This window comes from Dipodomys spectabilis, unplaced genomic scaffold (genome assembly GCF_019054845.1).
Source record: "Dipodomys spectabilis isolate Male_0828 unplaced genomic scaffold, ASM1905484v1 ptg000069l, whole genome shotgun sequence".
Lineage (NCBI taxonomy): Eukaryota > Metazoa > Chordata > Mammalia > Rodentia > Heteromyidae > Dipodomys > Dipodomys spectabilis.
Genome location: NW_024870746.1, coordinates 1,726,046 through 1,783,963, shown reverse-complemented (window position 1 = coordinate 1,783,963; position 57,918 = coordinate 1,726,046). Strand labels below are relative to the sequence as shown.

Genomic DNA, 57,918 nt, shown 5'->3' with positions numbered 1-57,918 from the left:
GGAACATGGACTTCCCACAGCCTGATTTTTATGGTGGAATCATCCTCGGTGGGTTCCTGACCATTTATTACCAGCAACTAGTGTCTTAGAGTGTTCCGAGGCAGAGATGCCCTAAGTGTTGGATATTTGGTGATAATTTACCATTCTGGCGTCCTATCCTCAACTATCTGGAACTCCTGGGGAGGGGAGCCCTGCGTGCTTGGGGTTAGCCTCCCCACCTCCCAACGATGCATTTTTGCTCTTGGAGAGAAGGCTCCCCTCTCCTCTGCCATCCGAACTCCCGGTGGTCGTCCCCCCTCTGCTGTCCCCTCCCCCAACCCTGGGCAGGGTTCCCTTTGTAATTAATCCAAACACTCAAACCAGAGGGGAGGAAAAAAGTGTTAATGAGGGAGCGTCCCGTCTGACTGGGCCGCCGCGAGAGCATCGAGTAATTAAATTATTTTTGGAAGAGGGGGAGGGGGACGGTGGTGGCGGCGTCAGGGAAATCCCTGCATTCACGGGAAGAGGGGCTTGCCTCTTGCCACTAATTAAAATCAGGGATGACCCTTCTCTCAGCTCTAGGGGGGGAAAACGTCAATCTTCCCACGTCTCAGATTCCATTGGATTTCGCATAGCTGGCTCTGCGGCCCTGAAGAAGAGCCTAAGGCCAGCCTGCGTGGTCTGGGAGCAAGGTCCTCCACAGGGGCGTCCGTGAAGACACTGCAGGAGGGGTTGCAGGCTGGGCCAAGGCCAATAATCGAGGCAGCCCCCTGCCCACCGTGCGGGGGGCCAGGGTCGCAGAACGGCACCGGTTCCCAGGATCAGGGAGGTCCACCCGGGCATCCCAAGGCGCAGGGGCTGGGGGAGAGGCGACTCCAGGAAGAGCCCGGCCGCAGACAATGGACACGGCGGCGGGAGGGGCGGCGGCTGCACGGAACAGCCGGGAGGCGGCCCCGGGAGCGCGCGATTCCCCCGCCCCCGCCCCCGCCCCCGTCCCCTCCCCCTCCCCCCCTCCCCCCTGCCTCGGCCGCCGGCTCGCGATCTGACTCCTCATCCTTGATTCCTTGATCTTTGGTCCCGCCATGGGAGCCTGAGCGTCCTCCAGTGTCCCCCGGCCCCCTGCCTCTGGGGCCTCGAGGGGGAAGAGGCCAGCGGCGTGGGACCGAGCGAGGGGTGAGCGGACTCGGGAGCCCCCCTCGACACCCCCCAGCGCCCGCGCCGCCCGTCCCGGAGCGCGGAGTTCGGAGCGACCCCGGAGCGCTGCGGATACAAAGGCGCCGGGCCGGGCCGAGCTGCGCGCCCGCCGCCGAGCCCACCCGGCAGTTCGCAGCGGCGGGTGAGTGCTGGGCCGCGGGGGCGCGGGGAAAGTTAGTTAAAAAAAGAGAGAGAAGAGAAAAAAGGAAGAAGGAAGAAAGGAAAAGGGCAACAGAAAAGGAAGGCAGTCATGCGAGGGGCCAGGGGTGCCCGGCCCTGGAACCAGCGGGGAGCCTTCTGGGGGGGAGGGGGCTCGAGACCACCCCTTTCCGGCCTGCTCTCCCACCGCACAGCGGAGTACCCCCAACTTCAGGGAGGGAAAGGGGTGCGTGGGGAAGGGGCGGAGCCCAGGCCTGGAGAGCCGGGGACTTTCCTGGGCCGGGGCCCGGGGCCCGAGCGGGGGGCCTTGATGATCCCTGGAGAGCCGGTTGAAGCCGGGGACTGGGAGCGTGCGCTGGAGGCGCGGGCGGCGGCGGTGGAAGGATCGAGTCTGGAGGTACTGGAATCCAGGTGTATAAGGGTGCTTGCACACTGCAGGAGTGTGGGGAGGGCCGGGCAGGTATGCAGTAAGGGTGTGCAGTGGAGTCTTGAGAGCCGGCCGCGGATAGGAGAGGGTGTGTGAGTGTGTGAGTGAGAGTGTGAGTGAGAGTGTGCAGCCTGAGGTCGGGGCTGGCGGCGGGAGACCCCGGCACTGTGTATGGGGGTCCAGGGGACCGACCGGCGCTTACAGCTCTCTCCGCTCCCATTTACTCCCACCGAGGGACTTGGGCTCTGCGTTAGTGAGTTTTAAAGGGTCGCTGGAGGATCAGTGTGCATGATTCTTTGTGTGTAAGGGTGTGTGTGTGTATGCACGCTTTGACGTGGTGAGTGTTCCTGCAGGTGGGCCCTGGGTTTGAATATGTAGGGTTTTTTTTTCTGTGCTTGAGTGTGTTTGGCCAGGGAGCAGGCTGACCACGCATTTGCTGTGTGTTGGACATATAAATGTATATATATATATATGTATTTTTTTTTCAGGAGGTTTTGTGTGTGTGTGTTGGAAGACGGGGTTTATAGAAAGAAGGTGGATAGGTATTAAGAAAGGTGGTTTTATAACAGCAAAATGGGGTATGCATGGTTCGATGTGTGTATGTGTGTGTGCGCATGAATGTGTGTGCACATGCACACACATAGTGGAGCGGAGTGTGAGTGAATCTGTTCACATATTGATGAGTGTCAATGTTTGTACGTGTGTCTGCCTTAGCTGGGGTGTGTATATCTGAGAGTGTGTTGGGGGTACTTCTTGTCTTTGCAGACAGAATTTCCTGGCAGAAAGCCCACAGGGAAGGCTGTCTGCGGATTCTGAGCCTTCTTGGAGGGGCCCTGCCTGCCTTCAAGGATAGTGTCTTGAGTATCTGAGAATTACAGGTGGAAGGGAATGGGCTGTCCTAGGAGATGCCTGTTTCGGGAGATAAGCTTTTTCTAGAGGAAGGTATGTGTTGTGGGGAAAAGAAAATGGGGAGGTGGGGAGGGTGGGGATTGAAGGAATCAGAGAGACAAATAAAAGTAACTGTCCTCCACATCAGAGGCTGGGAGATCTAGTGCCAGGAGGTGCAGCTTGCTAGGCTTCACACCACACACACACAGAGATCTCTTGGAAAACCATGGTGGTGGTTGCTACTTCAAAGCCCCTCAATTCAGCCTTCCCTATAGAGTCCTGAGGTTCCTAAGTCTGGATTTTGATGTAGATTGGGGGCAAGAGGAAGAAGCACATCTGGAAGGATAAGACCCAGTAAACAACAGTAGGGTTGAGAAGTGACATGGATGTGTTTATTTGGGAGTTTGTGCAGTGTATCTGTGTGCTTTAACACATATTTTCCATTTTCCCTGGTGAGATGCACTGTTGGGCTGGAATTGGATGTGAGGCCAGGGCTGAGCTGACCAGAGGACTGGCGTCTGTGTGTGAGAAATGGGGTCTGTATTTATCACCATAAAGTACATGAATCTCCTCCACAGCATCTACTTCCTTTCTCCTTTCTCTTGTGCATTCTTTTTGGAGAAGAAGGAGCTAGCCTTTTCCTTTAGAACGCAAGGTTTGTTTCCCAGCTGCATGCTCTCAGTCATTTTCCTCTTCCTATCAGAGGTGAGGTGGAGACACCCGGTTTTAATAGTGGAGACTGCAGTTGCACATTAGGGTCTCTGGGCAATTGGAATAGGAATGTTAGTCTCAAATGGGCAATTGGAATGTTCTCTTGTTAGCCCTCAGGGGTCTCGACCCTTCTTGAGGCCTGAGAATAAGAGTGGCTGGGGCTGGTTCAGAATGTTAGGACTAGTGATAGGAGTAGAATAAGAAAAGGTCAGGGTTTTTTTTTTTTTTTTTTAATCTGATGTTAAGACTCCTCAGGGCTAGCAAGGCACTGTGTCTAAGATGATGTACCCTGTTTCCCATGTATACACTTGTTGTATGCATGATATATTGTACTGGTGGGGCATTCCACAGAGGAGGAATTGTGGTCAGACAATAGGAAGTGTCATTTAAAAAAGTACTTCCAGATTGGGATCCAGTGGTCACATTGTCCCCTCCTTCCCCATTGTCTTGCTCTTGCCTTCTATTTCCTCTAATTCTTCCAGGGCAGACCTCTGAGGCATATCTTCCTCTGCTTCATCAAATTCTTCTGCATCTTTTTATCTGCTCACCTGTGGGAAGAGATCTCATCTCTTCTGACTTTTAGGGACTGCTGTCTTCTTTGCTTGTCCTTCCCTCCACAGCTCTTCACCCTGTGAGGCAAAGGGAAAAGTCAGACAGAGATGGTTAGAATTAGGGCTTAATAGCAGTGAATCTTCAGGCAAGTTTCCTCAACCTCTGAGGTGCTTTAGCCTAGATGGAGCCCATCCACCAGAAATCCTAGGTCTCCCCATAGGACTCCTCCTTTCCTCCTTTCAGTTTATTCTGACTCTGCTTCTTTCTAATTCTATGACCTCAGACAGAATAGATAACTTTTTGGAATCTACTTGTTAAATGCAGTTAATAGTAAACTTAGATTTATGAGGCTCAAATGAAATAATCTGGAGATAGCACCTTGCTCAGTGCTCATTGCTCATTGCTCAGCACAGGTTAGCTGAGATTCGAATTGATGGCTACGATAAGGGGAGACCTCTGAGCAGTGGGGCAGCAGAGCAAGTCTTCAGTGTTGCTCTTTTCTGGCAGACCATGCTAGGCATTGCTTACTATCTGCCAGGTGCTGTGGGAAGTACAGGGGATGGAGGGACGAATAAAATAGGCTTTCAGAGGAGAGATAGGCCTTAACATGTTAATTTCCTGTAAACCAGTGAGTGGTGTATGGAAGTGCGTATGGGGCACCACTGGAACATAGAGGAAGCATGCTTGGCCCTGGGGGGATATGTGTGTGTGTCAGGGAAGGTTCCTAGAGATGTAGCTGGAGTTTTAAAAATTGAGGTGAAATTTACACAACCTGAGATTAACCATTGTAAACTGAAAAATTCAGTGGCATAGAGTCCATGCACAATGTTGTACAACTATCTCTGTCTAGCTCAAAATCATTTTTACCAGGCCCCAAAGAATTTTGGACTTACTAAACTTTTATTTCCAATTTCCCCTGCCCAATCCCTGGCAAACATCAGTCTGTAACTGTTTGTATGGAGTATGAAACACACTTCTGGTTATTTCATATCAATGGAATCATAACGTGTGACCTTTTGGCCCAGGCTTTCTCACTTAGCATAATGCTTTCAATTTTCATCCGGTTTTAGCAAGATTCAGTACCCCGTTCCTTTTTATGGCTGAGTAATATTCCCTTGTATGGATGTAGCATAGCTGATTTTAAAGGACAATTAGGAAGGCAAGGAGGGAACTGAGAAGGGCCCTTGCTGGTAGAGGGTGAGTATAAAGGAGAAGGCTGGAGCCTAGTGTTGGTAAGGTTGGATCTTAAAGCTGGGCTTTGGCCTCAGTTTCCCTGTCTATAAGACAAAGTTAATGATCCCTTTCCTTCCTTGTCCTATGGGGTTGATAGAGGTGGAGGTATGGGGGAGAAGAAAGTCTAGGATATTATTACTGCTTCTCAAGATCTTTTTTTTTTCTTTATAATTTTCTCTTATCTTTCCTGCAGCTCCCAACTGTGTGCTTGCTCTATCCTGTGTTTTCCTCATCCCAGTGTGTACTCACCTTCCAGCTTTCCTTGCCATTAACTTCTTTGCCCAGTGAATTGACCAGAAATTTTTCCTCTTACCCTTTACAGGTGGGTAATCCTGTGCCTGATGAGATTTATGGCACCAGGTGAAGAAAAGGCCTGGGGGTAAATCCTGTTCACGTGTTATCTATCCCCTTCTCTTCCCTATCTTCTTGGTGTTCTCTCTTGGGCAGCCCTCTGTTACCTGGGTCTAGGAGAGTCTTTGCATTGGCTTCCTCCACTTTGCCTGGTACAGAGTAGGAGGCCAAGGCCCCTCTGATGGGGCCCTGTGGAAATGAGGTGTTGTGGTGCTTGTCTGATGCCCCTGGCAAAGTTGGTAATTACAGTCAAGACAGCTGGGAATGAGGTTGGGAGAAGCAGGCTTAGAATCATCAGCTCAGAGGCTATCCTAGTAATCAGGGTGGGGATGCGAGAGGGGAGATTGGGAAGAAGCTAGGGGTTGGGATGGGGTGGAAGCTTGGGGCTTGCCACTCCACACACAGCTGGGCTGAGAGCCTAGTAGAGAGAGAGTAGGAGGTGATTGGACTGGAGGCCTAGTCTCACTATGAGGGGGCGGGAGGAGAGGAGATAGGCTGGGGGATCCAGGAACCCCTGAGGAAAGAAGCAGTGTGGGAGGAGGGGTTTTGGCTGTTCCCTCAGTACCTGGATGAAGTCCAAGTTAGGGAGGAGCCAACTCTTCACCCAAAGGTGATTCCATCTTATTCTGGGTGAGATCTTCTCACAGTGAGGTGGTGGGAATGAGAAGTGAAAGGGATTGACTGTTCTACCCCTAAAGGAGAAAGAGATGGGAACTTCATATTTACTGAGCATCTGTTATTTGTTGGGCTCTCTGATATTTGAAAATGATTCCCTTTTAGCAGATAGGAAAACTAAGGTTTAGAGAAGGTAAGCAACTCATCAAATATAACATAGCTCATAAAAAGGCTGTGTCAGGTTTATTTGACTTCAAAGTCTTCACCTTTTCCTGTTTTTTCCCCCCCCATTTTTTAGTCAGTTGTGGGGCTTGAACTTGGGACCTGGGTGCTTCCTTGAGCTCTTTTTGCTCATGGCTAGCATTCTATCACTTTGAGCTGCAGCTCCACTTCCACTTTTCTGGTGTTTTATTGGATATAAGAGTCTTTCAGATTTTCCTGCCTGGGCTGGCTTTGGATTGCAATCCTCAGATCTCAGCCTCCTGAATAGCAAGGATTAGGTGTGAGCCACTGGTACCTGGCATTTGGCTTATTGTGTGTGTGTGTGTGTGTGTGTGTGTGTGTAGGTAACTTGAATTCAAGGCTTGAGTGCCATCTCAGCTTTTTCCTTCAAGGCTAGTACTTGACCACTTGAGCATAGCTCTAGTTCTAGTTGTTATTGTTTTATTGTTGTTGTTGTTGTTGTTTTGTAGCTAACTGAAGGTCAGAATCTCGAGGACTTTACTGCCTTGGGCTGACTTTGAACCTTGACCTTCAGCTTTCAGCTTCCAGAGTAGCTAGGATTACAGGTATAAGCCAATGGTACCTGGCTTACCTTTCCCAATTTTCATTTCAATTACATCTATTGCTCATTGTTGCCTTTTTTTTTTCAGTCTTGTCAGTACCAGGTTTGAACCCAGGGCCTCCAGCTTGCTATACCTGCACGATACCACTTGAGCTATGCCTCCAGCCTAGCTTTTTTTTTTTTTTTGGGTCCAGTCGTGGTGCCTGAACTCTGGGCTTGGGCATTGTCCCTCAGCTCTTCAGCTCAAGGCTAGTGCTCTACCACTTGAGCTACAGCGCCACTTCCGGCTTTTTTCTTTTTGCTTATGTAGTGCTGAGGAATTGAACCCAGGGCCTCAGGCATGCGAGGCAAGCGCTCTACCACTGAGCTACCTTCCCAGCTCCTCCAGCTTAGCTTTTTGCTGGTTATTTTGGAGATGGAATCTTGAGGTCTTTGCTGCCCTAGGTGGCTTCAAACCTCAGTCCTCCAGATTTTAGCCTCCTGAGTAGCTAGGATTATAGATTGGGCGTCATTAATGCCTGGATTTTCTTTGTCTTTTTAGTTTATTTTTTGAGGCAGGATCTTACTGTATAGCCCAGGCTTGCCTGAAACTCATGATCCTCCTACCTCAGCCTATGAATACTGGGATTATAGGCTTGCATGCACCTTTCTACTCCCCCATCCTAAGTAGTTGTCTTTAATCTTGGGCATGAATAATTCCCTGTCCTCTAAATAGTGGACATGAATCCAAATAGCTAGGGAAATAGAGAAGCCTACCCCTGACTGTGGGAGTAAGATCGGGGGGTTCCCATGGAGGAGCCCCATCTATTCCAGGAAGAGTACTTGTCTAATCCTTGGGCAAAAGTCTTTTCTGGGGCTTGTCCCTTTCTCCTGCTGGGCCACTGTTTGGGGTAAGAGTCATGGGAAGAGAGTAACTATGGGGTCTCATGATCCTAGGGGCCTGGCCCGCGTTCACTGTATGGTTCTCTTGCATCACCCTAACAGTATCCTGAAGACTCTGCCCTCACCAGTACCTGGCTTCCCAGCCTGGCTAGAAACCAGAGCGACTTTTTTAGGGTAAGGGGATAGGAGGGAGGTGTGAACAGGTGCTAAGTTTGAGGTGTGATGCAGTAACTTAAAAAACAACTGAGTGTGAGCAGAAACATATTATTTTGTCACCTGCTTTACTCTAGGAATGGAAGTGACAGATATAAGAGATGGGGGTGGCACTGAAAGTGCTCAAAAAGAGTGAAAACTTTGGTGGGATGGGGTTGGGTTGATTTTCAAGAGATTAGAGGCTGGTAGCTACTTGGGCTCTTCAGCTAACTCTTTCTTTGATAAAAGTGGCTGATTGGAGGCCTGGGCTGAGGTGGGAGAAGATTTTATGGGGAAACTCAGGTCTGCCATCCTTACAACCTGCCTGTCCCCGTCACAGTGTCCCATACCCGAGGCTCACTCTACTGCGTCTCCAGGCAGTCCTGACAGTGTCCCATATGTTGTTCCTCCCCCACAGTCTTTCCCCACGCCTCGCTCTCCCCATCCACAGCCAGTCTAAGATTGGCCAATTTCCTCTTCCTAAATAGCTGCTTTCCACCTTCTGTGCCTTGAGGCAGGGGCCCAGTGAGCTGGTTTTGAGGTCTTTTGGGGTCAGGGACTTTTAGGGCCTACATAGGACAGCAGGTAATGAGGATGGGAGGCTTTTGCTTGGCTTGTACAGGAGGATATCCTGTGGATCAGCACTGTTCACCCACTTCCCATTGTCGACCTTCCTTCTGTCTTCCTTCTTGCTTCTTCTGCAGCTCACCTCTTGGACAGGGAAGGGCCAGTCCTTTGCTTCAGTCAAGAGAGGGAGCAGCTTAAAGCCCTGTAGGTGGGGATTATGGGGCCTCCCCCAGGTGAAAATTAAATAGAACATCCAGACATCTAGAAGCCCTGATTACCTTCTCAGGTAATCAGGTAATCTCAGTGTTGTGTCCTGTCTCTTCTCTGGCCCCTCCTGGGACAGATGCCAAAGGGATTACTTACAGCTCCTCCTGGGCTCCAAGTCTGACTAAATGAGTCTGGGGGAGGCTGGGGAAATGGGATGCTGTGAGCTGTGCGTGTATTTGTGTGTGTGCATGTGCTAGGTTGGGGGCAGGGAATTTCTGAGAGCTTGGATGGGGGTGGGGTGCCCGAGAAAGCAGAGCAGGCCGCTACAGAACCTGCCTCGCCAGGGTGGGTGGAGCTGGGTGGGGCATGCAGGAGCCATTCCAGGTTTCAGAGGGAGAACGCAAGTGTAGGTAGATGTGGATTTCAGCATGTCTGTAGATTTAGAGTGGGTACTCACTTTCGCTCCTTGCCTTAGACTTAAGGAAAGTAAGAAAGTAGATGTAGAAAAGCTATAGCTTTCTTGCTCCCGTCCAGGTAGCATCAAGCTCAGGTATTCTGGCAGGAGCCAGTCCATGGATCCCTCCCCTGCAAGCTCCTGTACAGTGATTGGATGGTGAGTTGCTCTGAGTGCAGAGATGCCTGGGTGGACCTGACATGGCCTCTCCCCTTCTATTCTGCCCAGTGAGGAAAGGATCCTGCCCCCACCCTGGGGCTGTGAGGATGGTGAGCTCATGTCTGGGCTGTCCTGGGAGAGTGCCTGGTTACCAGTGCGGGGGTGGGGCACTTGGTGCCAGCTCCTGTGCTCCCTGGGCCTGCCCTTTCCCACTCATCCCACTAAGATCAAACTGTTCTCTCTGGCCTCCTCAGCAGCACTGTCACCTAGGGCTACTGGGGTCTTTTAAGAGTAGGATAACTTCTTGATCCCATTTGTGGTATGGGACTTAGTTGCCTGTTGCCTGTGCTGTACCTTAGTTATTTTTGTGGTAGGAAAAACCCCATCATGGGCCTCATAGGATGGGTGGCTTGTCTATGCCCAAGGCTGGATGGATTCTTAGTCATGAAAGGGGGCTGGCTAAGTGTAGAAGCTTCCCTTTCTGGGGAAGGGGCACTTTGGTCTTACCTACCTTGGCTTATACCTGTCTAGTCTCTGACCCTTTGTTACTGGTGAGATGAGGGCATAGAGCTACAGTCTGCAGATCGAGTCCAAGGGAGACTTACCTAGAACCCTGGTCCCATGCCGAGAAGAGCACGCCTTAAAGCCAGTGTTAGTAAGATTTTTCTAACAACAGGAGGTCCAAATAGGTTACTGAGGGAACACTGGCCATGGACTGGCTACTTTCTTTCTCTGGACCTGACTTCTTTTCTTAAAAAAAAAAAAAAAACTATAAAGTTTATCTCTAAGGCATCTTTCATCTTAGTGCTGGAACCTACTAAGAAGCAGGTAAGAAGAAGTTTCAGCACCTTCTCTTCTCTGGAAGCCATGTTATGTGTCTGCGTGCCCCCCAAACCAAGAACCTCGAATTTCCTCCCTCCATCGTCTGCCAGGGCTGCCAGGATGGGGCACATCTATGAAGCTCAGAGAGTAGTGTGACAAAGAATAGAAACCAAGCCAGGGCCCTGAAGTGGTACCAGGGAGTCCTGGAATCTCAGCTGGGCCTCATGCTAGTTGTTCTTCTGACTTTGTGGTGCTTTGTCTGTGGGCAGATGTCTAGATCTTTGGATACCGGGCTGGGAGGTTGGACATCTGGCTTGCTTCTTGCCTCACATCTTCCCTCAAAGCTGGGGACCCAGCACTTTGAGCAAGACTTTTACATTGATATCCTTGAGCCTTGGGCTGTGAAGTGAAGATTAGGAGCCATAGGGTGGAGTGCCACATGTGTACCCTACTTCATGGGCTATAGTGCAGGAAGGGTGCAGGGCATATGCCTGAGCCAGACTGTTGCGTAGGAATTAGAGGTCCATGATGGGCCAGGGGTCCATTTCAGAAGGGCTTGAAGTGGTAAGTGTGCCCGTACCCATGTGCAGAGGGGGCCAGCCTTCCTTCGTCCCTCACTGGGAAGAGAACAGGGACCTGTCAGAGGAGAGCTTTTAGTTTCTTGTCCTCTTTTCCATCTCTTCCTTCCAAAATCAAACCTAGGAGTCACTAGGCCTGGTACTTCCTGCCCTGTCCTCTATCCATGTGAGGACCAATCAGTGCTTTTTTAAGGTGTATTTTTGTGCTCTGTCTCTTGTTTGCCTTTTGTTCTCTGGCTGAGTCACCCTGGCGGTAACAGTAATTTCTCTTGGCCCCATCCTCATCATCCTCTGTCTCATTTCCCCAGCCCAGGCTTGAAGTGGCAGGGACTAGGCTGCCTGGCATGGGCCAAGGCTACGGCAGTGGTGAAAGGAGGTGACCACAGCCTCCTTCCTGCACCTTGTCATCCATGATCAACACACGACATGCATGGAGTGTCGGTGTCTGTGTTCAGGGCCTTGCTGCTTAAGCTGCTCCTGTGAGGAGAATAGGGAAGGGTCAGTCCATCCTGGCCTATATTTTGGCCACCTCTCTTGTCCCTCCTCTCCCAACTTGCACACATACCCCAGGGCTTTGCTCCCTCTGCCTCTTGCCAGGGTTTGAGTGTATTTTTTCCAGAGGCCTTCAATTGTTTCCTGAAGAAACCTGATCCATAGCTCAGACAAAAGCTGGGGCTGCTGGAGGAGAAACCCCATTCTTTCCTGCTCTGCCTCTATCCCCCCACCTCCATAACCTCCCTTGCTTTGGATGCTGGGTATGGGTTCCAGGACCTGGCTGCCATCACCTAGGCAACAGGGGGGTTTGGTTGCCACGGTGATCAATGTGGGAGAAACTGGGCAGCCAGGACAAAAGCCCCCACATTCCCCCTAGCCCTCCCCCCGCAGTCCCCTTGGGATGATACTGAGACACATTCCATTAATTTTATTTCTGAAAGGCCTTTGGAGGGGAGAAGGGTCTCCTTTTTGTGCTGGGCTCTCTCTTCCCTCCCTTTCTCCTCTCTGGCCTCCTTTTAACCCCACATAATCCATGGTTGGATTTGAAGCAGGAGGACTGAGCGTTTATGTCTTGGGGGACCAGGGGTGAGGTGAAGAGCAATGGGACGTTACTCCCTTTTTACAGCCTCCTACCCTTTGGCACACCCCCTCCCCCTAGCTCAGCACAACTCCCTGCCCTGTGCCAAGTCCGGACTTCTCTCTGGTCTCGTCATCCTTCTGACATTTCCACTTGTTGATCTCATCCAGTTATCCCCTCCCCCACTCTCTTCCTGGGAACTCTGCCTACCCCCGCAGACCCTCCAAACTGATTCCTGAGACTGATTAAGTAAGGGCCGCTTCTGCCCCTCTTTGCTTATCCCGCATCCCTCCCTCCAGCCTCTCCAATGCTAAGATTTGTTCCCTGGGGTACTCCTAGGCACAGCAGTTGGGTTCGTTTGTGGCTTATGTGTTGGGTAGGTAAAGAGGGAGAATATGTGTTTGTGTATTTAGGGCACCCTGGCTAGCAATGCAGGGTTTGTGTTGGGTCTTTAATAAGTAGCTGGGGAGGAAAGTACAGAGTTCTAGGATGAGCAGTTTAGAACAAAGAATTGGGAGGGGACTGGCACTCTGTCTGGCTTGAAATTTCTCTGTAGGGAAAACCAAGTGGCTTCAGCCTACCTCTGAGTGTGTTTGAAGTGGTAATTCTAGTTAGGATGTGTGCATGTGTTACTTCTTTATTTAGTGATACTAACAGCCAGATTTATTTATACCATCTCATTCCCCAGTTTCAGAAGAAGTGTCAGGGGATTGGGATATGAGCGATCCAGGAGCTAGAGCTTATTTAATTGCTTAACTGATTACTAGCTATGCAGTATATGAAAACACTTCTTTCACTCCCATGATCTTTAGCAACCTTCTAAAGGAGGTAGCATTCATTATCATCTCAGTTTTACTGAGGATTCTACCAGGTTACCAGCACAGAGAAGCTGAGAAACTTGCTTGTGGTCACACAGCTAGAAAATCAGAATATTGACAGACATACTGGCCCGTGCATGGATTGCCTCTGGATGACTGTTAGGAAGAGAAGTGAATGGATTTCCCATGGCTTTTATCTCCCTTGCAGTCACAGTTCCCATGACAGTCAGATAGGTATATTCATTTACTAAGGGGTACCAGTTGCAAATATGTTCCACTCATACCATTTATTCTCAGATTGCTGATGATTTAGAGTTGTAGGAGAAAAGGTAGCTATACAAAGCCGGTCCATTTTAGCCCTTCACATAACCTGTCAGTGCATTTGATTTTGTTTCTTCTCTGTCAGAACCCTTCTTGACTGTTCTGGCCTCTTGTTCCTCTGGTCTCAAATTAATCTCTTTACTTGCTCCTTTTCCTCTGGACACATGTGTATTTGCTTATGTATTTCTTTCCTAAGGTCACACTGTTTATTTCCATGCTCCTACACATTGTCCACACTCCCAGCTCAGGCTCTCCTGAGTCCTTGGATGCCCAGCTACCCACTGCCTTAACAGCCATAAGTTTTGTATGTGGGAAACAGAACTCATTATTCTCTGCCTGACTCTTGCTCATTCTTCCCAAATTTACTTAGAACTCAACCATCTTCTTTGCTCAAGGATTCTTTTTTTTGTTGGGGGTGGGGGGCGGGGAGGAGGACTACTTGAGTTTGAACTCCAGACCTTCTACTTTGCTAGGCAAGCATTCCATTGCTTGAGCCATGCCCCTGGCCCTTATTGCCTTGTGTGTATGTGTATGTGTGTGTGTGTGTGTGTGTGTGTGTGCGCGCGCGTGCGTGCGCGCGCGCGGACATGTGAGGGGGGTAGGAGGGAGGGAGGGAGGCACGCAGGCATTCTACTATTTGAGCTATACTTCCAGCTCCCCTTTTGTGTTTTTAAGTTAATTTTCAGATAAGTCTTTAATTTTTGGCCTATATCTAGCCTCATCTAGCCTCAGACCATGATTCTCCTACCTTGGCCTTCACACCTAGCTTATTTGTTGAGACTGGGTCTGCTAATTTTTTGCCTAGGCTGATGTCAAATCTTTATCTTTCCAATCTGCCTCCTGAAGCTGGGATAACAGGCACACACCATTGCCCAACTGGCCAGGCAATCTTTCTGGCTACCTCTCTCCCCCTTAGACAACCTTCTTCAGATCCTGTTGATTCTATTGCTAACATAGTATCTCCAACATGATCATCTCTCACTTTTTCTGTGCCTTTACCCCTAGCCAAGTTTTCACTTCCATAGTATGTCCTTACTTACCTCAGTTTCTACTTGTATCTCTTTCCAGTCCATACCGACATAGCTAAAGTAGGCTTCCCATTGTCTTAGAATACAACCTGAGTTCTTCACTTGACCCCTGGTTGTTGATCTACTTCCTCTCCTCTGCTGAGAATCCATCCTACTGGGAAGTTAACTCCTCCATGTGGCTTAGACATCGCACCTGTACCACTTTTGATGTGGTTCCAACCTATTCCTTCTAGTCTCTTAAAAACTTCTGCTTCTACCTCCTTCTCCTGTTCCTTATTTCTGGCTCTACTATCTTTCTGTGGCATTTCTGTGGTTTTATTGTTCAGGGATTTTCTTTCCTTTCTTAGGTCTCCGCTCAGTTGTCATTTTCTCAGAGTTTCCAGAGTGTTCAGTTTAAAGTAGCTGTGCATAATTGTCTCAGTTTCCTGTTCTTTTCCTGCCATCACACTGACATGGTTGTTTACATTTATCTGCTTATCCATTGTGGACCGGGCCTAGCAAATGTGGGGTTCATAGAAGAAGGCGCCTTATAAAGGCTTGATGCATCGACTCTTCATAAAGTTTTGAATGAGGTTGGAAGGGAGTGCCCAGAGCCTGGCCATGACTGTTCGTAGAGTTGGGGTCAGAAAGGAAGGTAACATTGAATGCTAGAGTAGTTGGGGCTTCTAGGAACAGGTGAGGCTGGGCTTTGAAGGATGATGAGTGGGCTTGGGGAGAGGAGGAGGGATCATCCTCCCCTGTAGAGGTAGAAGGTGAGTGTAGATGAAGTAGCCAGATAGATTCACGTCTTTGTTATTCTAGCACTTTGGGCCTTTTGAAAATTGTTTTTACTTGTCTTTTACTCCTACCTTACTGTACTATCAGTATTCCCTTCCTAACCTCCTATCCCCTAGCATACATGCACGTGCTTATGGGGGTGGGGCAAGCTTGTCTCTGAACCTCTGTTTTTTGTGGGTTTTTTTTTTTGGCGGCGTGGGGGCATGGGGGAGAATGGTGGAAGTGTGTGTAGGGGGTCCAGGACGGGTCATTCTGAGCAGTCTTTCTGTTCTGGGAGCCCTTACTGATTTTTCCCCAATTCCTGAGCCCTGAGTACATTGCAGGTAAGAAGGTTCCTAGGAGGCAGGGCATTGGACAGAGCAGGGACCTGAGCAGTAGTATTTGCAGGCAGTAGGTACACTCACTTGAATTTCCTTGGGCTGTCATTTGGAATGGGCTTCCTCTCTATCCTTACCCACAGGGAGCTTAAGCCCCCCTGACCAGCTGCTTCCTCTCCTCAGGATCGTCGCTTGATTTTCTCTGAGATAAGCCTACCCGTCCAGCAAAATAGAGTCCCTCAAGGTGACAGTTGACTTCCTAAAGGTGCCTTTTGGCCTGAAGAAGCCAGTGTTGAAGGAGGTGGCTGTGGGGCCCCCCAAGAGGCCCCAGCCTGCGGCCCTGGAGCGCTACAAGGCAAGGCGTTCAGACGCCATGGACACCGAGTCTCAGTACTCGGGCTATTCCTACAAGTCGGGCCACTCCCGCAGCTCCCGCAAGCACAGGTGGGCGTGACCCAGGTGATGGGGGTGTGTGTGGGGGGTGTTGAGGCCAATTTGAGAGGTGGGTACAGGTTGAGATGGTGGGGTAGGATGGTGTTGAAAAGAACCTGACCTTCTTCTTGACTTTCTGTGCTTGTTCCTCTCAATTCTTGCTGCAGGGACCGCCGGGACAGACATCGCTCTAAGAGTCGAGATGGGAGCCGTGGGGACAAGTCAGTGACAATCCAGGCTCCAGGAGAGCCCCTGCTGGACAACGAGTCTACTCGGGGAGATGAGCGAGTAAGCATCAGGGAGATGATGGGTCTACACTAGGCATTTTCAGAGTGTTGGGGGGAGGCTCTCCTTGGGCAGGAGGTATCTTGTTATGCTTATGTTGATTTAGTCACCCAGGTTAGGACCTTGTTTGCAGTGGAATTCAGGGAATTTCAGTGGAGACCTTCTGGGGCCAGCAGCCTCTTCCTTATCTTGAGAGGCAGGGTGGTTGGACTGTGTAATGAGAATTGCTCTGGGCTCCTCTGAAGCTGATGCCAGCCAGTTAGGCTGGTTGAGACTCTGGAGTAGGAGTATAGTGGGGTGGTGGATGGGTCCTGGGGCATCTGGGTGACTGAGTTTTCCTTTAAGGTTCAGGTGTGTGCACTTGGGTGTCCTCTGCTGCTCACCTGTGGAATAACATCATTTAGGGCCTAAGGAAAGTTGATGTGGGAAGAGTAGCTGGAACAAGTAGACAGAAGTGAGGTTAAGCTGATAGAGAGATTGAGGAGAGAGTTCCCTAGGTCAGGGAGAAGGTTGTTTTCAGTCATGATCTTTGGCCGATTTCATTCTCCTGGTAGGAAGGATGGTGTACAGAACATATTCCCAGAATACTGCAGGGACAGGATTTGAGATGACACTGGTTCCCTTCTCCTTTTTCTGGAGAGGAGATTCTTAGTTCCTTATTCCTTTTTTTAAAAAAAATTGTTATTATAAAGGTGATAGGTAATGAGTAGTTTCATTTTAGACAATATCATTCCTTCTCTCTCTCTCTCTTCTAGCCTTTCCTTCTCCACAAATTGTATAGTTCATTTTCTTTTTTTTTTTGGGTCCGGTCGTGGGGCCTGAACTCTGGGCCTGGGCGCTGTCCCTTAGCTCTTCAGCTCAAGGCTAGCACTCTACCACTTGAGCCACAACGCCACTTCCGGCTTTTTTCTTTTTGCTTATGTGGTGCTGAGGAATCGAACCCAGGGCCTCATGCATGCAAGGCAAGCACTCTACCACTGAGCCACCTTCCCAGCCCCGTATAGTTCATTTTCAACATAGGCCATTCTTTTTTTCCTTCCAAAATGAAAATCCATGTACATTGATATTGGGAATTCCTGGTCATGGGCGTAGATTAGTAGCCTGAGGGAGATATTCTCTCCTTTCCTAGGACCTTCTCCCAGGGACCTGGCCTTCTGAGTTCTTTTTATTTATTTATTTATTTATTTTTGCAGGGCCTGGGACTTGAACTTGGGACCCAGGCGCTGTCCCTTAGCTTTTTTGCTTGAGACTAGAGCTATAGCGCTTGAACCACAGCTCCATTTCTGGCTTTTTGGTGGTTAATTGGAGATAAGCGCTTGAACCACAGCTCCATTTCTGGCTTTTTGGTGGTTAATTGGAGATAAGCGTCTCATGGACTTCTTTGACCAGGCTGGCTTCAAACGGCAATTTTCAGATCTCAGGCTTCTGAGTAGATAGGATTACAAGCGTGAACCACCTGGCCCTCCTGGGTTCTTATTTATTTGTTTCTGCAGTACTAGGGTTTGAACTCAGAGCCTTGTACTTGCTTGGTTTGCTTGCTTGGCTGGCATTCTCTATCTCTTGAGCCATGCCTTCAGCTCTATTAAAATTTTTTTTTGCTGGGTGCCAGAGGCTCATGCCTGTAATCCTGGCTGCTTAGGAGGCTGAGATCTGAGGATCGTGGTTCCAACCCAGCCCGGGCAGGAAAAGTCCATGAGACTCTTATCTCCAATTAACCACCAGAAAAGCAGAAATGGTGCTGTGGCTCAAGTGGTAGAGCCCTAGCCTTGAGTTGAAGAACTGAGGGACAGGCCCAGGCCCAGAGTTCAAGCCCCATGACCAAAAAAAAAAAAAAAAAATTATAAAGTTGTTCAGAGAGGCTACAGTTACATAAGTCAGATGACTTTTTGGATAATGTTACCCCTTTCCTCACTCTCACCCAGTTTTTCCCTCTCATCTCTATCCACAAGTTGTATAGTTTGTCAGCCCTATTTTTTGCTGGTTATTTTGGACATGGTGTCCAAGGACTTTCTGCTCAAGCTGGCTTTGAACTTCAATCCTCTAGATCTTAGCCTCCTGAGTGGCTAGGATTACAGGTGTGTGCCATTGGTACTTGGCTAACTTTTTTTTGGAGGGGGAGGGGTGGAGGATAGTTGGAACTCATGTCCTTGAACTGACAAGGCAGGTACTTTAACCAGTGAATGTGCTGTGCCTCTGTGCCTCCTGGGTTCTTGAACTGCCTGACCTAAGATATTATGAGCTCACCTGTTATTGGGAGGGATTCCTAAGCCAATGACCCTTGAGAGAGTTGGCAATATGTCTCTCTCTATGAGAGAGTTGGGATTACACAACCACTTTCTTCTCCCATCTTTGGGAGAAGAGATTCCAGGCTCCTGAATCACTGGTCCTGCCAGGCAATCTCTTACATTTCCCACCTCCAGTGTCTCATTATTATTTTTTTTTTTTTGTTGGTCGTGGGGCCTGAACTCTGGGCCTGGGCGCTGTCCCTCAGCTCTTCAGCTCAAGGCTAGCACTCTACCACTTGAGCCACAGCGCCAGTTTCAGCTTTTTCTGCTTATGTGGTGCTGAGGAATCAAACCCAGGGCCTCATGCATACAAGGCAAGCACTCTACCACTGAGCACCTTCCCAGCCCCAGTGTCTCAGTCTTGTAGACAGAATCCTCTTGATATCAGGATGATTCCATATGTCCTGGCTTTCCCAGGAGTGAAGGTTGTGGACACTGAAGGTCTTCTCTGTGGGATGGCCTTCAGCCATGGCAGAGAACCAATTTGAGCAGACCACACTCTTAAGAGTACATGGGAACCTTGGGTTCCACCCTCCTGCTCCCATACCCTCTGTGCTGTGGGAACTCAGATTGCCCAGCAGGGCTCACTTCACAGGTAAACACGTGATCTCAAGTCTCCACTGTTCCTCATGCCCTGCCCTGCTTATTTACACCCCCTCCCCACACCATTTCCCCTGATGTCCTATTTTGTGAGGTCACCCTGCATCCGAAACCTGCAGTAGCTCTCCAAGGGAATGACAGCCTGAAGGATAGGTACTTACTGCTTAGCCTGGCTTTGAGTCCTGGCCTGCATAAGCCCTACCTTGCTGCTTTTGGCTTCACTATCCTGACCTCCCAGTATCCAGCTTTTGCACTTGCACCCCAGTTCATGAAGCTCTGTGCTGTGTTCTCCTCCTTTGGCTTCATCTGGAGTGCTGTTAGGTTAGTGCTTTTAGAATGTCAGTGTTTTGTTGTGCTATTTTTTTTTTTGAACTCGGGTTGGGTGCTGTCCTTGAGTTTTTCTGCACAAGGGTAGCACTCAACCACATTGAGTCACAGCTCTACTTCCAGTTTTCTGGCGATTAACCGGAGATAAAAATCTCATGGACTTTCTTGCCTGGGCTGGCTTTGAACCACGATCCTCAGATCTCAGCCTCCTGAGTAGCTAGGATTGCAGGTGTGAGCCACCAGTGCTCACCTAGAATGTCAGTGCTTGCCCAGCTAGCTGGAGATCTGATTGAAATGCAGATTTGGATTTAATAAATATGGAGTGGGCCTGCATTTCTAACAAGCTCCCAGATGATGGGAGGGTACATTTGAATAGTCAGCCCTTCAGCCCTTTAAAATAATTTAATTCTGAGAGTCTCAATCTTGGGTGAATATTAGAATCATCTGGAGAGCTTTTTTTAAAAAAATTTTATTCTGCATAATTGGCATCCTTTCCAAGCTCCCTGGGTGATATGAATGTGTGCAGGTGGGGCTGAAAACCATTAATTCAGTCCAACTTGCTGCCAGGGGTCAGCTCAGGTCCCATGATTCCCTGGAAGCCTGCATGTTTTGTCTGGTGAGTCTGCTCTTAGATCTCTGTCACTAAAGGAGCAACTCCCTTGACATTTGTCCTGTGCCCTCTTTTCCAAGGGTCATTGCTACTTGTGTGGTCTTTATGTTTGTGATTCTTGTACAGCTCCCTAAGGGCCTCTGTCTCAGATGCCCATGTATGCAGAGGCCAGACTTGGGCACAGAGCATAGCTCAATAAATAGAGACTTGCCTATTTGTTGGTACTTCTTTCTGCCTTCTCCTTTCCCTCGTGTTCTGTCTTCTGTCCCTTCCTCTTCCCCTCTCCTGTTCTCATCTCTGCATCACCTTGTGGCCCCTTCCTTCCTGTAGGATGACAACTGGGGGGAAACAACAACAGTGGTCACAGGCACCTCTGAGCACAGCGTCTCCCACGATGACCTCGCACGCATCGCCAAGGACATGGAAGACAGTGTCCCTTTGGACTGCTCTCGTCACCTGGGTGTGGCAGCAGGGGCCACTCTGGCCTTGCTCTCTTTCCTCACACCACTGGCTTTTCTGCTGCTGCCTCCACTACTGTGGCGGGAGGAGCTGGAGCCATGCGGGACAGCCTGCGAGGGCCTCTTCATCTCTGTGGCCTTCAAGCTGCTTATCCTGCTGCTGGGCAGCTGGGCTCTGTTCTTCCGCCGGCCCAAGGCCTCACTGCCACGCGTGTTTGTGCTGCGTGCCCTGCTCATGGTGCTCGTCTTCCTGCTGGTTGTCTCCTACTGGCTCTTCTATGGTGTTCGCATTTTGGATGCCCGAGAACGCAGTTACCAGGGCGTGGTGCAGTTTGCTGTGTCGCTGGTAGATGCTCTGCTCTTTGTGCATTACCTGGCCGTGGTCCTGCTAGAGCTGCGCCAGCTCCAGCCCCAGTTCACGCTCAAGGTCGTGCGCTCTACTGACGGTGCCAGCCGCTTCTACAATGTTGGCCATCTCAGGTATGGGTGCCTGGTGCAGGAAAGGGTTTTGTGGGTACTGTGTAATGGGACTAGAGGTGATGGGCTGGTAGGGCTGGGTGGTTGAGTACTTTGCACATAGTAGGTTTTCAACCATGTTTGCCACTTAATAAGAAGGTCATGGGTAGGATCCTAATGGGACTTGAGTTGGGAGTGAACATACAATTAGATACTGGGAATCTTAGAGGAGAATGAGCAAAAGGAGAAAGTTGGGAGCTTGAACCTGGTCTTTTCTAGCTTTTTCTTGGAGACAACAGCTTCTTGTGTGAATAGATTGAGTGTCCATAAGCTGGCGAGAGGCGGGACCCACAGAGGAAGAACTGAGGATAAGTCACCTCTCAATATACTTTTGAGCTGGTTGCCTTATGCTCTGCCCAGTCTTTGTTCTGAGTATAAAAAGGTTCCTCTTGGGTCTTGTCAAGACTCTTGAAACAATGCTAGTAGAGGGTGAGGGGGATCCTTAGCTGGGACTCAGGTCCAATATCCTTTCCCCCTTGGGCTTCTGTAGGATAGGAAAAGACTAGCAGGCCCAGCCCTGGACAAGGTTGGGAGCCTGGTAAGTAGACCTCAGGCTTGAGCCAGGCTTCCTGGAAGCAGCTTGCCCCATCATGTGTCCTCTCCAGCCCTGCCAACCTGCCCTGATGTGTCCCTCCGATGCACCCCTTGTCTGTCCCTTCTCCCTCCCCCTCCTACCGTCTTCCCCCACAGCATCCAGCGCGTGGCAGTATGGATCCTGGAGAAGTATTACCATGACTTCCCTGTCTACAACCCTGCCCTCCTCAACCTGCCCAAGTCCGTCCTGGCCAAGAAAGTGTCTGGCTTCAAGGTGTATTCTCTCGGAGAGGGTGAGCGGCCCTGCTCCTCCGCCCCTCCTGGCCTCTTCCCATGCAGGACTCCAAGCTATTTTCTCTTTGGCTCTCACCCTTTTCCCCTTGCTTTTTCCTTTTTTCCAGCCTATGTCCCAGCCCCTGTGTTCTGTCATTTCCTTTGACTTCAGGTGGCTGGTCTTAGCTGCTGATCTTACTACTGTCCCTTTTTGCTATGGTGTGTCCCTGGATCTGGCTCCTCTGTGTCTTATCACCCCTGGTCTCTGCCTTTTGGCTCTGTGAGCTGCAGAACCTCCTGAATTCAGGGGGAATATGTGCAGGACTCCTGCCCTTTCAAATCCTGGTTGCTTTCCTGTGGCTTCTCCTACTGGTGGCCAGGAGGACTGGGATTGGGAGGTACTGCTGGGTGGTGGGAATAGCTACCTCTGGACAGGTCAGGCTCTGTCTCCAGAGCTACTGGAGAAGAAAGAGAGGCCACTCTCTGATGTGACCATCCCCTCTGTCCTGCTCCTGTGCAGAAAACAGCACCAATAACTCCGCTGGCCAGTCTCGGGCTGTGATTGCGGCTGCAGCCCGGAGACGAGATAACAGTCACAATGAGTACTACTATGAAGAGGCGGAGCATGAGCGCAGGGTGCGCAAGCGGAGGGCCAGGTGAGTCCCTGAGGGAGCGGAGGTGTGGGCGCGGGGTGGGATGGGATGTCTGCGGAATGAGCTAGGGAGAGGAAGCTCAAAAGACTCCTGTGACTGCTAGAAATAGATAAGCACGGATGATACGGGTTGCATGTTCATTTCTCAGTTCTGCTATGGCGGATTACCATAGACTCAGCAGCTGTAAACCAACACACATTTATTATCTCCCCATTCCATGAGTCAGGTTCAGGCTTGTTGGGCCATCTACCTGCACCTTTCATACTGGAATCAAGACAACTCTTACTAGAGCCTAGACTGTTCTTCTAGTAAAAGAATTACTTCCATTGCCACTCCACAGACAGTTTCCAGAGGGACTTTGGCTTATTTCATTGGTCTAGTTGTCTCAGAAATTGCCCTGGTTGCAAGGAAATCAGTGATGGCTCTTACTCTTTGGGCATCTGCCCTTTAAATCACTGCCATTCTTGACAAGTGGTGTGGGCAGCTCTTTCTTACCCCTATTAATTTGTTTATAACCAGTGGAAACCTTTTTCCTTTAGCTCACCTGAGACAAAAAGATCTTTTCACATAGAACTTGGTTAAGAAACTTAAGAAAAATGAGAACAAACAGAATTCATTGATGTTCAAACATACTTAGCTCTGAGCTACGTGCTCTAAGCTCACTGAAGCAGGTTCTAGGTCTTAGGATTTCTGGATACTAGGCTGCAGGTCTCCTGTCACCTCAGGCTTTTAGGCCAGGTGGCCTTTGCTTTGTTTTTGGATTTCCAGTCTGGAGAATTACATTACATTACTCACCTTTGTTGTCATAGATTTCTTACCCTCTGCCATAGTCCCTGGCTTTACCTGCTATAGTACTTGATTTTCTTAATATCTGTATGTATTGCACAAATTTAGAGTTGGATTGTGTGGTCTATGTTTTTAGTGTGAATTAGTTTCTTATTTCTTCTCCCCTAACATTATGCTGTCTGCACATCACACTTTTTTCATCCTACCACTGCTCATTACTTCATAGATCCTTTAACACCCTCCCCTGCCCCTCCCCCCCCCTGCATTTTTGTCAGTTGTAGGGGTTGAACTCAAGGCTTGGGCACTGTCCCTGTGCTCTTTTTTTTTTTTTCCCCCTCAAGGCTAATGCTCTGCCACTTTGAGCCACAACTCCACTCCCAGTTTTCTGTTGGTTAAGAGTGCTTGCCTTAGGCTGGGTATGTGGCTTAGTGGTAGAGTGTGTTCCTAGCATGTGTGACCCTGGGTTCTATTCCTCAGTACCACGTAAACAGAAAAGGCTGGAAGTAGTGCTGTGGCTCAAGTGGTAGTGTTAGCCTTGAGCACAGAGAGGCTCAAGGACAGTGCCCAGGGCCAGAGTTCAAGCTCCAGGACTGGCAAAAAAAAAAAAAAAAAAGAAAAAGAAAAAGAAAGAAAAAAGTGCTTGCCTTGCATGAATGAAGCCAGGGGTTTGATTCCTCAGTACCACATAAACAGAAAAAGCCAGAAGTGGTGCTGTGGCTCAAGTGGTGGAGTTCTACCCTTGAGCAAAAGAAGCTCAGAGACAGTGCCCAGGCCTTGAGTTCAAGCCCCAGGAATGGCAAAAAAAAAAAAGTCTCAGACTTTTTCTTCCTGGACTTTCTTTGAACCATGAATCTAAGCCTCTTGAGTGTCAAGGATTACAGGCGTGAGCCACCAGTGCCCAGCTTTCCCCCATTTTTGATGGAGAAATTGTGTTGTTAATGTTTTAATTTTCAAGTCTCTTGCTCTTTTTGCTGCTTGGGCTGCAGCAGTCAGAGTGGATGGAGAGTTCGAGGTGAGACGTTGGTCTCTGGTCCAGACTCCTTCTATCCCCCAGGCTCGTGGTGGCAGTGGAAGAGGCCTTCACTCACATTAAGCGGCTGCAAGAGGAGGAGCAGAAGAACCCCAGGGAAGTGATGGATCCCCGAGAGGCAGCCCAGGCCATCTTTGCATCCATGGCCCGTGCCATGCAGAAATACCTTCGGACCACCAAGCAGCAGCCTTACCACACCATGGAGAGCATCCTGCAGCACCTGGAATTCTGCATTACACACGACATGACGCCCAAGGTAGGCTCCAAGCTCCCAGCACCTTCTTTCTTGCCCCAGCTTCTGGTTCCTTCTACCTTCACTTCCCTTGTTCTCTGATATCTTCCTCACTCTCTGTCCCTCTCTTTCTTTCATTTCTGCCTCTTTCTTGTAATCTCTTTCCTTATCCCAATCCCATCAACACCCTGTTTGCATGAAGTGAAGTTATAGATGAGACACAGGAGAGCCCTGAATTATCTGAAGGATGACTGAGACCTGTTACTCATCTTCATAAGGATGCTGGAATTTCCATATCTAAGGTGCCATTTTTAACTCCTTGGCCTCTTCACATTCACCAGATGGTCTTTGGTTGGGCTTATGTTTAGCCATTGCCTGCTCACTCCTCAGCCTGCTTTCCAGAATGGCTTTCCCTGAGCCATCCTTGGTGAACAGGTGACTAGAGATGCTGCACGTTAATTTGCTTCTCCATCCCCCATTTCTCTCCTAGTGCAGCTCTGCAAGGCCCCAGTCATACAAGCCATATGGGTAGGAAGGCAGAAAGGAAGAATGAGGGAAATTTTTCCCAAGTCATAGTCTGGTATAAGCAGAAGAGTAGAGGATGGGGCTCAGAGGAGCTGAGTTCCAATCCTAAGTGAAAAGAGTTCCACATCACTTCTGTGGTGCCATTATCCTCATCTGTGTAGCAAGGGTTGGAAACTGGTGAACTCAGCAGGTACCAGTTCATAGGCATATAGTGAGACTGGAGATAGGTTGGTTGTCTTTGGAAGTTTTAGACCATCACAGAGTTGAAGGACAGTGGGTAGATGCGAGAGACTCCTAAGCAGTACCTTTTCCTCCCCTCAGGCCTTCCTGGAGCGGTACCTGGCAGCTGGACCCACCATCCAGTACCACAAAGAACGCTGGCTTGCCAAACAGTGGACATTGGTGAGCGAGGAGCCAGTGACCAATGGGCTTAAAGATGGCATCGTTTTCCTCTTAAAACGCCAAGACTTCAGCCTGGTGGTCAGCACTAAGAAGGTGCCATTCTTCAAACTCTCCGAGGAATTTGTGGATCCCAAGTCGCACAAATTTGTCATGAGGCTGCAGTCAGAGACCTCAGTGTGATTGTGCAACAGCAGAAGAGTGGGAGACTGGGGGCTCCTGAGGGGTGGGCGGGGCTTACTTCTCAGGCCAGCCACATTCCTGCTCCCTTCTTCCTCCTCTTGCTTTTTTTCTTTTTTTTTTTTTACTTGAATTAACTTACCCTTCACCTTCCCATCTTCCTTATTTTACTCCATGTGAACCTGGAGAGGACGTTTTGCTGGTTCATTCTGGAGGGGCCATTCTGCCCCCCACTTTTTATCACTCCAGACCCTGTAATATCTGTGCCTCTCTTTTCCCCAGACTTTCCTCAGATGGCAGTCCCTTCTGAAAGGGCACAGGACCTTCCTGATTGTACCTTCCTGTCTTGAGGCCCTATTCACACATCCAAGTCCTTGTAAAAATTCTCTCCAGTGGTCCCTGCCAGGGTTTCTTTGGGGGTGGGGGGTGGAGATGGGGGCTCAGATCTGACTCTAGAGAGCCAAAGTGCCAAACTCCTCTAGGCCAGCCGCTGCTGTGCTGCCCACCCTCTCACCCTGCTCATCACTCCAGAGTTAGGAATTCCCCTGCAGTGCTATTTGCCTCCAGCTGTTAGAAACCCCTTTCCCCATCCCCACATATTAGAGCAAAGAAAGATCCTGAACTTAATGTGGAAATATCCACCTGCCTCATCTACCATTCTGGTTTGTATGGTCCCCTGTGATCATAGGCAAACTGAGGTGGAAACCCTCTGACCACTTTACCAGGGCTGAATAGCTGAATAGCTCCTGTGTGGAGGGTCAGGATAGATCCCTGAGGTCTGAGATACTCTAGGCACTGACCCCTGCAGTTTGAATCTGCCCTGACCTTCATTCCCACCCTTGCCAGTGACAGATGGCATATAGACTCCTGTATAGACCTGGTTGTGTGCAGACTCCGACTAGCCCTGTAGTCTTAGACGTTTCCTTTCCTGCACCAGTTAGTCCAGTCCTGCTGACCTCCAGCTCTGGAGACCTGTTGCCTCATCTCTGTGGGGGAGGGGTCAACAGCTCCTCCTCATCCCCTGCCTTAAATCCAGTTCTTTGCCTCAGGGGTCTCTTTACCTTGGCCTTCTAGGGTCCCCTCTTCTTCTCTCCCTGCCTGGTTCTCTGGGCTCTATTGGGATGAGGGACCAGAATTTCTGCCTTTTGTGGGTATTTAGCTCCTTACTCTGTTTTAGCTTCTATAGCTTTTGCACCAAATCTGAATGCTCCAGAGTTTCAATCTCATTTTTGAGCAAAATTCACTGGTCTTATAATAAATATTTTCAGAGTAAATGTGAGCCTTTAAATCAGTCCCCTTTGAATTATGTCATTTTTGCCACAGAGAGTAGAAGTAGGAAACACCCACATACATCCTGCCAGGATCCATGTGTAGGACCACTCCATGGCTGGGATGCCCTGGGCCACTTCTTTCGATAACTCCTAATGCCCCTGTCTGTGTCTTTCTTTTCCCTGAAATATATTCCATCCCTTGTGCTACAAAGCACACCCTGAGATAAGATGCCTGTTACAATCTCAGTGGAGAGACTTCTCTGAAGTGATAGCTCTGGGGGTTGAAGGAGCCTAGTGATTAGGTTCTTTTACTATTCTTTCCAAAAAATCCTTTCTACCCACCACCAACGGAGGGGCTCATCTGCCAGTGCCTAACTTGTTCTCACAAGAAGAAGCTGACTTAGGTAGAGCCTCAAGATTTGTCTAGGGCTGGGATGTGGGTCCCTACATAGGCCTATGTGAGAGCTATCCTCTCATGGAGGTCATGGAAGGTCTCTTTTCTTCAAAAATCAGCTTTCAGAGGAATTCCTTTTGGGTCACATAAATACCTCACTATCCTGGAAAACAGGGCCTGGATGGTGATTGGGGCCATTGCCTTTTGTGGGCAGGAGTGGGATATGGTGTGGTTTGAGGTATGGGTTGGGGTGGGCAGAAAAAGTATTTGGAATCTTACTTGCTACCCTAGCTTAGGGTCTGAGGAGTGTTTATTTTAAGAACCTGCAATGTTTTTAATCACTGTGAGTTTTTCATTCCTTTTTCCTAAAGCAAAAATAATTCCCCTCCCCTGCCTCAACTTTCTTGTCTAAGCACTAAGGGCTGTGACTAAGAATGATAGCATTTTGGTCCTTTGTGTCAGAACTGTGGTATCTTTGTCTCCTTTGATTACAATTATTATTATTTTTTTTTTTTTTAAAGAAACGTCTAGTGTATGGCTGTGTGTGTGTCCTTTTGCTTCTTCAGTAAGGGAAGTTGTCTCCATGCTGTGAACTGTTCTCTGGTGGGCAGCTGACTCAGTCCCTCTGAGCAGTTTCCCCACTCAGTTTGTCCCACCACTTGCTTGATTTTCTTATTCTTTCTGCTTGGGGGATGTGAGTACCTACTCCCCCTGTCTCCTTCACCACCACCACAGGATGCTTTGTTGAGCATCTCTAGTGCTCTTGTTACTATGACTACATAGTATCCTAGCTCATTCCTAGCACATCTACTCAGCCTTTCCTTTCATTTCTTTGGAGCGCTTGCCCCACTTCCTTCCATACCAGGACACGGTGCCTCAGTTCTTCACCTACCTCGCCATTCTATCACTGTCCATGCCAATCCCTTTCTCTTAGTGTTTGTGACCTCTGTGTATTCTTATTTATGTCCCTCTAGTCTCATTTTCCGTCCTATTCCACTCCATTTCAGTGCTTCATTTCCCACTTCCCAGCCCACCTCAGCATTCCTACCACAAACCCTGATCCAACACCAGCAATGAGACATCAGAATTCCTGGAAACTTCTCAACTGAAACACAGGATTTATGCAGATGAGCTCACTTGCCCCTTTGTGGCAGTCTATTTTCTCTTTCCTCTGCTCTCCCTGCAGGGCAGTATCTGCTGATGGATTCAGTCCTGGTGTGTGATCCTTGTGATTTGTTTTGTGTGTAAAAGGAAAGGGGCTTTTTTTAGTCCCCTCCGAGTGAGATTGTAAATGTAGATTTTTTTTTTTTCCACTGTTGGATCTAGATGTTTTTCTTTCTTTTTTTTCTTTTCACTTTTTTGGGGGGTGGGGTTTACAGAGCTGAGACCTTGTGCATGCATGTAGAAAATTGTAAAATGTAAATTTTTTTTAATATATAAAAAGCTTGTTTTTACAGTTTGCAGTGGATTAAACATTATGGCAATTTTAAGGATTTTTTCTTAAACATAGGAACTAAAACTGTACAAATTTTTTTTTTATATATATAAAATAAAGACATTTGACTTTTGTGGGGGCATGCTGTTGGTTTTCTTTTTTCAGAGTAGATTCTGTTCTTTTTTAGGGAATAAGTGGACAGTAGGGGGCGGTGTGAACTCGCCATTGCTTCCCAGGCATGAGGCTGTGGTGTATGGCAAGGGAAAATGGAAACGAAGGGTGCTTGTTCTCAGCCTTGATTCCTCCAAAGAGAAAGACTGGTGCTTCATCCACTCCCTGGGATGGTTGGCAGGATAAGGAAGAAAGAGATTACTTTTAGGTATGTCCTCCAGAGCAAGCTTGTTTGTTCCTTGTCTCTGGATGAGGGGTAGGAATGGAGTTTCCAAAAAGCAGAAGACACCATAGGATTTTCAGGGAATAGTTTGTTGGTCGCTGTAGTCAGTAGTGATAGCGCCTTATATTTCACGTGTAAAACATGCATCTCTTATTTTTATAGGAGTCTAGCTTTGTTGCTCAGACTACTCTCTAGCTCCTGGGTTCCAGTGATCCTCCTGCCTCAGGTCCCTGAGAGTGCTTTGAACTACAAGTACCCACGGTGTGCCCAGTTTATCTCTTATTTCTGAAGGTATAGACCTTGTTCAGTTGTCATTGTTCTGTTTAAGATAGCACTAAAATTACTATCAAGAGATCAGGGACCTCTGCCAAGTATGGTGGTTTACATTGTTATTCTAGCAATTGGAAGGCAGAGGCAGGAGGATCAGTCAACTTAGTTCCAGGCTGCACAGTATTTGTTTACCAGCATTGTGAGGATAAGCTCTGGGTGATCCCAAGGTTGGGTGGGGAGGGGTTTGAGTCTCAAGAGGCTGGTAACACAATTTCTGAGATTAGGTTCTTCTATGTATTCCTGGATGTATACCAGTTCCTCATGTAGAGTTGGTGTTCAATAAAGCAATGTTTGGATGCATAATGGATTGAGCTAACAGTACAATAGGGACATAAAGACAGAATCATATACCTTTCTCCTTTTGCATATACTCGTCTTTCTCATGTGAAAATAACCAAAAATACTTCCCTTGGAACTGTGTGTCTATGCTCATGGTTTCATTTGGTGTTTTCAGTTCATTTCAGAGTCAGCTTTTGGCTTACTGTTGATCAAATTTCTACCATGGCATGCCCTTGAAATTATTCTTGCATTATATAATAAGTGACTTTGGGCTGTGTCTGTGTGTCTGTGTATTTCATGCCTGTAATCCTAGTGACTCAGAGACAGAAATTTGAGGATTACAGTTTGAAGCTGGCCCAGGCAGGACACTCCTGAGACTCTTTTTTTCCCTAGAGCTTAGTACTGTACCCAGGGCCCTGCACTTACCAGGCACTCTTCCGCTGAGCTAAATCCCCAACCCTGTCCTGAGACTAACCACCAATTAACCACCAAAAAGCAAAGCTAGAAGTGGAGCTGTGGCCCAAGGGTTAGAGCACCAGCCTTGAGTGGAAAAAGCTAAGGGACAGTATTTAGGCCTTGAGTTTAAGCCCCAGTACCACATACACACAAGTGATTTTGGGTATAATAATTCTTAGTTCAGTGCCAATGCTGTGTCCAGCCTGGTTCTAAATGTTGTCTGATAAGGATAGTGCATATGGCCCTGCTATCACTGAGATAGTCCTTGTGGACCTTTGAGGCGTGGTGTCTGTATATAACATCATGGAGCTCTTTCACCTGAGCCTGGTCCCAGGAGCAAATAGACTTAAAGCCAGTTCTCAATATGATCAATGGGACCATGTTTTTTTTTGGGGGGGGGGGGGATGGGGATTACATGAAAATAAAAGTGACCAACTATTTGCAGTGTAACTGGGTATTTGTGCTTTTAGCTGAAAAGGTACATTTTCCATTGAAGTATTTCACATATCACTGAAACAGAGACTTGGCTTAGTGGATTGCCAGGATCATTTTGAGACTTCCTTGTTCCCTTTAATACATGGTTATCCAGGCTTTGACTTTGAATGCAACTGCAGGAGGACAAGGGAACTCAGGAGCTGGGTGAATTGACATAAAGATCTTAGACTCAATCCTTAGTGATTTATGTTATATATAGTTTTTGAGGAGTCAATTTAATGATTTCTATACAACTGAATCCAATTGCATTTTGTTAGTTTAAGCAAGTGATGAAAATGCTTTCCAAGGGCTAGGAGGGGTGGGGTGGGTAAAGCTAGCTCTTGGAAAAACACTGCAGCATTTGTGCACAGGTGGTGGCGAAAGATGCTGTAGAGACAGTAAAAGACTATCCCGCCCCCATAGTAGAAAGATCTTAGAGAATATCACCCCTATCCAGCTTCCCAACTTTCTTTAAGCCAAAATGGGGGGCATTTCTCTTATTACAAAGGGTAGGACAAAGACATCCTAGTTGTTCATAATAATAAATGCCATATGTAAGAGTAGAATGGTTGGAGAAAGTTCTACTTTTTATTTGGAAGGGTATGTGAGGGGGCTGGAGGTATAGAAAAAAGTCTCTGTGCATTACACTCAATTTGCCTGTGAACCTATAACTCTTTTTAAAAAGTAAAGTCTATTTAAAAACCAAACAAAATACCAAGGACAACAATACTCAAGTCTAGAGATAGATTTAGTAATAAAAATGCTAGTAGATATTGTACTTCTGATTCCAGGAAGGAGAGGGAGAGGGAAGAAAGGAAAGAGGTCTAGACATAAAATCTAGTAATAAGAATGCTAGTACTTGTGATTCCAGGAGAGGGGAGAGAGGAGAAGGGACAGTGAGAGGGAGAGATATATTCTATTTCCCCTGGATTCCTTAAATTGTTGCTGTGGAGGCTGAAAATCTGACAAAAAATAACTGAAGAGGAAAAGGAGGGTCTAGTGGTCCAATACCACAAGAGCTGAACATTTGCATGAGCAGATTGAAATATGTCAGGAAACAGGTGGTTTAACTTAGTGGTGGCTTTTGCTCCTTTTGCATTCTGGTTAATATTAGTTCTCTGATTTTAGATCTGTGATTTTAGGGTGGGGTAGACTGAGATATGTTTTACTTTGATGAAGGATACCTGTTGAAGGTTTGTTTGTTTTAGGCTAGTTTACTTCTACCCAGCATAGTACCTCTGACAGAAAATGACTCCAGTTGAACAAGAAAGCAGACAAAGCTAACCCTGGACATCGCATCAGGTTGATGTCAGTTTGAAGCATGTCTGTCTCCTAAAACAGTGTCTTGAGCCTTAACTATGGCAAATACGCATATCACTTCAGGATCTTCTAAAAATGTAGATTCTGATTCAACAACTTGAACTTCTTCACCTCCAGTAAGTGTTGGATATCTTAGTTTGAGCTACCAGAACAAATGTTGGGTGATCTAAACAATAGAAATTTCTCACAGTTCTGGGGACAAAAAAACAAATCCATGATAAGAGTGACAGCATGGTTGACATCTCAGGAAGACTGTCTTCTGGGACAGTGATGGCTACCTTCTTGCTGCATCCTCACTAATTAGTGGTGGCAGGTGAGGAGAGAGAAGCTTTGATATCTCTTCTTACAAGGGCATTAATATCATGAAGGCCCCACTCCCATAATGGAGCCTGTGATTACCTCTCAGGTAACTAAATTAGGTTGGGCTTGAACATAGGCATTTGGGGAGAACACAGTTCAGCCTATGACATCGTGCGCTGCTGTTGCTGCTACTGTCCTGCACACCAGGCTCTGAGTAGCATGCCCTAAAAGAAGCTTTGTATACATTCAAAATTTATCGGGCCCAAATATGCCTTACCCCTTAAGATACTTGATGCAAGGGATCAAAATTGTTATGCAATCTAAACTTCATGATATAACAAATAGCTTAATAAGGTCACTAATGCTCATGTGAAAGAGTTGCACATTTGTATTAAATTGTGATTTTTATAAGCCTCTCAGATGATACCTTGTCTGATGACCTCATGTGTGGTGTTTTGGAAAGGGCTGTTCAGTGGACCTCTTAACCGATCCAAGAAGAGATTTCGGTGATTCAAACTACACTCAAACTGGTCAAACATTATCACAAAGGACTCAGTAAAACAGAAGATTACTGTAATAGATTGCCTTTGGCCAGAATTTGCTTGCCAATAGGACCAATTAGCACATAAGAAATTTAGGTATTCTGCTATGTTGGTATGTACCAGATGAGATGCCTCAGTGTATATATTTTCATTGATTGCTGTGAATATAGGGGAAAAATGAAACTAGAAGTATCTTTTGGGGATGAATTTTTAATTCTTTTGAGACAGTCTCATTTAGGGCTCTGGGATATGCAGAGCCAGGCCCATGTGTTTTCTTCTATAGTGGTTCATAGGGGACTCCCTGCGAGGTCATAGTTGGAGGAATTCTTGTGTATGCTAGACCTGTTCAGACCCAGTTTTGTACCCTCCACTTCTGTTTTACAGTGGATTGTTGCCAGGCACATTCCATTTTATTCTTGAGGATTCAAACAACATCTAATGATGATGAGCAGTTTATATTGCATGATACTTTAGTGTCTCATTCCATCTTTACTTACCAGTTCTCAGAAGTAAGCTGGGAACTGCGCTGCTTTCTTCTTCTTTTCCCTTCCCTTCTCCTTCCCCTCCCCTCTACCTTTTCCTTCCCTCTTCCCCTCCCCCACCTCCTCCCTTCTCCCCACTTCCTATCTCCTCTTCCAGTCCTGTTTTCTTCCCCACCCTCCTCTCCCCTTTCTTCTGATCTCTCCTCCCATCTCTTGCCAAGAAAGGGTTTAGCCCACAAAACAGTGGCCAGAGATTAGAAACAAATATCTGAGGGAGAATTTTCAGGAAGGATTCATCTCTGCTTTGAAGCTTGGGAAGGCCTTTAATCCAGCCAGCAGTACCAGCCAGCCATAAGACACTTGAGAGTCTCACCTGAAATGCTATGTTTACATTTTTATATAACTTGCCCTTTTCCCACATGAATGGCCTTTTAGTTTTTAAACTAAGCTTGTTGAGACTGAACAGAAAATCAGCTGTTTTTTTTTTTCTTTTTCTTTTTTGTTGGTCATGGGGCTTGAACTCTGGGCCTGGGTGCTGTCCCTTAGCTCTTCAGCTCAAGGCTAGTGCTCTACCACTTGAGCCATAGCACCACTTCCGGTTTTCTGATGGTTTGTTGGAGATTAGAGTCTCACAGACTTTCCTGCCTGGGCTAGCTTTGAACTGCAACCCTCAGATTTCAGCCTCCCGAGTAGCTAGTATTACAAATGTGAGCCACTGGCACCTGGCTTCAGCTGGGGTTTTAAAGCTTTCTGTTATCCTCAATTTAGATACTTCCCAGCCTTTGGAGCTGCTTGTTAATAGTAGTAGCATGGGGCGGTTAGGGGTGGGGTGGGGCTTGTTGTTACAGTCCATCCTGTTTCCATAATAGACAACTTCCACTTCCTCTGTATTTTTTAACGTTCTATACAGAAATAGTTTGAACAACTTTAAACTTTTCCCCTCCCATAGCCTTCCCTGCTTTTTAAAAACTTTCTTACAAATGGGTTTCATAATGTCCTTTTCATGTTTTTTTATTTACATGTGTATGCAGTATTCTTTGGTTGAATTATCTCCCCTCTTCTTATCTACCTCCCCCCACCCACATCCGGTTGGTTGTGCCCTCAGTAGTTTTCCTTTATGTTCATGCCTTTTTTTTTTTTGACCTAGATTCTGTATAAGATAGAAAACACGTAGTATTACTTACCTAAGTCTGGCTTACTTTGTTTAATATGATTATCTCCAGCTCTGTCCATTCTGCAGATGATATGAGGGACAGGAGAGGGTAGTGGGAGGCAAATATTATCTAAGAACATTGTATACATATATGAAACCTAGTATGAAGCACAATTTATTTAAAAAGGGATAGAAAAAAAAAAGGTCCATAGAAGCAGGGTGCTGGAAGCTAACACCTGTAATCCTAGCTTCTCAGGAGGCTGAGATCTGAGGATTATGGTTTGAAGTCAGCATGGGCAGGAAGCTCTGTGAGACTCTTATCTCCAATTAGCTATACAAAAAGGCTGGAAGGGCTGGGAAGGTGGCTCAGTGGTAGAGCACTTGCCTTGCATGCCTGAGGCCCTGGGTTCGATTCCTCAGCACCACATAAACAAAAAGAAAAAAGCCGGAAGTGGTGCTGTGGCTCAAATGGTAGAGCGCTAGCCTTGAGCTGAAGAGCTGAGGGACAGTGCCCAGGCCCAGAGTTCAGGCCCCACGACTGGACCCAAAAAACCCAAAAAAACCAAAAAGGCTGGAAGTGGCGCTGTACTCAGGGACAGGGCCTAGACCTGGAGTTCAAGCCCCAGGATGGGGAGAAAAAAAAGTCTACAGAGGTATGTTCAAATTCAATATCTTGATTCTGATGGAGGTTTCCTGGGTATATACATGCATCTCATATTTCATCAGATATTTGAGAATATGTGTGAAAAGTTTGCTATACAAAATCATCTTTTATAGGTTAACAACTTATACAAAATTTAGCTTTTAGCTCTTTTTCTGTATCTATCATGGCACAGGCTCATGGTGAACAAGAACCCCATGTGGGAGCTTTGAAGCCGCAAGCTCTGCCTCAACATCTCTGTTGGGGAGAGTGGAGACAGACTGACCCGGGCAGCTAAGGTGGTGGAGCAGCTCACAGGGAAGACCCCAGTGCTTTCCAAAATTAGATACACTGTCAGATCCTTTGGCATCAGGAGCAATGAAAAGATTGCTGTCCACTGCATGGTCTGTGGGGCAGAAGAAATCCTGGAGAAAGGTCTGAAGGTACGGAAATATGAATTAAGAAAGAACAACTTCTCAGATTTTGGGATCCAGGAACACATCTGTCTGTGCATCAAATATGACCCAAGCATTGGTATCTACGGGCTGGACTTCAATGTGGTGCTGAGTAGGCCAGGATTCAGCATTGTAGACAAGAAGTGCAGGACAAACACAGAATCAGCAAAGAGGAGGCCATGTGCTGGTTCCAGAAGAAATATGATGAGATCATCCTACCTGACAAATCCCCATTTCTATGCAAAGGCCAATAAAATATTGTCAGTGAAATTAAAAAAAAATGTAGCTTTTAAGGAAAATAAACCAGAATACTGAGGTCAGATACGCTGATGTATACTTACAGTCCCAGCTACTCAGGAGGCACAGAGAGGAGGACTATGGTTTGAGATCAACCAAGGTAAAAAACAGCAAGATCTTTTCTCAAAAGCAAGGTAGGTGTGATGGTACATGCCTTGTGGTCCTATCTATTTAGAAAGTGGAAATAGTAGGATTGTGTTCTGAAGCTGGCTTGGGCAAAAATTTGAGATTTTATCTGAAAAACAAAAAGCAAGTGGACTGGAGGTATGAGTAAAATGGTAGACTGCTTGCTAGCAAGGCGACTCTGAGTTCAATCCTCAATGCAACCTGAAAAAAAGAAAGAAAAAGAATACTAGCATTGGGACCTTTTGAAGTTATTGAACTGACATTTAGGGCACATGGAAGGGGTGGCCCATGTCAAGCTTCAATGCTTCAAAATGAGGAATAACTGTGTAATAAATACTCTTGGCAAGAATAGAATGAGCTGTCCAATAAGTGTTTTCTAATGTTGTGAAGCTAGGCTGGGTAAGTACCCATTTGTGATGTAGAAGCATTTGGTTATTGAGTGGCATTTTTATTAGACTGTCCTGAAAGACTTTCTGATACTGTGTTAGCAAATTGGTCATTTGGTCATCAGGTGACTGATTGTCTTTTACTTGAGGTTGCTAGGCAGATGATCTATCATTTACATCTCAATCCTTCTCTCACTTAAAAAAAAAATGTGTGTTAAACTGGAAATGGGCATGAGGGTCGTGGGGCCTGAACTCTGGGCCTGGGCACTGTCCCTCAGCTCTTCAGCTCAAGGCTAGCACTCTACCACGTGAGCCACAGCGCCACTTCCGGCTTTTTTTTTCTACTTATGTGGTGCTGAGGAATGGAACCCAGGGCCTCAAGCATGCAAGGCAAGCACTCTACCACTGAGCCACCTTCCCAGCCCCATGAGGGAATCTTTGTAGAGTAATAAAATGATTAAAAAAATTAGGGCCATGGTGGTAGTTATACAATTCTGTAAATTTACTAAGAATCACTGAACTTTTACTTAAAATGGATGAATTTTATAATATGTAAATTTTATCTTAATAGATCTAGTTTTTATAATATTTCTTAAGTCCATAACTGGTTTTAACAATTTATTTATTTATTTATTTAGTCTGTTGTGGGGCTTGAACACTGGGCCTGGGCACTATCCCTCAGCTCTTCAGCTCAAGGTTAGCATTCTACCACTTGAGCTACAGTGCCATTTCTGGTTTTCTGAATGGTTTATTGGAGATAAGAGTCTCACGGACTTTCCTGTCCGGGCTGACTTTGAACTGTAATCCTCAGATCTCAGCCTCCTGAGTATCTAGGATTATAGGCCTGAGCCACTGGTGCCTGACCTGAGATTCTTTTAACATACTAGATAGCTAAGTAAGAGATAAATGTAATTCATAGAAAATGATCTAGAACATATTGAAAGACTGAACACTTTAACAAATGGATATGAATTGCCTCTGAAGCTGCTGCCCTATTCTTTTAAAACTGTTTAAAATATTTATTTATTTAAAATATTTAAAAATATTTATTTAATCAATTTAATTTTAATATTCATGCTTTATGGTACATAGTTCTATGAATTCGCAAATGTATACAACAAATGTATACAATTAAGTATAGAAAATTCCCTCGGACTAAAAAGTTTCTTTGTGGAATGGGTATAATGACATAAACCTAGCATTTAGAAGGCTGAAGTAGGAGGATTTCTATTTCCAGGCCAGTTTGGGCTATATAGCAATTCTCTATCTCAAAATTAGCACCAGTTTGCACTCAACCATTTTCCCAGTCCTCAAACCTTGATGACACTTTGTCCCTATATTTTTGCCTTTTTAAGGCTTTCATATAATTGATACATTTTAAGATTTGTAAATTCAACATAGAAATTTTAATTTTTGAATTACAAAAACAATGGCTATTTGTGGGTTGTGGGGATTTCCCTACTGGCACTTAGTTAACTGGAGAAGGGGGAAGCTGTCATACTCAGGATCAGTCTAATTTCAATCACACTCAGGCTCACAGGCTTTCAGAGTCATTTAGCCCACATCTCAACTGAAATATGAAGAAACAGATTCAGAAGAGAAAAGTGAATCTCAAATTTGCATAACTGGTTATCAAGCTATTGCAGCACCCCATTTCCCAAGAGGCAGCCTCAGTATGTTTTTTTTTTTTTTTATTTTATTTTATTTTATTTTTTTATTGTAAAGCTACTATACAGAGGGTTACAGTTACATGAGTGAGGTTATGAGTACACTTCCTCTTGAACATTGTTACCCCCTCCATTGTTTTCCCTACCATCCCCTCCCTCCCTCCCTTCCCCGAGGTTCTTTTTTTTTTTTTTTTGATTGTGATTAAATGATTACATAATTTCAAAGTCACAAGTTCATTCTAACTTCCCTGGAGCAAATTGTCTACCACAGTCTGTAATATATAACAGTGTTCACATGTTATATACCATATTTGTGATCAGCAGCATGAGGATATTTAGTAGTGGTTCAACCAGATGAGCGGGAGTTCTTTGTTTCTTAAGTCCTGTTAGTTTTGTCGTATCACTAACCTTTTGGATTTAGCATCCACTTATGAGGGAGACCATGTACCGTTTGTCTCTTCGTTCTTGGCTTACCTCGCTCAACATGATTCCTTCTAGCTCCATCCATTTCCCTGCAAATGCCATTATTTTGTCATTTCTAATGGCTGCATAATATTCCATTGTGTATAGATACCACAATTTTTGGATCCATTCATCTGTGGTGGGGCACCTAGGTTGTTTCCATATCCTAGCTATTGCGCTCAGTATGTTTTTTAATGCATATAGCATGATTTTTTTTTTTTTTTTTGGTCAATCATGGGGCTTGAACTAGGGTCTGGGTGCTGTCCCTGGGCTTTTACACTCAAGGCTAGTGCTCTACCACTTTGAGCCACAATGCCACTTTCAGTTTTCTGGTAGTTAATTGGAGATAAGTCTTATGGCCTTTCCTGCCTGGGCTGGCTTCAAACTGTGATGCTTAGATCTCAGCCTCTTGAGTAGCTAAGATTACAGGTGTGAGCCACTGGCACTTGTCTTGTGTCATGACTCTTATTATTTGACTCTGAATTCTTTTTGTGTTTTGTCTGCCACATCCCTGGTTGCTAATGATTCAAAGAGTATTTGGTTTATCTCACTAAGATATGGAAAAGAGTGATTTTGGAGTTATCTCATTGAGTTATTATTCCCAATAATATTCTTTGCATATTAAAACCATAAATTCATTACTATTATTTGGTGGGTATTCATTCTGGTTAAGGCAAAGTACCCAAGAGAAATATAGCATCTTCCAGAATCAAGTCTTTAAAAAAAGGTAACAACTAGAAAGTCCCTTAGGTATCATTTGAGGTGATTCTGAAGCATCATTTTGCTTCAGAATAAGAAAAAGGACGTGAATATTTATACTACCTCCACTAAGGAATAATCTATTATTATTTTCATTCTTGCTGAAAGACTTCTAACATTTCCTGTAGTGTTGATATAATAAGGATAAATACTTTTAGTTTTTGTATGTATGCAAATTCTTTTTTTTTTTTTTTTTTTTGCCAGTCCTGGGGCTTGAATGCAGGGCCTGGACACTGTCCCTGAGCTTCTCTTGCTCAAAGATAGCACTCTACCACTTGAGCCACAATGTCACTTCTGGCTTTTTTTGTTTATGTGGTACTGAGGAATCAAACCCAGGGCTTCATGCATGCTAGGTAAGCACTCTACCACTAAGCCACATTCCCCGCCCATGCAAATTCTTTATTTTAACTCTATGTTGACAGATGTTCCATACTCTTCTGGTTTGTGTTATTTCCACTGATAAATCTGTTGTCAATCTTTATTTTTCTGTACATATGGTGCTTTTTTTCTTTTCCTCTGCTTTAATATTTTTTTTTGTTAGCATCAGTTTTTTTTAAAATTTTTATTGTAAAGATACTATACAGAGGGTTACAGTTACATGAGTAAGGTAATGAGTACACTTCCTATTGAGCATTGTTACCCCCTCCATTGTTTTCCCCCTACCATCCCTTCCCTCCCTACCTTCCCCAAGGTTCTTTTTTTTTTTTAAATTGTGATTAAGTGATTACATAATTTCCCAAATTTCACAGTATTTTGGAATAATGATGCTCATTTAAAGTCACAAGTTCATTCTAACTTTCCTGGAGCAAATTGTCTTTCACGGTCCATAACATATAACGGTGTACACATGTTATACACCATACATGTGATCAGCAGCATGGAGATATTTAGTAGTGGTTCGACCAGATGTGTGGAAGTTCTTTGTTTCTTAAGTCCTGTTAATTTTGTCATATCGCCTAACATTTTGGATTTAGCATCCACTTATCAGGGAGACCATGTACTGTTTGTCTCTTTGCTCTTGGCTTACCTCGCTCAACATGATTCCTTCTAGCTCCATCCATTTCCCTGCAAATGCCATTATTTTGTCATTTCTAATGGCTTTTAGCATCAGTTTTAAGCAATTTGATTATGGTGGATCTTGGTATCATAAATTCTTAAGTTTTTTGTAGTTGAGCCTTACTAAGTGTCCTGGGTCTGTGTGTTTATAGAAATTTTGGCCAGGCCGGGCGCTGGTGGCTCATGCCTGTAATCCTAGCTACTCAGGGGGCTGAGATCTGAGGATCCAGGTTCAAAGCCAGCCTGGGCAGGAAAGACCGTGAGACTCCTATCTCCAATAAACCACCAAAAAACCGGAAGTTGTGCTGTGGCTCAAGTGGTAGAGTGCTCTCCTTGAGCTGAAGAGCTGAGGGACAGCGCCCAGCCCCAGAGTTCAAGCCCCATGACTGACCAAAAAAAAAAGCAATTTTGGCAAGTATTTAAATAATAATAATAACAATTATTATTATTATTATTATTGGTGATATCAGAGTTTGAACTCAGGGCCTTACACTCTCTTGACTTGCTTGCATAGCTGGTGTTACACCACTGAAGCTGGGCCTCCTGCTTTTTGCTATTTGGAGACAGAGTCTCACAGACTTTTCTGCTGGAGCTGGCTTTGAACTTCAATCATATAGATTTTAGCCTCTTAAGTAGCTAGGATAGCAGCTGTGAACTATTAGCATCTGGTCATTATTTTAATATTTCACCCTTCTCCCTTCTGTATGTATATTGATCCATTTTTTAAATTTCTGCATTCTGCATTTTTTTATTGTAGTTCTTCAACTGCACAAACATTGAAAGCCTCTACAATCAACCACATTATCTTGAAGAAATAAAGACATGGACACTTGGATGTTTTAGGAGTATATTGATCCATTTGTAGTCTCAACACAGGTCAATGCTGCTTGGTTATTTTGTCTTTTCTCTGTTATGTTTTGTATAGCTTCTGTCACTAGGTCTTCAAGTTAAAAGTCACTAGTCTTTTCTGTTTAAGTAAAAAAAAATTTAAACAGTCTGTGATTTGAACTAAAGACGTTTAGGGCTTGCTAGGAAAATGCTCTGCACTTGAGCCAGGCCTCCATCCAGGTCACTAATCTTTTCTTACACAATGACAAATGAGCTCCTAATTTTTTTTTGTTTTTTTGTCAGTCATGGGGCCTGAACTCTTGGTCTAGGCACTGTCCCTCAGCTCTTCAACTCAAGGCTAGCACTCTAGCACTTGAGCCACAGCACCACTTCCAGATTTTTCTGTTTATGTGGTGCTGAGGAATCAAACCCAGGGCCTCATGCATGCAAGGCAAGCACTCTACCACTGAGCCACCTTCCCAGCCCAGCTCTTAATTTTTCATGTGTGACACTGTATTTATTTTTTCTCTAGAAGTACACCTTAGGCCTGTTTTGTATTTTCCATTTCTCTCCTTAATATGATCATTTTCTTCTACCTTCTAGCATATATAGAGAGCTTGCAATAGTAGCTATTTAGTGTCTTTTTTTTGGGGGGGGTCCGGTGGTGGGCCTGAACTCTGTATAAGTACTTCTTGCAATATAGTTTTAATGTCCTTTTGAACTAATTTTGTAATCTGTGTAACAGTTTATTCCTACTGACTTACTTTGTATTCTTTTTTTTTGTTTTTTGGTCATGGAGCTTGAACTCTGGGTCTGGGCACTCTCCCTGAGCTCTTCAGTCAAGGCGAGTGCTCTACCACTTGAGCTACAGTACCACTTCTGGTTTTCTCATGGTTTATTAGAGATAAGACTCTCAGGGACTTTCTTGCCCAGGCTAGCTTTGAACTATGATCCTCAGATCACAACCTCCTGAGAAGCTAGGATTACAGATGTGAGCCACTGGTGCCAGCTTTTGCACTCCTTATAGGTCATGTTTTCCTGACTCTTTTTTATATGTGCTTTTTGTTCTAGGCAGCCCAGGCTGATTTAGAACTCATGATCCTCCTATCTGACAATGTTTTATCAGATGTCAACTCTTGTGAATTGTAAGTTATTGAGTTATTTGTATTTCTTTCATAATTTTAAATTTTGTATAGGCCAATATTTTTTAAAACTGCTTTGGTGTTTTGAAGTTTGTATTTAAGATTTGCTGGATAAAATTAGAGGCAAAAATCTTAATTTATTTGTATATACCTGAATTTATATTCAGAGTCTTTTGCTTTCAGCTTTAAGAACGTCTTTTAACATTCTAAATAGAGTGGGTCTTCTGGTCAGGAATTCTTTTATTCTTTTCATTTTTCTGAAAGAAAATCTGTTTTTGTCTTTTTTTCTGAAAGACATTTTCTCTGGAGAGAATTCCAGATAGAGCTTTATTTCCTCCCCCCACCCATTGCTTTAAAGATACTATCTTCTGGTTTGCAATTTTATATTACTAGAATTCTGGAATGATTTTTAACTTTTCTTCTATATGTAATATTTCTTTTTCCACTGGCAGCTTTTAAGAATTTTTTTAAAATCACTTTTTTAAAAATTTTGCAACTTGGGTGTGGTCTTCATTATGTTTGTCTTATATGGGGTTAGTTGAACATGTTAGATATCTGTGTTAAAGTTTAATTAAATTTGGGATATTTTTGGCCATTATTCCTTTATGTTCTTTTCTGTTCATTCCTGTTTGTGTCGCAGATTACATTTATAGCATATCACACTGCCCTGAGGCACTGTGCTTTTTCCCCCCTTTATGTATAATTTAGATGGTTTGTGTAGAATGTCATCAAGTTCACTGATCACTTCAGTTCCTGTGAAGCCTGGCCAGTGAATCATCAATTTGGAAACTATTTTTCACCACCACAACTTTCATTTGATCACCCTCCCCAGCTACCTGTATCTTCCATTTCTTTCCATGTGAACAAAAGGAGAGATAGACCCTATACAAAAGAACCAAGTGCAAGTTCTGCTTTAAAAAGCTTTGAAAAATCTTTCTATTGAGGTAGCATAAACAAACACCACCCAAACCTTTTGTTTCAGGAAGCCAAATTGATTGATGACTCCACAGCTGTTCTTTAAGCCTGCTATTGTATTTGCACTGAAGCCTTATTTTTAATAGGCTTTCCTAGCCAGTGATTGGATGTGGTAAGAATATTAATGCAGGCCTTTTCCTGTAAGCTGCAGACTCCTCTGGTGTGTGAATTTGGCTTAAATCCTTCCCATCGGCCTGGCTGAGACTGGCACAGCAGTCTGAGTTTCTACTTACCCAATCCTTTGTCCTTTCCTAGCTTTCTTTTTCTGAAGCATCAGATGTAGATCATAATCAAAAGAGTCTCCTGCCATTTCCATTGCCTTCTTTTCTTTCATAGTCTTGTCTCCTAATGTGTTTTTGACATTTGCTTCTTGGAGGATCTAACTAAACACAATTATCATCATCATCATCATCATCATCATCATCATCATCATCATCAGTTTATTTGTAGTTTTTATTTCCAGTTGGTATTGATTTCATTTCAGTGAAGTTCCAAATTTAAAAGTGTTTCAGAAATGGTGATCAGTTTTCCATCATTTTCTCATTGACAGACCAAACCTCAGAGGTCCTATTTAAACTGAGTTTTCATGTCTAAACTAACCTATATTATAGCAATAGTCTTGCCATAAAAAGCTTTAGTGTTTTAGTTGTCACATTACTAACTTTCTTTTTTTTTGGGTCCAGTTGTGGGGCCTGAACTCTAGGCCTGGGTGCTGTCCCTCAGCTCTTCAGCTCAAGGCTAACACTCTACCACTTGAGCCACAGCACCACTTCTGGCTTTTTTCTTTTTGCTTATGTGGTGCTGGGGAATCGAACCCAGGGCCTCATGCATTGCAAGGCAAGCGCTCTACCACTGAGCCACCTTCCCAGCCCACATTACTAACTTTCTTAGTGCCAAACAAGCCACTTAATTTCTCCCTGCTCATTAAAGGGAACAGGCTAGCAAATCTACATAAATCTTTTAGTGCTAAAATGTAATTTTATAGATGAGAAAATAGAAATATTTAACTGGATAATTATCCAAAATCTTGTTTGTGAGAAAATGCCAAAATTGAGGTCTTTCTTTAGTAGGAAGGAAAAAAAAAGCTCAAGACTTTCTGAGCTTTATTTTTGTATTGGTCTTGGGTCTTGAACTCAGGGCCTAAGTACTATTTGCGTGTTTTTGCTCATGGCTAGCACTCTACTACTACTTGAGATACAGCTCTACTTCCAGCATAAATTTTTTTTTTTTGGTGATTAATTGGAGATGAATTTCATAGACTCTCCTGACTGGACTGGCTTTAAAAACTACAATTCATCCTTATATGGGCCTCAGCCTCCTGAGTAGCTAGGATTACAGGCATGAGCCACTGTGCCTGCAATGGAACTGTTTTTTAAGAAAATATACTTAGACACTAGCCTTGAGCTGAAGAGCTGAGGGACAATGCCCAGGCCTAGAGTTCAAGCCCCACAACCAACACACACACACACACACACACACACACACACACACAAGAAAAAGGTCAAGTAAAGACTCCCTCTTACCTTCCCACTTCTCTTGAGAAGTAAGGCCTTGTCTTCAACTCAAGAAGATAAAATAGCATGGCCTGTTTATCTAGAGTGCTCTATTTCTTCTTGTGAGAAAGTTTCTGGAGCTGGGAAGGTAGCTCAGTGGTAGAGCGCTTGCCTTGCATGTGTGAAGCCCTGGGTTCGATTCCTCAGCACCACATAAGCAAAAAGAAAAAAGCCGGAAGTGGCACTGTGGCTCAAGTGGTAGAGCGCTAGCCTTGAGCTGAAGAGCTGAGGGACAGCATCCAGGCCCAGAGTTCAGGCACCACAACCAGACCCGCCCCCCCCCCCCCCCCCACCAAAAAAAAAAGAAGTTTCTGGAGCTTGGGCCCAAGGAGACGAAAGAGGCAAGCTACAGGACATTTGCAAGCTTGTGGCAAATGTGTGGGGCTGTGCAACCAGAAAGATGAGAAGCTCACAGTTTTGGGAGTCCGGAGTGAGGAGGGATTAGACATCATTGCTGTGCATCTTGCTGAGGAGTTCTATAGACCAGGCCAGGAGGATTCTGTCATAATCCACAGGCTCTTCTATATTAAGCTGTGGTTCTGGCACTGCCCCGAGGTACACGGAGAGCAACTTTGAGAATCTGAAGACTCCTGGGTTTGGAAGTTGTTTCTGTTACTTACTATGTGACATAAGGTAATTCACTTAATGGCAAACAATAGGTGGTTAATAAATATAGATCAAGGGGCTGGAAAAAAAAGAAAGAAAATTGGGCTGGGAAGGTGGCTCAGTGGTAGAGTGCTTGCCTTGCATGCATGAGGCCCTGGGTTCGATTCCTCAGCACCACATAAGCAAAAAGCAAAAAAAAAAAAAAAAAAAAAAGAAAGAAAATATACTTAGAAACCACTCATGGTTAATAAAGTGATCTGGGGACATAGATTTCAGAATATATAGTTTTGTTTGTTTTGCTCTGCATTAGAAAGAGAACGAATTTGTGTTTTTTTAAAAAAATATTTGGCCGGGCGCTGTGGCTCATGCCTGAAATCCTAGCTACTTAGGAGGCTGAGATCTGAGGATCGCAGTTCAAAGCCAGCCCAGGCAGGAAAGTCCATGAGACTCTTATCTCCAATAAACCATCAGAAAACCAGAAGTGGTGCTGTGGCTCAAATGGTAGAGCACTAGCCTTGAGCTGAAATGCTGAGGGACAGTGCCCAGGCCCAGAGTTCAAGCCCCATCACTACCACCATCACCACCAACAACTATCTATCTATCCATCCATCTATCTATCTATCCATCCATCTATCTGTATTGTCTTTAAATAGTTGTGCAAAGGACTTGCCATTCAACAAAGCAGTTTATGAATACAGTGTATGTAGCCTTGGTCGATGTTACCCTTTTCAACATTTTTACCTATCTTTTCCATCCAATCTCTATCCTTACTTTTCTTAATTTTACAGGATATGTATTGAATTTTTTGTCATTTAGTAAAGTAGTTTATGTGTACAACTCATCTTTGATCCCATGAGTAAATGGGAAAGAGAAGGAATGGAAAGGTAAAGAAGAGACACCATCAGGATGATATAAAATTATGTGGAGTGACAATTTTTGGAATGGGTTTGTAAGGTCAGAGTTACCCAAGTATTAATTAAAAGCTTTTTAGAAACATTAATTAGGCACCTTATGCTTAGCAATGACAGAAATCCAGTTCAAAGAAACTTAAATAAAGAAGAATCATAGTAGCTTACAAAGTTTGGAAAGATCCCAAGATAGTTTGAATCGCCTGAGGATGAATCTAGAAATCAGAGCTACAGATACTTGAATTAACATTGCCAAATGTCCCATCCTCTTCTCTCCTTTCTTTTCATCTCTCTTTTATTTCTGCTTGGTTCTGTTTTTCTTTTAAGGCTAACCTTGCTCAAGATAGCACTTTTCCATAAGTAGCAAACATGCTGGACTCGGCTCAGCCATTATAAAAAGAATGTTTGGTTTGTTTGTTCGTCCTCATATCCATATGAGAATTCTAGAGTCTGTTCTAATTTGTCTTGCTTTGGTTACATTTCTATGCCAGGGAAATAGGGCACCATTTCCTATATAACCTACATGGGTTATATTCCTCCATTTTTGCTAGGAGGAATGATTTTTTCACAAGTGTGAGTGAGGGTGGAAATGCTTGCTGGGAAAATAAACCATTTGGTATTGTGTCAGTATAAACCAAGTCCTATCTCACCTATGGTATAATCAGAATGTTTTCTTCATGCAACAAGCCTTACGTAAATAAGGCTTATTAGATAACAATTACGGGAAAGAATTTTGGAAAAGATCTTGAGTCTTGCCAAGGTTTCAGGTAGGTAGGAAGACAAAGGGGAAACACACATTACACACACATGCACACACACGTGGCCAAATTTTGCATAACGGAACTAACTAATCAGAAGTAGGAACATGGAGAAAGAGGTGACCATGACAGCTTTGCCTTGAAAGAGGGCATAGGATTGCCATGTGATATACAATGGAGGCTGTAAATCATGACTTAAAGAGTGCTTTGGTGAAAAGCATGGCTTCACTCAATTCATTACAGTAAAAAAATACCCCAACAAAACAATTTCAAACAAGGAACAATTAATTTTGGCCAATGGTTTCAAAGATACCAGTCTATGAACATTAGCCATTACTTTGGGACTGTAGAAAGACAGGACATCATGGTGAGGATACTGGCAGAGAAGAACTGCTCATCTCATGGCAATTGGGAAAGAGACAGGGAGTGATCAGGGACAGGATACCCTCCATTGATGGGCTAACCCATTGATTAGGCAAAAGACCTCACGATCCAATCGCTTCTCAATGAATGGATGCACCATAGCCTTCAATTCTTGGGTGTTTTTTCATGTCCTAAGCATAATAAGCAGTAAGCCTTCAATGAGGCCTTTAAATACCCAATAGATAACTAAACACAGGATAAAGATTGGTATTTCTGGGCTGGGAAGGTGGCTCAGTGGTAGAGTGCTTGCCTTGCATGCATGAGGCCCTGGCTTTGATTCCTCAGAACCACATAAGCAAAAAGAAAAAAGCTGGAAGTGGCACTGTGGCTCAAGTGGTAGAGTGCTAGCCTTGAGCTGAAGAGCTGAGGGACAGTGCCCAGGCCCAGAGTTCAGGCCCCACAACTGAACACCCCCCCTCAAAAAAAAAGATTGGTATTTCTGTCTTTATATTTACCTCTTTTTCTTCGGGTCAGATTCCTGCTCAGCCTCTGTATTTAGACATCTTATTCACTTAAGAAGTGTCTTTCTAAAAATGGGCACAATCTGAGCACTGGTGGCTCATACCTATAATCCTAGCTATTCAAGAGGTTGAGATATGAGAATCGAGGTTCAAAGCCAGCCTGGGCAAGAAAGTCCATAAGACTCTTATTTCTAACCACCAGAAAACCAAAAGTGGAGCTGTGGCTCAAAGTGGTAGAGTGCTAGCCTCGAGCAAAAGAGCTCAGGGACAGTGCCCAAGACAAGCCCCATGACCAAAAAAAAAAAAGGATACTATAAGTTTGGTTAGCTTTGGATGTAACTAACTTATGATCACTTCAAGACCAAAGGCACTAGGTTAAAGTATTTAAGTTAGTTACTGCCAGCTTTTGCAACATCTAGAAAAGCACATGAAAGTCTGTAGTCATTGCTTTAAATTGTAGTCACCTTGGATCACAAGCAAAGTGGAATCTTGCAGGTACTTTATCACCCAATGATAGACTTCCCTACACAAGTGTGAGCAATGATCCCATGCTGGGAACTGCCAAGCAGCGACAGTGATGATGTTCTTCCAGAGCCATTGCACACAGTCAGAACTGAGATTATGACCCACCAGACCACAATTTGACCAAGATTCCTTAGTTATGCATACCTCTTCCTTTCTGCCCAATTCCTCCTCTATTCAAACCTAATGCTCAAATCAGCACCCACAGGTACAGGCTGCAATGTCTCATTTCTCTCATCTTCCCAATATATTGATTAAATTCCTTTAATAATTGACCTTCACCATTACTTTTTTTTTAGATGTGGACTGACTGACCAGATCTAATTTATTGGGTCTTTCTGAATTTAGGCAGGTATAATGAGTTGGAACTCATTTTAAGTACTACTATGACCCAGAATGGAATAGATGTACAATTGTAGGCTCTTTCTCCCATGGGATATATTTTATATTCTTCAAAGATTCCTCTGCTGGGAACTTGTAATTGCAGTTCCTGTGATGTGGGTGATGTCTCTCATCTGACTGACTGGCTGGTTTGAACTTCAATTCTCTGAACTGAACTTTCCATGGTTAGTCATGGGGACTTCTATGGAGTGGTGAGATTTCAAACTGGCTTCAGGCCAGCTTCATGTTGGAAAGCTTTGTCTAAAATTGAGAAACATTCCTGCATGCTTATCCTAGTTGTGGATGGTAGTTCTTTCTTTCCCTACTCTGTGGCCTCAGATATGTATGTCCATAGCCTCTCTTGTACACCTTAAACTCTGGAGGACTTATCTTCCATTGTCCCTTGGAAATCTGTTTAAGGAGATGCTGAAGGAGACTTTGCCCCGGGGGAGAGAAGAGTAGAACATAGTATTCCAGGGCTTTCCAAAGTGATCCCTTCTCTCCCCAATTTTCAACTGTGTCTCCTGATATAGTGATGTGCTAACAGTCATAGCACCAGCTTTTGGTTGTGCCCTTTATATATATCCCTGGATGGGTCAAATGAGCAGACAAGCCTAATCATTTGTGTAAGCTTAATCATTTGTGTATCTTGGCTCCATTTTATACATCGGGAAACAGAGACAGCGGGTCAAGAGGCCAAAACCAAGGCCCAGATCTTCCTGGTTTCCAAGTCTAAGTTTTTTCTTTCTTTCTTTCTATCTATCTATCTATCTATCTATCTATCTATCTATCTATCTATCTATCTATCTATCTGTCTGTCTGTCTGTCTGTCTGTCTGTCTGTCTGTCTGTCTGTCTGTCTGTCTGTCTGTCTGTCTGTCTATCTATCTATCTATCTATCATTGTGAAAATACTGTACAGAGGGGTTACAATTTCATGGACAAGGTAATGAGCACATTTCTTATCAAGCATTGTTGCCCTCTTTTGTTTCTCCTTCCCATCCCCCTCCCCCCCCCACCAAAGTTGTAAAGTTTGTTTTTCCACATAACGACTTATACATCTCATTGTTGCAGTGGGTCCACCTGTATCCTTATTTCAACGGTTTGTTTTTGCCCTTCCCCTCCACAAAAAGTTTTTTCATTTTAAAGCTATGCATTGATTATCAAGGAGGCCTGGAGCCTTTTGAGGTTATGCTCTGAGTTGGCATGTGGAATCTTGTCCAAGTGCTGGAGCCTCTGACTCAGTATTGTGTTTGTAGTCCATTCACCTCTGTGTTACGTTTTCCTTTATGTAAGCTGTGGAACATAAGAATAATACCTTATTAAAAACTGTTTCCCAACAGATCTACACTGATGATGAGGTCTGGGGGTGGACAAGTAGGAATAAAATTAGTACAACTAAAATTGAACACCCACTACTACATGTTGGCAGGTTTGGTGGTGGATTCTCCCTTGCCCACCCCCAATTCTATAGTAACATCAATTTGATGTTCAAGGGGGTTTCATTTTGACATGTCCATATATGCATACAATGTTCCTTGGTCAGATTCACCCCTACAAAACTCTCCCTCCACCTCTCTATCTCCCATCTCAAACGATTGTCAATAAGACTTATTGTTCCATTTCTGTGATGAGTCATTTACATACCATTTATTGTGTTGATTAAAAAAATCCAACAACTGGTATAGGAGAGTTACTGGCTAATCAGGAGGGCCATTAAGGGTTCTGGTCATGGACCTATGTACTGTCTCAGGGGGGACTGCTGGGGGAGGCCAAACCACTCATGTAAGTTTGGAAAGCCAGTGCAGGGAGTCAGCATTTCCTCTCAGGAACATCCAAGGTCTAAGTCCTTTTTCTCTCCTGCTACTTGAATCTAGCAGAAGAAAGTAGCCACATGAAGGCTAGATAATATCAATCCCAGAGACAGGTACTCTGATATTATTTGGACAAAAGTAGATTAGGCTAAGAAGTTAACACTTTAGTGATTCCCCTCTCAAGAGAACTGTTTGCTTCTTTTTCTTATCTGTGTTTCTCATGCCTGAATTTCAGTTATGAGTTTCAAAACTTACTTTCAAAGCTTTACTTCCTTTCTTTGTAATAGTACTCCCAGTCTAGGTGTCTTTAATGTCTTGAAAGTAATACTCAAAAGAAAATATGAGCTGGGTACTTGTGGCTCATGCCTGTAATCCTAGCTACTTAGGAGGCTGAGATCTGAGGATTGCGGCTCAAAGCTAGCCCGGGCAGAAAAGTCCGTGAAACTCTTATCTCCAATAAACCACCAGAAAACTGGAAGTGGCACTGTAGGTCAAGTGGTAAAGTGCTAGCCTTGAGCTGAAGAGCTGAGGGACAGCACCCAGGCCCAGAGTTCAAATCCCATGACCGACAAAAGAGAGAGAGAGAGAGAGAGAGAGAGAGAGAGAATGAGAGAGGGAGAGAGAGAATGAGAGAAAGAGAGAGAGAGAGCGAGAGAGAGAGAGAGAGAGAGAGAGAGAGAGAGAGAGAGCACAGAACTAGGTTTAGAGTTTTTATGTACACGTTTAATCAGACAGGCTGACTGGAAAGATTGTAAATTTAGAAGTCATCTCTGGTTCTTCACAGCTTTCAACATCAAAGGCTTTACAGCCTTCAGTGAAGTCCCCCAGTGTTTGAGCTGTGATCACAACCTTTTCAGAGGAGAGGCGAGGGTGAAATCTGACTCAGTAATTACTGTGGAACAACCAAGAACCAACTAGAGGAAAAAAACAGAAATGACTAACAAACCATGGAAGGGGGTGCTTCCTTCACTTTTACTGGCCCCCTTACAGAGAAGAGTGTTCCATTAGCTTTGCTTTTTGGAGTTTTCCCTCAACAACAGACAATGGCAAACCCTCCTAAACCTCTTCTGTGGAGACTCACTTTTTCCAGTCACAGTCTTCTTCCCTTCCCTCCCTCCTTCTTTCACTCTGGCTTCTCATGAGCCATCTTAATACTCAATGTTGTGTTGAATAAGAAAACTAAACAATAGAGGAATGAAAAATTTGTCAATAGATTATTTAGAAAACCATGACAGCAGTTGCACCTTTCAGAGATGTTGGTAAAATTGATCTGAAAAGTAGAGAGAAGGTTCTTTCCCTTGGTAAAGCTCCTCCATATTTCAGGTCTAGGTCCCAGATCCTGTTCTGGAAAGAGAACTATCCTTTGACTAAGAGGTTTATTATTATTATTATTTTGACACTGCAAATGGTGACATTTGTATTTGGTACATGCAGAATTGCATTCACTAGTGAACGGCTTTCCTAAAATTGAAAACAACAACAACAAACAAGAATGTTTAGGATGGAGATTTCTTTTTTTGTAAGAGCCTTGATGCTGGTGCCTGAAGGATATGAAGGAGATGGTCAGCAGGTGGGATCCTCACCCTTGAAGCTGGAAATGAAACGCTGTTTGGACAGGGCCTAAGTGCCAGCGAAGGACAGTACCAGCCAAGGATCAGGGTGAGGGCTGGCTGCCGGGTCAGGTCCTCCGAGCAAAACAAGGAGGATGTGGGACCTGACACAGGAAGGAGCCTGTTGTGTATTGGCGGGCTTGATTTCAGGTTGATGGTCGAGGAAAAGACAAGAAAAACAACAAAAAAGGCCAGGTCTTCAGAAGGCAAAAAGGTGCAGCTCGGGTTGGCCTCGAACTCATGATCCTCCTGGCTCATCCTCCCCATTGATTACCAGTGAACAGCGTGGCCAGTGGTGACAGGTGTTGGCCAAACAGTTCCATGAGGTTGCTGATGCGCGCTCGGCCCGCTGGCCGGCCCCTTCTCTCCTGAGTCTGCGCCAGCTCCGTGTCCCCTCGTTTCACTCACTGGTGCTGCCACGTGGCCACCCACCGCTTGCCGCCAGGGGGCGCCCGCGGCTCGCCGACGCTCGCACGCAGGACAGTCTTCACCCGCCTCTCCTACTAGCTTCCACCTTCCCAGTTTATACGTTTTTAGATTAAAAACTTATTTCCTTCTACGTTTTGAATTTTTAATGGGAACTCAACTTTCACGTTTGTTTTTTTTTTTCTTCTGTGAGAATCCCGTTGGTCTGGCTTTGGACACTCAGAACTTCTTAGTTTTTTGTTAGTTTCCTCTTCTATTCCTTTTAATCGTTATTGTGAATCTTTAATAACCTGTACTATCTTCCTTAAGCCTGCTTCTGGTATTCCTTTGCTTTGCTGGGAAAATTGATGCCATCATATATGAAGTTTCTCAATTTTCCATCCTTCCCCTTTTACTTTGTTTTAACATCAGAACCTACATCTGTTAAAGCCAAAAGCTTCATTTATGTTTATTTCATTCATTATGCACCCATTGCTTGGCTTTTGGGTAGTAGGCACTTTGTAAGTATGTCTTGGGCACTTATTGAATTCTTTTTGCAATTTATCCCTATCCTCTCCTAAATTTTTCATTTTTCCACCCTCTACCTTTTAGTGTGTAAGTACATTCAAACTTTAACCATAAAAAGAAAACAAATGAAATTGTCAAATTGTCAAAGAATTAGAACCTTCCTTATCATGGGTCTGCTTTCATTCCCTTGTTAATATGTATACATATACATATATATAATGTTTGTTTTCTTTCTCTGCTGAAATAAGCAGTTGAAAAACCTCAAAAACAATCTCCAATTCCAATCTCTACTTCCATTTCTTTTCATTTCTGAAGCCATCAATTTCCAGACTCAGTCATACTCAGCCAATGTACTTTTTCTTTACTAAGCTCATATATCACATTAGTATTGGGAAGAATTTACTTATACATTTCCTTTTTCTTTTCTTTTTTTTTTGGGGGGGGGGGCTGTCCGGTCGCCTGAACTCTGGGCCTGGGCGCTGTCTCTCAGCTCTTCAGCTCAAAGCTAGCGCTCTACCACTTGAGCCACAGCGCCATTTCTGGCTTTTTTTTCTTTTTGCTTATATGGTGCTGAGGAATCGAACCCAGGGCCTCAGGCATGCGAGGCAAGCGCTCTACCACTGAGCCACCTTCCCAGTCCTACATTTCCTTTTTCTTGGAACTCTCCTATTCCTTGAATTTTGTGACATGAAGATTTTTTTGTTTTTTTTTTTTTTGGTTCTTCTTACTTGCTACCAGTTCGCCTCTTTTCTCTTCCTGTTGGATTTCTGTCCCTAGTGCTGTTACCTAGTACTCTGAATGTGATGATCTTTTCTTCACTGAACAAACCCCCCTTGCAAAATCTCAACAATACCATGGCTTGCTTGATGAAAATGGTTCCAAATGGTTCTCTAGTTTACAACCATCTTTTTTTGTTCAGATCTGAGACAGATAGCTCTGAAGGATTCTATGAATCTCTGGAAGAATAAAATTTCAGGAATGAAAATAGCAAGTGTAAAGGTCCTGAGTAGGAGTGTGTTGAGCATATTGAAAAAAGGGCAAAGAAGCCAGTTGAGGCTGGAGCTGAAAGAATTTGGAGAAAAATTAGTAGGAAATTAAGACAGAGAAGTTACGAGGAGAATGATTAAATTAAGTCTTAGGATCTTTTTGTTTTTGTTTTGTTTGGGTCTTAGGGCTTGAACTCAGAGCCTGGGCACTGTCCATCAGCTGCTTTTACTCAAGGCTAATTCTCTACCACTTGAGCCACAGCTCCACTTCTGGTATATGTGTGTGTGTGTGTGTGTGTGTGTGTGTGTGTGTAATTAGAGTCTCACAGACTTTTCTGCCTGGGCTGGCCTTGAACCACCATCCTCAGGCTCCTGGTCTCAGTCTCCTGTGTGGTATGATCTGTACCTCTAGTCTCAGCCTCACTGGGCTTTTTTGTTCTAGTCCCTATTTCTGATTTCTAACTTCCCAGTGTGGGGCTTACATTAACTGGAGTCTGAATTAATTATCTCCTTTTCCAAACTTCCTTCTCTTCATTTTTAAACTTCGGCTAACCACTAAGACACATTTGACTTATCACAGTCGGTCCCTCCTCTCATCTCCTACATGCACTCCACTCAATTCCTTTGTGTGCTATTTCTGAAATACAAATTCTATTTCCAAAGTGTCACCACTTATTACCTACAGTTATCTTCCTTTTTCCAGCCTGTATCTGCACACAGACATTTAAACTCAAGAGGGGCAGTAATTTCTCCAGCTTCATGTAAATCTAGGAAATTTAGTTTATTCATTATTAGTTTCTGCACCACAGGAAAGCACATAGAAGGAAGATGAACCTAGTATATTGGCATACTAACCTGAGCTTCATTTACATGGTTCCATAAAAGGACATGCTCTAGATTGAGAAGCACTTTATTTTTATGTATCTACAACAGACTAAAAAGCCAGATACTGGTGGCTCACACCTTTAATCCTAGCTACTCGGGTTGCTGAGATCTGAGGATTGTGGCTGGAAGCCAACCCAATTAGGAAAGTCTAGGAGACTCATATCTCCACTAAAACTACCAAAAAGCTGAAAGTGGAGTTGTGGCTCAGGTGGTAGAGAGCTAGCCTTGAGCAAAAAGATGGTCAGGACAAAGCCCAGGTCCTGAGTTCAAGCCTTAGGACCAATATATGCATGCGTGTGTGTGTGGGGGGGTGTGTGTGCGCGCACCCACACCCACACACCATGCCTGTGTGCACATGTGCACACACACACACACACACACACACACACACACACACACACACACCACACAGAAACAAAGTCACTCCCTCAGGGAAGCCTTCTCTGATTACTCTATCACAGTAGACTTCTCTCTGTTATCTTCTAATTTCCCTTTATTAAAGTATGCATAACAGACATTATTCTGGGTTTCATGAAGACAGTAGTGAAGAACACTGACAACATTCAGGCTTTCATGCAACTTAAGAGTCTAATGGAGGGGGCTGGGAAGGTGGCTTAGTGGTAGAGAGCTTGCCTTGCATGCCTGAGGCCCTGGGTTCGATTCCTCAGCACCACATAAGCAAAATGAAAAAAGCCGAAAATGGCACTGTGGCTCAAGTGGTAGAGCGCTAGCCTTGAGCTGAAGAGCTGAGGGACAGTGCCCAGGCCCAGAATTCAGGCCCCATGATCGGACCCCCCCCCAAAAAAAAAGAGTCTAATGGAGGAATCCAGGCAAGATTCCTATGTAGAAATAAATAATAACATATTTTCTAAAAATGATCAGTGCTGTGAGGAAAGCGAGGGCAACAGGACAGCATGAAGAGGTAGAAGATGGGGAGGAATTTTAGGCAGAGATAGAAGAGCTAGTTCTCTTTAAAAATTATTCTTATATAGGTGATATACAGAGAGGTTACAGTTATAGAGATCAGGTAAGAAGTACATTTCTTTTTGGACAACGCAGAGACATCTTGGAGAGGATGAGATGCTGGGGCTAACACTGGAACAATGTACATGTTAGATAAGCATTGTACCCCTGGGCCACATCCATAGCCCCTGATTCTTTTTCTTTTTCTTTTTTTGAGACAATCTTGCTATGTAGCTCAGACTGGCCTTAACTCTTGTCTCCTGCTTCATCTCCCTCATCCTGCTTCCTGTAATGGAATTACATGCATGAACCATCATACCTGGCTTATAATGAGATTTTGAGTATAAATATGGAGGAATAATAGAAGCTACCCATGAGAACTGCCACATATAGGGAGAAACCAGCTTAAAGACTCTGAGGTAGAATGAATTAGTCATAGGACAATTCATGGTCACTCTCTCTGAAATCTGCCTTAATAGCTTTTACCATGGGTATAATAATACTTTTACTTGTGTTTACCTGCTTAGAGCTACTACTTATTGGTAATTGCCTGTTATTCTCATGATCCCTGAGGAATGAGGCCTTATCCGCCTTGTTCAAGGTCAGACATGATCTGCTTACTTAGTTTAGTACCTGGGCATACCATGACAGTTAAATGCTTGTTTACTAAGTCAATGAATGACTAACAACTTTTACTAAATGCGACCAATTAGAGGATTAAGTTGCTTAATAAAGACTTTTTATTTTCTGAATATAAGATGATAATATTCCTGAAAGTAATAGAAAGACTATGTTGGAAGAGTAAGGAGCTAGGGGGAGGTAAGAGAGAGGAGACAATAAGATAAAGTAATAGGGAGGACATTATCAAAGCATGATATATTAACATATGGAAAAGTCAGAGTAAAGCTAATTATTACATTCCCTTAGAATGTTTTAGTAATTAAATGATAGTATTGCCTGTTCCTATCAAGCCTCACAGGTAAGTAGCCTCCTTTTTGATTCAATTTTTTTGTGCAGATACTGGGACTTGAACTCAGGACCTGGGTGATATTCTTTAACTTACTCACTCAAGGCTGTCACTAGAGCAGCACTCTGCTTCCAGCTTTATATTTTATTTTATTTTTTTCTTTGGGGGGGGGGGGTTCGGTCATGGGGCCTGAACTCTGGGCCTGGGCGCTGTCCCTCAGCTCTTCAGCCCAAGGCTAACACTCTACTGCTTGAGCCACAGCACCACTTCTGGCTTTTTTTTTTTTTTTTTTCTGCTTATGTGGTGCTGAGGAATCAAACCCAGGGCCTCATGCATGCAAGGCAAGCACTCTACCACTAAGCCACCTTCCCAGCCCCATTTTCAGATTTTTAGTGGTTAATTGGAGATAAGGGTCTCACAGACTTTCCTGCTCAGGATGGCTTTGAACCAGAACCCTCAGTTTTTTGAGTAGCTAGGATAACAGATGTGAGCCACTGGTGCCCAGCTCAGGCTCTTTCTTGAATCCTTCCTCCCTTGAAAATCTCCACCCTCAAAAGGCCATTGTTGCAATTTTCATTGGATTGTTATCAAATCCTAAGAGGGATTTTGAGATGGAGCTTCTTCTTCCATCATTTCATAAAGTCTCAGTCATATTTAATGTATAGAAATGAACATAGGACAGGAGAAAAGCAGAATTTTGAATAACTATGGAGCACCCAGGAGATGTCTAGTTAACAAAATCTAGGACTACAAATCTATTTATGGGACAAGAATCATCAAAGAAACCAAGCTAGGGAGAGGTAAGGAGGATTGGAGAAAACTAGGTTATTGTGATTTAATGGGAGCTGAAGGGAGGGATTCTTCAAGAGTGGGGAGAGCTCTGTAATGTCAAATGTTCCAGACAGCACCAGATTGCAGAGGAAAGACACGAACATGTAGAATAAATGGCGAGCCTCCAATGCAGCCTCAGAGGAATGGGGAGGCTAGGTATGAGGCAGGGAAAGACATTTATTTCAGATAAGCAGTAGCTAAAGATCAGAGATGACATCTCTCTCCTTCCTTCATTCCTCAGAGAGCATCATCAGCTAACTGCTAGGAAGAGCAAAGTCAGGGGGCCAGCTTGTTCCCTTTCCATTGTTGAAGTCAACTTCCCAGTCCATTCTTCTCCTCACCTTGAAATCCAGAGTGAAACATTTGTCCAGTGTCCCAGGAGCAGGGACTTCTCTCTGCTTAGCATCTAGATAATTTGAATTAAAAATCTAGCCATGGTTGTCTTCCTCATTATCAACTACTCTGGACCCCAGAGGAGACTGAT

At 44.8% G+C, this 57,918-nt stretch overlaps 1 protein-coding gene and 1 pseudogene across 1 annotated transcript; both read left to right on the top strand.

Annotated features, from left to right (window-relative positions):
• Nucleotides 1-1,020: 1,020 nt before the first annotated feature.
• Nucleotides 1,021-28,445, top strand: Vangl2 (VANGL planar cell polarity protein 2). Its single transcript, XM_042682199.1, has 8 exons — nucleotides 1,021-1,315; nucleotides 15,271-15,531; nucleotides 15,687-15,807; nucleotides 19,957-20,564; nucleotides 21,291-21,427; nucleotides 21,928-22,063; nucleotides 23,901-24,132; nucleotides 24,955-28,445. The coding sequence occupies exons 2-8, from the start codon at nucleotides 15,461-15,463 to the stop codon at nucleotides 25,213-25,215; spliced, it is 1,566 nt and encodes a 521-aa protein (XP_042538133.1). The 5' UTR covers nucleotides 1,021-1,315; nucleotides 15,271-15,460; the 3' UTR covers nucleotides 25,216-28,445.
• A 6,455-nt stretch (nucleotides 28,446-34,900) lies between these two features.
• LOC122109199 lies at nucleotides 34,901-35,391 on the top strand (annotated as a pseudogene).
• The last annotated feature ends 22,527 nt before the right edge of the window (nucleotides 35,392-57,918 follow it).

What these genes read in the sequence shown, in the direction of transcription:
- Vangl2 (XM_042682199.1), top strand. Translation starts at nt 15,461, where the DNA reads ATGGACACCGAGTCTCAGTACTCGGGCTATTCCTACAAGTCGGGCCAC. An exon ending in CTACTCGGGGAGATGAGCGA is followed by an intron (nt 15,808 to 19,956) that starts GTAAGCATCAGG and finishes TCCTTCCTGTAG; the next exon opens with GATGACAACTGGGGGGAAAC. An exon ending in TACAATGTTGGCCATCTCAG is followed by an intron (nt 20,565 to 21,290) that starts GTATGGGTGCCT and finishes CTTCCCCCACAG; the next exon opens with CATCCAGCGCGTGGCAGTAT.